The 72,089-nt window shown below is 38.7% G+C and overlaps 3 protein-coding genes across 5 annotated transcripts; all 3 read left to right on the forward strand.

The window, feature by feature from the left end:
* Positions 1 to 36,710: 36,710 nt before the first annotated feature.
* Positions 36,711 to 39,145, forward strand: LOC110781511 (L10-interacting MYB domain-containing protein-like). Its single transcript, XM_056830077.1, has 4 exons — positions 36,711 to 37,160; positions 37,246 to 37,296; positions 38,084 to 38,407; positions 38,504 to 39,145. The coding sequence occupies exons 1-4, from the start codon at positions 37,065 to 37,067 to the stop codon at positions 39,143 to 39,145; spliced, it is 1,113 nt and encodes a 370-aa protein (XP_056686055.1). The 5' UTR covers positions 36,711 to 37,064.
* Positions 39,146 to 39,970: 825 nt separating this feature from the next.
* Positions 39,971 to 41,005, forward strand: LOC110804804 (protein ALP1-like). 2 transcript variants are annotated; one of them, XM_056829987.1, is made up of 3 exons: positions 39,971 to 40,094; positions 40,172 to 40,474; positions 40,882 to 41,005. In XM_056829987.1, exons 1-3 carry the CDS (start codon positions 39,986 to 39,988, stop codon positions 40,887 to 40,889), a joined length of 420 nt encoding a protein of 139 aa, XP_056685965.1. In that variant the 5' UTR covers positions 39,971 to 39,985; the 3' UTR covers positions 40,890 to 41,005. The 2 variants fall into 2 exon arrangements, with proteins under 2 accessions (XP_056685965.1, XP_056685966.1); XM_056829988.1 differs by having other exon boundaries at positions 40,650 to 40,999.
* A 24,920-nt stretch (positions 41,006 to 65,925) lies between these two features.
* On the forward strand, positions 65,926 to 71,287 carry LOC130460914 (uncharacterized Rho GTPase-activating protein At5g61530-like). 2 transcript variants are annotated; one of them, XM_056828728.1, is made up of 7 exons: positions 65,926 to 66,082; positions 66,188 to 66,368; positions 66,980 to 67,103; positions 67,210 to 67,460; positions 67,884 to 67,946; positions 68,036 to 68,054; positions 71,013 to 71,287. In XM_056828728.1, the coding sequence occupies exons 3-7, from the start codon at positions 67,043 to 67,045 to the stop codon at positions 71,132 to 71,134; spliced, it is 516 nt and encodes a 171-aa protein (XP_056684706.1). In that variant the 5' UTR covers positions 65,926 to 66,082; positions 66,188 to 66,368; positions 66,980 to 67,042; the 3' UTR covers positions 71,135 to 71,287. The 2 variants fall into 2 exon arrangements, with proteins under 2 accessions (XP_056684706.1, XP_056684705.1); XM_056828727.1 differs by having other exon boundaries at positions 66,283 to 66,368.
* Positions 71,288 to 72,089: the final 802 nt, after the last annotated feature.

Genomic DNA, 72,089 nt, shown 5'->3' on the forward strand with positions numbered 1-72,089 from the left:
ATCTGTTTTAGTGACAACAAGGACTAGAAACAATATTAGCTTAAATTAAAATCACTGGGGTTGAGTTTTATACCATACTTTTCGCGACGTCAAGTGATCAAATCGTCTCGAGATCTTGTCAAGGTACGAGACAACTCATATTGTATCTTGTTTGTGGTGACATCTGCATGACGGTCCGTGACGCCTAGACCAAAACCTGTCACGTATTCGAAAACGAGGCCAAACGATTAGAGTTGAATATTATAAATATTAGTACCTATTTTCGATGTCACAAGCGTTGGTGTCGTTGTTGTCACGATATGCATCATCTAGGTTGAATTTGACCACTCCGACGCGTCACTTCTAGCGATGACACCTGCTGATGTCGACACCTGATCTGGCGACGACATGTACCCTGACGTCATACCATATTCCATCGACCAACGAGCCTGGCGACGACACCTGACCTGCCGACGACACTTGACCCATCGACGACGCCTGACCCGTCGACGATGCCTGACCCGTCAACGACACCTGACCCGTCGACGACACCTGACCGTCGACGGCGCCTGACCCGTCGACGACACCTGACCCGCCGACGACACCTGACCCGCGACGACACCTAACCCGTCGACGACACCTGTCATGTCGACGACATGTGCCCTGACGTAGCTCCATCTCATGGTGGCGACACAGTATGACAACAATCTCTCGCCTGGCGATAACTTTATTGGTGAGCGCAAGTGGGTCGGATATTGTGTTTGGGAGGATATTTGTGGATATGTGTTTGAAGATAAATCTAGCCATCTTCCCCACAGACGGCGCCAAACTGTTTATGCCAAATTTCGAATGGACGACCTTTGGTTGGGACATAGACGACTAGATAAAATAAAGTACTCAAATGACAGGAAATAAATGACAAAAAATAAAGAGAGACGAGACAAGAGATGGTGACGCGGAAAACCCAAAAGGGATAAAAACCGCGGGTGGCAATGAGTCCACCAATCTACTATGTTGTCGGCATAAATAGCCTAGATGAATACAAGTACAATGTATATTTGCGTATGTGGAAATATAGCCAGAGATAATACTTGAAGTAATATCTTTGTAATTCGGCGGAGGAAAAAGTATTAGAAGAAGCTCTTTGATCTATTGTATATTGTCTACATATGGATAATAAAGATTAGCAATTGGTAGTGGAAAGTCCATGTGGAAGACAAAGGGATTTTTTTTATCTTTGTTGTATGAGTTACGGGAAGGATCATATGGTAAGAATGGGGATTAGTTGGCTTCATTGTTACTGGATTATGGGAAAGGCAATAGTAGTAAGTAGTTGGGCTTATCTTTAGACGGGGGTATAGATAATGGAGAAGTGTGGATTTTATCGTAGGTCTCGGCCGTCCCTTATCATTGTAAAGTGGTGATCTTTATATAGTACTAGGTCTAGCATAGAAGACGGAATCATGTTGTTAGTTGTTCCATGATACTCTCAACCGCCTCCACGATCTTCTCACCTAATCGCTTGATCTTCTCTAACCGTTCGCTTGATCCTTGTTAGCTTCCTTGACCTTGTCCAACAAGCATGAAGTGGGGATGATGGCTCCTTGAATGTAGGAACCGACCACGACACGTGCGGTACAAAACGACCCGTAACAATTATCATCAATCACATATTACCCCACCAATTACTACATTTTACTCCGCCAAACACACAAGTTTTGAGACGACCAGTCTTATATATTTGGCGTGGGGCTAATGTTTGGGTCCTCTTGCGGGACCCACTTTTACAGAAATTACCAAAATACCCCTCTCAGGGTACATTACTCAAATATCCTCAAACACAAACCCTTTAATGGGCTCAGACCAGAATTTCGGGGCCCATATCTCAGCCTCATGCAGGCCCAAGGTTTCATACCCCTGCACTTGCCCATATTTACTAATAATGTCATCTTGCATTACTATAAATATATCTCATCTAATCATTACTCAGGTATGCAATTATTCTCACACTGACTCTCTCACTACTTTCTCTCTCTACAAGAACTGACTTGAGCGTCGGAGAGGGTTTTCTCGGGAACCCCCCCGAGCCAGTTTACGTTTGCCCTTTTTGTAGGAAGAACAACGACCGATTGGAGGAAAACAACAGTCTGGTTGACGAGGCTTCCCTTATTTTCACACTTAGCATTTTCTTCGCAAAAACAGTAGTAGTTAAAGATATTGGTGATCAAAGTTGTGGATTGGCAAACGTGTCCAGTCAAAACGGTGCGAGTATTAAGGGATGGAGGGAGTATACATCAATTATATAAGAGGTTATGTCAATATGCGTTTATTAAATTACCTTCGCTTACCATCATGCATTTAGGGTATATTTTCATTAATGAATAACATAGTCATCTTAAATAGTGAATTTGAGATAAAAACTTCTTATGTTGTGATATCACTTAAAAAATAATTAATATCATAATGATCGAACTATATGGCAAAATTATTTGCATACGAACAGAAAGGGTAAAAAAACTATTACTTCTCCACTTCTTAAGCCTAGACAAAAAAGTGGTATAATAATAGGACGTCCTTCGATCGGTGTCATCAATAGCTTGACATTTGGTATAACTGTTTTTATTTTGAAACCTACATGTAACAATATTATTATAGATATATACCACACACGAAAAAAAAAATGAGCAATATTTTTGAAAAATATGACAAAACAAAAGATGTGAAAATTTCACCAGAAAACTAATTCAACTAAGCGAATAATTAAATTCACATCGTTGTAATGTCAACACCATGGTCTCACAATCTTCGACTTTAATTTCTAAAATTTTCCTAAGGGGTGATATCAGGGACACCATATATAGTGAATATACATGTAATACATGAGATATTTTATACACATTTTTTAATAATATTTTATGGAAAAGATTATTGGAACATGAAATATTTTTATCTCAAAGGTTATCGCAAGTGTATAAGTTAGATTAGCATATACTGCCTCCTTATATAACATGGAAAAGAGATGAAGCATATGAGTATATAATAAGTTTTCTTCTTTTCATCAAGTTTCTTAAACTAATTTTTTGGCAAATATTGTTGCAATTTTAAACAATGTTATGTTAAAGATTAGCGGCTACTTGTAGCTAAGATAAAACAATATCATTTCATTTGTAATTTTCCATAATAAGTTTGACTCCTTGTCAAAATTTTTAATACGTAATATATATTAATTTTCCTTCTTTTAGTGTATATATATATATATATATATGTATATATATATATACTTCGTAGATAGATAGTCGTGTGTGGTCTTATTATATTCGTCTCAATAAATATTTTTAAAATATCAACTTTTTATAAATTTTTTCTTACTAGTTGGTGGTCCGTGCGCTAGCGCGCACGACCCCCCAAGATATAAAAAGTTATTTCCCAAAATGTCATATAAATCACGAGCTTAATTACCGGACAATGATAGAGTAACCCTAAGGGTTGGTAACCCTTTCAATATTGAATTTTGATTGGTTACAAATGCTTTGAAACTTTACAATAACACATTCTCTCTCCAATTAATTATGTTTATATATTATTTTATGTTATATGTATCTTAGGGGTTGCCAACCCTTAGGGTCAACCAAACATTTTCCTTAATTACCCTATGAAAGTAGTTAAAAGCATGGATATAGTAAATGATAAGAAATGTAGTTATTTCCTAGTAACATAAAACTTCAAGCGGTTTATGTTCATATGAAACACCCTGAAATCCTAGAGCACGTAAGATAATATAAATACTAAATCATTCAACGTAAACAATATATGGTTGCTTTCAAAAAGCATATACTACTGAAATTTCACATATACACAATATTGATTATAAAAGAGGAGTTATAACACACTGTATCAAAAGTTTACTGTAATATAATTATTTTAACATACAACCAGTGATTTGATTCATGACCAAATCTTGTCCAACTACATATTGGCGGTTACAAAATAGTCGAGGTTTTGTCGACAACTTGGAAAAGGTAATTAAATGATTTATCTCCCTTCATTTTTCACATGTCTCCTCTTTTAATTTATTAAATGATCTGGCGCGCAAGGTCCCCCGAGATATAGAACTCTATTATGAAAAAATGTGTAGTAAAAGATCGGTGCAAAAAACTTATGGCAAATGCTGTCAAACATATTGTTAATGATCTGACTTGGACTTAGGGATAAATACGCATACAAATGATATTTAGGCCTTGTTATCGTCAATGAGAAAACTCATAATTGGAAAGTCGGAAGTACAAAATAGACAAAAAAAAACAAAAAAACTTCAATTTGAAGGTTGTTCAGCGTTAACTACTCTGTAGTCTGTACATTGTTTCATGTATGTACTCAGAGAGTCCTTTCAAGAATACGTATTATCAGACCCATCCTCTGTATATTTGTAAAAAAAACGGAGGGATTCACTGCGAAGTAAAGGTCATCTCTTTGTTCTTCTTAACTCATCAAACAAGAAGCTACCTTGTGAATATTAACTATCTGCTGGGAGAACATAAAAAATGCAGAAGGTAGACAATTAGTCAATTAACTATTCAATATGGAAAGCAAAGCAACTACAAGAGTACAAAGAACATAATCCATCAATGAGCATGAATGAATGGAATTAACTTTAGATTAAAGGGCCAACTAAGTAATGCATGGAGTATAAGAAAAATGATCTGCTAATATTACTCAATAGCAAGTTGATAAGAGAGAGATGTTGGCCTGAGTACATTACTCATTGTATACTTGTTGTCAAACCCTTCTAAAAAAACATAGTACGGAAGATGCATCTTTAAATATTAAGCAGTGGTAAACATGAGGCGACATGACACAGAAAACTCACAGAGAATGGTAAATATTAATGGAACATCGAATAAACTAAAGAGATGTTATGTGATCCTAGTCGCTGCTCAATACCCAAATCCAGACACATCCTAGTATGTCAGATATGTTTTATGAGTAACTTGTCATGTGTAAGTACCATTAGTCCTTAACATTACCAATTGCACTACAAAAAAATGTTAAAAACCAATGCTTGGTTTACCAACGGTCTGGAACAGAACAGGTGCATGTAAATGGAACTTTTGCTACGGCATTTACAACCCTTACCTTAATCACACACACTGAAACACGCACAAATGCACAATCTAACTTCCACACTCACTAACTTCCCACTTCTCCAAATTCTAAAAAAAATATAAACCACCTGGTCGGTTTCATTTTCCATAGAGTATACTTTTCTCTCATGGATAGCTAGATGAATGCCATTTTTACAAAATCTCAAACCTTTGATCTTTTTTTCTTTTTTTTTTTTGATAAAAATCTCAAACCTTGATCTGATAGTAAGTTCAGCAATTTTTGAAGGTTTATTGCTGAAATTATTTCGGTATAATTGAAATCTATTTAGATCGACAATCACTTTGATAAAAATCAGATTTTTGTATAATCGCCATATCGCCAAAATATCTGTTCCCATCAATTTTATAACTTTTTTGTTTGATCGGTTCGTCATATATGGTATTTTTGATTGTTAATCTGCGGTTCAATGATTTATGATGCTAGGTTCTACTCATTTACAATATCAGAAACTTTCAATTGGTCTTTTCCAAACTCTCTGTTTGGGCTCCCAATTGATATTCAATTGGGCCACTAAGTCCAAAGCCCAATGGCTCTAAACAACAGCATCAAATCTTACCACTATGGCTATTCAGCCATCCATTAAGGCCCAAGGCCCAATAGCAATAAATGACCTATGGGCATTTATTATGCAAACACTATAAATAGGCCACCAAGGCTCACACCTCAAGGTACGTCCAATTGATCGCCTTAAGACTACTCTCCTAGAGAACTTCTCTCTAGAATCCGAGCATCGTTCTTACTTAGGTATCGGAGGGGCTTTCCTCGGAAACACCCCCGAGGCTAGTGACTTTGCTCTTGTGCAGGTGAATTCGGACTCGACTCATTCAAGCAAGCAAGATCTTCAACACATACGAAAGGGCCTTCATTCGAAGCCCATTGTTTCCATCTTTACAACACCGGAACAATTTGGCGCCGTCTGTGGGGAAGAACACTTCAAAGCCTTTGAAAGACATTAACCACCTCTTTCCGCAAAATGGTTAATGATGTTATCAACAACAATGATGACGATATGATAGTGCGGTCAGATTCGGAATCTGACGAAGAGGAGCACCCTCAATCGGTGGCGAGGTCACAGCCAAGCAGAGCTACGACCGCCACAAACGCAGGACCTCCGATTCCAACTAGGGAAGAGCTCACTGCGGCCATGACCATCATATAAAACTTCCTCTTCAATGAGAAGCAGCAAGGATTGGCAAAAGACCGCAGAGAAGAGAGGAGGACCAGGCGAAGGCTGAACGAGCAGCCCAGTGTAGAAGTGTCCAGACCCGAACGAGAGCTCCTTCCCTTGACAGGAACACACCTGACTTCGAGATGGATGGAAAGCACGTGGGACACCCAAAAAAGGGCACAACAACAACCAGATTGGTTTGCAAGACCATCGCCTACTCCAACAGCTCTCCAAAGCGAATCGACTACTCATAACACTCGGATCCGAAGCTCGGTGCTCAGCAGGTTGAGGCCCTCGGTCCACTCAAGGTTAAGACCCTCGATCCATACGAGACTCGGGGTAGGCGAATCAAGCAGATCTGGCGAACGACCCGAGGTCAGTAGCCGAGAAAGAAGAAGAGACATGAGGCATGATCGAACCCCTAGCCCCCATCATACGCCCGAACGTTCTAATCACAGAACCTCGGCAAACGAAGGCATCAGGGCTAGACTCGGGAAAAGAATCATGACTCCCACGTCATCCCCTTTCTCGGACGAGCTGATCATGGAAGAGATACCGAAGGTAAGACTGCCAGCACACCTGACATATAGCGGAATCACAGATCCGAGGGATCATGTCATCTCCTACGAGCAGCAAATGTTCTTGAGTCCCTACTCTGAAGCATGTTGGTGTAAATATTTCCCAACCACGCTAACCGGAGTGGCGGGAGAGTGGTTTAGATCGCTGCCAAAGGGATCGATCAAAAGCTGGAAGAAGCTGAAAAAGAGATTCTGCACACAGTTCGTGAGCAACAATCGCCCCGAGCGAACCACGGCAGAACTGACCTCAATCCAACAAGAAAGAGACGAAAGTCTAAGAGAGTTCATGGCCAGATTCATGAAGGAATCAACAAACATACCAAACTTGCAGCCAGACGTGGCCATCTTCGCCTTGAAGCACGCGCTCCAGGAAGGGAAATTCCGTGATAAGCTCTCGATGAAAAACCCCTCCAAAATAGCCGACGTGCTCCAAATGGCTGATGCGTTCATCAGAACCGAAGAGTTCAACAAAGCCGCTGCAAGGTTGAAAGGATCGTCGGATCCGAGAGACACAAAAAATTCCCAGAGCAAGCCCGAGGGCGGCTCAAGGAAAGGGAAGGAGAAAGTAGGAGTTAGAGAGATGAGCCCGAAGAAAGACGGGAGAAGGGGTGAACTTCAACCCAAATACACTAACTACACTCCACTAACTATGCCCCGAAAAGAAATCTTTAGCCTCAACAGAAATGATGAAAAGTGGAAACTACCTGGGAAGCTCAAGTCCAACCCAGCTCGGAGAAACAAGAACAAATGGTGCGAGTTTCATGATGACTTCGGTCACCACACCGAAGAATGCAACTCGCTGAAAGACAACATTGAGGACCTCGTTCGCCGAGGCTACCTGAAGCAATACCTGTTAGACCGAAGGGAGGAAAAAGAAAAGGCCGCAAGTGGCAAACAACACGAGCAACCCCAGAAAAGGGTCTACGAAGCAACAGGGCACAAGAAGAATGACATCCTAGTGGTGTTCGGGGGACAGAAGTCTGGTCAGGCCAGCAAGAAACACCTAAGAGCTCTCACCCATCGAGTCAACTTCAGCGCAGTGGGAGACAACCAACCACACCCCCCGAACATGACCTTCACTGCCGATGATTGCTTCGGAGTCCAGTACAAACATGACGATCCTCTAGTCATTTCCATGGACCTCAATAACCACAACGTACACCGAGTGTTGGTCGACGGAGGAAGTGCCGTCAACATCATCTTCAGAAACTGCTTCGAGCAACTGATCCTCGAAGAGTCGGAGGAAGCATTGACAAAAGTCAGTTACCCCCTGATCGGATTCAACGGATCAGCAGCTATCCCTCGAGGAAAGATCACCTTGCCAGTCACAGTGGGCGAAGGCCAAGCAGCAAAAACCCTTCAGGACGAATTTTTGGTGATGGACTGCGACTCCGTATACAACGTAATCATGGGAAGAACCATGATTCACAAGATGCAGGCAGTCCCCTCCACATACCATCAGCTGATGATATACGTCTCGGACGCAGGATTCACCGAACGAATTAGAGGTGATCAAGAGGTTGCAAGAAGAACCTGCCACACCGCGGTCCGAAAGCCCAAATTAGGAGACGGTTCGGAGGCGGAGAAAGATGCTCCAGGAGAGGAGAGCGAGGCAAAAAGGAGAAAAGCAGGCACGAGCAGCTTATCTCCCGCAGAGGTCGATGCCCGCCCCGAAACCCTATCTCCCGAACCAGATCAAGAAATGGAGGATATCTTCCTCGAAGAAGGTTCAGACAGGAGCGTCCGAATAGGCAAGGGCCTAAGCTCGGGGCTCCGAATCGATTTGATCCAACTGCTCAGGGATCACAAAGACATTTTTCCATGGTCAGCAGCAGATATGCCAGGGATAAATCCGAAGCTGATTTGTCACAAGCTGGACGTCAACGCTGAAGCTCGGCCAATCAAACAAAAGAAGAGGAATTACTCCTCGGAGAAAAACAGAGCCATTGCCGAAGAGGTGAAAAAGTTGCAGGAAGCCGGATTCATCGAGCCATGCATGTACCCAAAATGGTTGGCCAACGTGGTGATGGTCAAGAAAGCGAACGGCTCTTGGCGAATGTGCGTGGATTTCACAGATCTGAACCGAGCCTGCCCCAAGGACTGCTATCCCTTGCCGAGGATAGATCAATTGGTTGACTCCACCAGCGGCCATGCACTGCTCAGCTTCATGGATGCCTTTTCAGGCTACCATCAAGTGTTCATGCACCCCGACGACAGAGCAAAGACAGCATTCATCACGAGCGCAGGAGTGTTCAACTACAAAATGATGCCCTTCGGCTTGAAAAATGCCGGCGCTACATACCAGAGGCTAGTTGATCACGTCTTCGCCGACCAGAAAGGGAGGAACGTCGAGGTCTATGTGGATGACTCCATCGTAAAAAGCATTAAGGAGGAGGACCATGTCAAAGACTTGGCAGAGACCTTCGGAAATCTGAGGAAATACAGCATGAAGCTGAACCCAAAAAAAATGTGTCTTCGGGGTGAAGTCAGGGAAGTTCCTCGGATTCATGGTGAGCGAAAGAGGAATCGATGCGAACCCGGACAAAGTCCAAGCAGCGTTGGATTTACCCGAGCCGAGGACCAAGAGAGACGTGCAGAGGCTAACCGGCAGGTTAGCCGCACTAACAAGGTTCATATCAAAAGCCTCGGACAAGGGATCCCCTTTCTTCAAAGCACTAAAACCAAAGAGCCTCCCCGGGGGAGAAGCCGAACCAGTCAAGAAAAAGGGGGTCCCGAGGAAGGTGGATCCCGAACTGATATGGGAGCAGGAGCAAAAAGAGGCTTTTCAGCAACTCAGAGCCCACCTAGCTCAACTGCCGACACTGGCCAGACCAAAGGAGGGGGAAACCCTGTACCTATATGTCGCAGTCAGCCCTGGAACCGTCAGCGCAGTGCTTCTTCGGGAAGAAGAGAAGAAGCAACAGCCAATCTACTTCACCAGCCGAACACTCACAGGGGCCGAAACTCGGTACCCGCTCATCGAAAAAGTGGCATATGCAGTGGTGGTAGCTGCACGAAAACTGAGGCCATACTTCGACTCCCACCAGATCACAGTACTAACCGACCAACCACTCGAGAAAGTACTCGACAAAATAGAGAGGTCAGGAAGATTGGCTGCCTGGGCCTTCGAACTATCAGAGTTCGGCATCAAATATCAGCCGAGGACCGCCATCAAAGCACAGGCGTTGGCAGACTTCTTAGCCGAGTGCTCATACCAGGAAATGCTGGATGATACGAAAAGCACTTGGGAGGTATTCACTGACGGATCTTCCACAGTAAACGGCTCAGGAGCAGGAGTTGTACTAATCCCCCCAACGGGGAAAAGCATAGAGTATGCATTGAAGTTCGGATTCAAAGCAACTAACAACGAGGCCGAATATGAGGCCGCAATCGCAGGGATAGAGCTTTGCTTATCCCTGGAGGCCGAGCATGTTTGCCTCAAAACTGATTCCCAGCTTGTAGCCAACCAGATCCGAGGGGAGTATGAGGCAAAATGGCCCAGCATGACAGCTTACTTAGCAAAAATTAAATCCTTAACGTCAAAGTTAAGATCCTTTGAAGTCATTCTCATCCCCCGAGGACAAAACACGCAAGCAGACGCACTGTTAAAACTCGCAAGCTCAACACTCATCGACCTAAACAGGTCAGTCCACGTAGAAGTTCACCAAGAGAGAAGCATTGATTTGCTACCCCCCACGGTATGCAGTTTACGTACCGAACCTAGCTGGATGGACGCAGTAATTGCATACAAAGAAAGGGGAGAACTTCCCGAAGATAAGCTACAGGCGAGAAAGCTGAAAAGATTCAACAAGTGGTTCATCATCAACGCCGAAGGAGAGCTCATGAGGAAATCATTCTCCGCTCCGCTGCTAAAATGTGTGGGTCCAACAGACGCTGACTACATCCTAAGAGAAATCTACCTCGGGATATGCGGAAACCACATCGGAGGCAGGACATTGGCACACAAAGCCCTTCGGGCCGGATACTGGTGGCCCACTATGGTTTCCGAGGCAAAGCAGATGGCAAGGAAATGCGAGAAATGCCAAAAGTTCGCACCAGCTATCCATCAACCAGCTCAAACCTTACAATCAACACTGTATCCTTTACCATTCGCACAGTGGGGTTAGACATCATTGGTCCCTTCCCCTCAGCTACGAACCAGAAGAAGTGGTTGATTGTAGGAGTCGACTATTTTAGCAAATGGATCGAAGCTGAAGCTGTCTCCTCCATCACCGAACCTCAGGTCCGCAAGTTCATATGGCAGAACATCATCACAAGGTTCGGCATACCAAGACTGATAGTCTTCGACCACGGGAAACAGTTCGACAACACCCCGCTACAAAAGTGGTGCAAACAGTTCGGCATACACCTAGCTTACTCGGCAGTTTGCCACCCACAAAGCAACGGGCAAGCCGAAGCTGCTAACAAACTCATCCTCAACGCACTCAAGAAAAGAGTCGAGGATAACAAAAATAAGTGGTTAGAAGAGCTACCCGGAACGCTATGGTCCCTTCGGACCACCGAGAAAGAAGCTACTGGGCAAACACCATTCCACCTTGTATACGGATCCGAAGCTGTCATCCCTGTGGAAATCGGAACAGAAAGCTTGAGGATCCAGGCATACAACAGGTATGATGGACTCCAAGGAGAAAGCAACAACCAACTTCTGTCCGAAGCTCTCGACCTACTAGACGAAGCTCGGAACGATGCGAGGACACTCAACGCAGCTTATTTGCAGAGGGTCAACAAGCATTACAATCGAAGAGTCAACGCCAGACCCCTAAAAGTCGGTGATCTAGTACTCAGAAACGCCACCTCGGTTCAGAAAGGACGGATCCATGGCAAACTCTCAGCCACCTGGGAAGGACCATACATCATCCATTCCGAAAAAAGGCCAGGCACGTTTATGCTGAAACAGTTAGATGGAACAATCTTGAAGAACCATTGGAATACCGATGTTCTCAAGAAATATTTTGTATGATCTCTGTCTGTAAACCAAGTAAGTTGTTTAATGAGAAGAGGAAAGCCGTTTGGCACCATGTGTTTCATTAAACCTATCTCTATATTTCAAATTCATTGTCCCTTTATATATACATGCAGCCTCGGATCTGATCAATCCGAGACTAAAAGCAGGTTGACTTTGCCCATTCCTTGATAAAATGCAAGAAATGACCAAATCATACACTTCGGGGAATCGTCCAGAATCCTCGGATTCGCGATACCCAGATAAAACCTTGTTCGCAACAAACAGTCGCTCGAATCAAGTTATAAAACTTCGGCTCAGATCCACGGATCGCCAAAGTCATAACTAAGAGGCAGACTAGCGATCTCTTGCCCAGGTTTCCGAACCACAAGAGATCGGAAGAACAATTTAGACCTCTGAGCAGATCGACGGATTTGAAGAGTCTGGAAATTAAAGAGTCTCTTAGCAGATCTACGGATTTGAAGAACTCGCAAAATTAAAGAGTCTCTTAGCAGATCTACGGATTTGAAGGACTCGCAAAATTAAAGAGTCTCTTAGCAAATCTACGAATTTGAAGAACTCACAAAATTAAAGAGTCTCTTAGCAGATCTACGGATTTGAAGAACTCGCAAAATCAAAGGGTTTCTTAGCAAGTCTACAAAAAAGAAGAGCTCGAAAATCTACGGATTCAAAGGCAAAGACTTAAAACTTCGGAAGTGCAAAAAAATTGAAAAGAGGCAGCCAAGTAACAAACATTCATTTTTCATTCAATATTCGGGGGAAGTACAAATACATCAAACAGCTCGGTACATACCCGAGGACCCTCAAAAATTGAAAACAAAATGAAACAGTTAAAATCGGCAGCCATCAACAGACAATACCGGCCTACCGAAGTACTAAGAAAGCAAAAAGAAACAAGTACAACGCAGCGCCGAGGCAAAAGGGGGAAAGGCAAGCACACATTCGGAAGTCCTCAACTGGAACCGACCGACTCTGAAGAAGACGACTGCCCGAATCCCTAACTCTTGGGAGTCTCAGGAGCAGCCCCTAGGGGAGCATCCTTCGAAGAACCCCCAGCAGTAGTGTCACCTTCGGAATTCGCCTTCTGGGCCCGAGCCTCTGCAAGAGCAGCTTGGCGTTCAGCTTCAGCTTCGTCTCGATCAGCCTGGCATTCCACCAAGTGATCCTAGGCCCGCATCCAGAGAGGAACTTTCTCATTCCAAGGGAAATGAGGCATATGCTTCGCAAACATGCGCCAAGCACCCAGGATGCCATTCCAATACTGCTCTCTACACTGATCAGCAGTGTAGAGGTCAACTCGCTCCTGCTCCAACTTCCGAATGGCCGCATCCTTCTCTCGGATCTTCAGCTGGAGAACAGGCACCTTGTCAGCTTGGTTCTGAATTATCTCCCGATGCTTGACAAACTGATGTAGCCTCGCCTCCGCATCCTGGCTCTGCTTATCGGCCGCCTCAAATTTAGACGTCATCTCCTTGAGAAGTCTGTCTTTTTCTTCAAGTTCGCTCGCAAACTTGGCGGCCATATCTTTCCTCTCCTTGTCGAAGGAAGCTATTTTTTCAGCATCCTCTTCGACTTGGAAGGTGAGCTTCCCAACTTCGGCCCCGATTTGCTCAGCTGAAGCTCTAGCCTCACGACTGTACTGAAGGTACAGTTGCTTGACCTCCACAAGCTCGGAGAAGAGCTGCCCAGCCTTCTGGTCCAAGATAGGAATATCACGAGCATAAGCCTCCTGATATCTCCTCAGTTGTCTCTCCTCAACCGAGCTACACTCGGAAGCGAACGAGGACCAGAAAACAGCCTGGGAGCGAAGGAAAGATGAGCAAAAGTAGGAAAAACATAAAACAAAAACACAACTCAAAGAGAAAATCCAACACTTACCTCATTCAGATAGTACTGGGCCATCATAGTCGGGTTCCTCTCTTCAGCTCCAGGAACCCTCCACTGCGGGTTGGCCCGAAGAAGATTCTCCCGAGCAGCTTCGGGACCCACCAAAGATCCCACGTGAGCCATGGGATTCTCCCCCAAAACCGGAGCCCTAGCATATCGAGCCATCGCCTCCCTTACTTCCTCGGGGATCCGTTTCAGCGGAACATCCGAGCAAGGGTCAGCATGGATCAATCTATCCAGGGCCGAGGTCGAAGTAGAACCCAAGGTCGAGTGGCGCCTCTTCCTCGTCAGACCCTGTTCGGGTTGCTCCTCCTCAGCAGAGGGAACTTCCTTCTCAGCCTCGGGAACCTCAACATTGGGGCCTGTGAGGTCCACCATCTCCTTATCTGGACTTCTCTCTCTTTCGAGAGAAACGTCAGCAGATTCCTTCTTCTCCTCGGCCACGATAGGGGCATCCGAGCCAGGAACAAAGTCGGCTTCAATCGCCTCCATCACCTTGGTGATATCCTGGATCTCGATCCCTAAAGCAGTAGACGACTTCAGCGGAGAGGGGATGGTATCTTCCTCGGCCAACGGTTGATCCACGGGTGGCGGTTCCGCAACCACCACACTCTTTAACTTCTGCCCTGGCAAGGGCATGAAGTGAAGGAGATTCTTAGGAGGAGGCATGTCTTCCGAAACCGTTTCCTACAAAACAAGCGTTCAAAGATCAGCTTCGAAAAAGGGAAAGACGGACTACAAGAAAACCTCCAAGTCAGAGCAAATACCTTCTCCGAGGACTGAGAAGCCTTCGCCTTCTTCGGATGCGCGGAAGACCTCAGAAGAGTGCTACCCTTCCTTTTCCTTTGATCCTAAAAAGGGAGACCAAGGGTCAATAAATTTAGAGGAAGACAAAGGAGGAAATAAAGAAAAAAGGTGAAGTACCCGGTTCCTAGATAAAGAGATATCTATCCGAGCCGGAGATGAAACCGAAGGAGACAACACGTAATCCTTCAAACGAGGATTACGAGGATTCTCTTTCCCGAACTTGTAATCAGGAGCCGAGTCGTGAATAGTCTTCAGATCCAAAGAGATGCCCAAAATCGCAGGATCAAGACAGCTAAAGCCGTACTCTGCAAAAACAAAGCACAAAAACGAGTCAGTAAAACGAGGGAAGAAGGAGGAGGACAAACTCACTGAAACACGGTCCCAGCCGAAAGACACCTACCCCTGTCAAAAATCCTGCTGAGACCGGCGACAGCAAGAATGTCCTCCCGCAATATGTAGTTGAGGTTCGGGAGCCAGCTAGACGGCAGTTTATAGTTATCCTCCCGAGCCAAAAACCACTGGAGGAGATCCACGTAGTGGTGATGGTTCCGATCCGGAGCAGCCACGCCTCCCATATCAGGATCAGGAGTCACAAACCACTTCGGAGGGCGATAAAAATTGGGATGCTTCGGATCCGTCGGCACGCGAACAAGCAACCACTCCGTCTTCCAATTATGGTCGGAACTGAGGTAAGGGTATGCCGTAATATAGTTCGGCTCCCCTCTCCTTCGGGACTTTTTGTTGATGATGGTCCACCAACCATATCCATCACCCTTGGAAGCATGATTGAAAGACAGATCGTGGAGATCCCGAAAAACGGCGACAGAGCAGGGGAAGTTAACAAAGTCGCACACCCATCTAAATCCGATGATGTGCCTCATAGATTTGGGTGTAAGTTGGGCCAAACTGATGTTGTACGACACCAGGAGCTCGGAAATGAATGGATCCAAGGGAAAACGGAGACCGTTCTCCAAGTGATGAGTGTACACAGAGATGAACCCCCTCGGTGGATGAGTCACCCGAGGACGCTCCTGATCGGGAAGCTCACACCAGTACCCCAAGGCGTGTTGGATTCCGTATAGCTCCTCGGCCCTCCGATGGTAGTTCCCCAGCTTCGCCTCCACCAACCAGTCACCACTGACCGATTTCTCCAACGGACCATCGATCTTGGTGGTCTCATGCAAGATCGGGGCATACTTGCCCTTCGGATCAGCTTCAGTCCAATGAACTGGAAACTCAGGGTAAGAACGGCGTACACCCGAAGAACCAGCTTTCTTACCAGAAGTAGCACGTTCAGACACACCAGACCCGCCAACAGCACCATCTTTGGAAGCATCCCAACCAGTCGAATGTTTCTCCACCGGCCTCTCCGAGGGTCCACCCCTTGAATTCTTCTGTACCCTTCCCGAGGGCACATCCTCCCTCTCACTAGAGGAACCAACGACGAACTTACTTTTTCCTTTATTCTTTGCCATGATCGCGAATTCTCGGTCTAGGGTTTAGATTGAGGAGTAGAGGAAAGAGCGAAAAAGCAAGGAAAATTCAGAAGCAAGTTACCTTTTTCCGAAGCGGAATTCGCCGACAAAGCGAACGACACAAGTTCCCGAAGTCCAGAACTGACCGAATTCCGTAGATCTGAAGAAACTCGAAAACTGCGATCGCCAGAAAAAGAGGAAATGTGTTTGAAAGAGAGAGAAAGTAAAGTTTGAAGAGAGCTAAGCGCCCAGTATTTATAGAAAAAAGGAGGCGCATCAACTTCTTTTCAAACCCACGATCTCCACGACACAATACAAGTCCCAACACTTGTCATCAATGCAAATCATCCCTTTTCAAAAAAAGAGAGGGAACTTTTGGACTTCTGACAACTGGAAAACCCACCCATTTAATTCTAAATGGACCGGGTCTGGGGGGCATGTTGTTTGGGCTCCCAATTGATATTCAATTGGGCCACTAAGTCCAAAGCCCAATGGCTCTAAACAACAGCATCAAACCTTACCACTATGGCTATTCAGCCATCCATTAAGGCCCAAGGCCCAATAGCAATAAATGACCTATGGGCATTTATTATGCAAACACTATAAATAGGCCACCAAGGCTCACACCTCAAGGTACGTCCAATTGATCGCCTTAAGACTGAAGGAAATAATGCCCTTGGTCCAAGTATGCATTCTATGTTAAGTCTAATAAATGCGGTTCAGTATTAATTAACAAGTTAATAATTCAGTGAGATCAAGTGAGCTGAATGCCTAGCTAGAGGCCGCTTCAGTTCAAGTGGAATTAATGATATTAATCCACAGCTTACTCTTGACTGAACCCGTAGGGTCACACAAATAGTACGTAAACGGATCAAGTATTTAATAGCATTAAATACTCCATCTATGAATATTCGGAACCGACGGATCTTGGTTTCAGTGGGAGCTAAGATCGTCACAGGCAAGAAATGAATACTCCGGAAACGATGATATTGCCGGAAACGGAAATATGGATCGTATCGGAAATATGAATATTATCCAAGTCGTAGATGTTGCCGGAAACGGAAACATGGTACGTATCGGAAAATATTATTGGAAATGGAAATATTACCAGAATCGGAAATATTACCGGAAACGGAAATATTGTCAGAATCGGAAATATTGCCGGAATCGGAAAATAATTCCGGAAACGGAAATATTAAATATTTGTTCGAAACGGAAATTAATTCCGGAATCGGAAATATTAAATATTGTTCGTATCGGAAATAGATTCCGGAAATGGAAATTTAATCGGAAGCGTATCGTACGAATTAGCATCGGACGAGGCTTGCCGGACGAAGGCCCAGCACGAAGCCGGGGCCAATCGCCCAGCAAGCATGCGCGCCACAAGCCCAGCCAAGGCAGCGCCCAGGCCTACCGCAAGGCAGGCCCAGCGCGCGCCAAGGGCCACGGCTGCGTGGGCCGTGCTACGCGGGCTGCTGCTCGCACGCGCATGGGCAGCCCTTGTGGCTGCCGTGTGTGTGTGAGTTTGTGCTCATGCGTGATTCCTGAATCTACAAGAGTCAGTGTATGATTAAATTTCTATTCCTAATTGGATAAATTAATTAAATAGAATTCATGTAGGATTCTAATTCCAATTAATTCGTATCCTACTAGGATTACGATTCCTTTTCCATAACTCTATAAATAAAGGCCTAGGGGTCATAATTTATACATAAGTTTCAAAGTATTCAAAAGTGAGTTTTTTGAGAGAAAATTAAAACACACATCTTGCTCATAAAGTGCCGAAATTTTCTAGTACCTTAAGGGCGATTCTAGTTGGTCAATCTTAAGGCGGATCCGGACGTGCTGTGGACTATCTACGGAGGGACGACACTTGGAGTCCTAAAAGACTTGTTCTTGTTCGGTTCGGGCGCAGCTAGGGAGGGCACGCAACAAAGAGTATGCATCTAAATTATGCTATATGATTATGTGTAAATAATATGTTGTCCTGGGTTAATGGTTGTTTCCGCATGATCTATGTAGTGTCATATGTATCATAACCTAACAGTGGTATCACGAGCCCCTTATTATTTTCATAATCTAAATTGCATGAACATGGTTAAATATTACAAATTTGCAAGAATTAAAAGGGGTGATTAATTTTCGTAATTGTTAATTAATTGCAAATTGCGTTTATTTAATTATATGTACGCAGTTTTTCGGCAGTTTCTTCATTACTCATCCGAATTGAGTGATTTTTGTGTCAATTCCGCATGTAAAAGGCATTCTAAAATTTTGACAAAAATAGTATTTTTCTGCCGAACCCAGAATTCTCAAATTCGAAGCCTAACTATGACTTTGCGAAGGTTTTAGTTTTTCGAATGCAAAATTTCGTAAATTTAAGATGTTAAATTAAATATTTGCGATTCTTGTTGATAAATCTTGAATTTTTGATTGACCTACTGCATATGTTTAACAAGTTTGAATGCCTAGTCTTGTTAATTATGCAATCTAATTTGTAATTATGATTAATTTGTTGAAAATTAGAATAATTTAGAATTAATTTGATTTTCATAATTAATTGTAATTTAATTAGAAACCTATGATTAAAAACCACCATAAAAATTGTAAATTTACGATAAATTTTAAATTTTTATGACCTAGACTTGAATCCATATCAATCGGAAATCAATTGGATAATAAATTTTCGATTTTTCGCCCTAAAATTATGAAATTAATATTATTTATTAATTTGTCATTAATTTTAAATATAAATTTTAAATTTTTATGCGATTCGTTCAAATAACTTGCACGCACGAAGCAATGGACGCTTCGTGTTACCCTTAAGGGGTGTTGTATAATGCGGGCATGCGACGACGAGCAAGGGAGCTCGTCGCCCGTGCGGCACGAATGCAATGAGCAAGGGCGTAGTGCACGAGCACAAGGCAGCAGCCCTGCCTTGTGTCGTGTGCCACGAGCAATGAACGAATGGGCATGGGCGAGGGGCGAGCCAAGGCAGTCGCGTGTGGGCAGCAAGCGAGCTGCGCCACAACGCGCGCTGCCTCGCACAAGTGCGCGCAGCCTCGCGCGCAGCGAGCGCAAGCTCGCGTGCCACGAGCGCTGCGCCCAGCACTACTCGCGCGCGCAGCGCGCGATGTCGCTCGCCCAGCGAGCGATGTCGCGCCCCAGCGAGCGATGGCTCGCGCGCACAGCGCGCGATGTCGCCCGCCCAGCGAGCGATGTCGCGCCCCAGCGAGCGATGGCTCGCGCGCACAGCGAGCGAGCCAGCGCGCCCAGCGAGCGATGTCGCGCGCCCAGCGAGCGATCTCGCGCGCGCGCACTGCGAGCGATAGCTCGCGTGCGATGGGGCGCTGTGCGGAGGCTTGCGATAGGACAGCAGCAGCTATGCGACGAGCGCATGGGCTGCGCGCACATGGCCAGCAATGGCTGTGTGCGTACGGCCCATGGGCGTGCAACGCGTAGGGTGTTTTGCGTTACGATTAGATCGTTTTGAATGTTTAATTTGAAAATTTCAGTTCACGTAATTTTAATTAATTTTAAAATTAATAATTTGAATTAATTTCTTGGATTTTAATTTTGAATATTATAATTATAATAAATGTTATTTATTCTAATTATTTTACTAAAATTAAAATCATGAATTAATTTAAATGCGACTGAAATTAAATTAAACTTTTTGGATTCAATTATAAATTTATATGAGCTTTAAATTTTAATTAAATTTGTATGTTTCCGGTTAGACTAGAAATACAATTTTATGTTTAAAATTAGTAAAGCATATGAATTTATTGGTTTGAGTGGGAGCGCTTTTTAGTCATAAACTCTTGATTAGGTCTACAAATCCTTAAGGTTAAAACAACTCGATTAGAATTAATAAGGACTGAATAATTGGTAGATTATTGGTGCCCTTGATTAATTGCTGCAAATGTTTACGTGATGCATAATGTGTTTTACTAACCAGCTATGTGGGCCATTCATGATAATGAATGGGTGAATGGTATATATTGTATATGTACTGTTTTGCAGGTTATGAAGTGACTAGTATGGCCCAAATAGGATAGAAAATATGGTCTGCGTACCATTAATTTGAATGTAATTGGTCTAAAGTACCAAAGTTATTTTTCAATTCAAATATGGTCTGCGAACCATCAAATAGTTGTAATTAGTTATAGCTTATCCTATTTGAAGAAAATGGTGCCTCCCACGGAGATTTTCAAGACGGACTTTGAAGTCAAAGCTTCAAGATGAAGTCGGGCCATACTAGATCACAAATATCTTATGCATGTTTTAAGTTATTTATTGTTTTAAATATGTCTTAAAATGCATGAGATCATAAGCTTGATTATGTTGCATGATTAAGGATTTTAGTTCACTTAAAATCTAACCAACATAGTAAGAGCCTTAAGTTCCAAACTTAAAAATTGAGTTAAAAGGTGCCATGCCAAAATATACACTTGCTTGGATATCCTTTACATCAATCTAGTAATAGTTTTCGCTCAGCGAGGTGTTACTTATTGGTCCTAAAGGGGCAAGGTACACAAATAATTGTGAGTACATGTTAGTTTTGGTGAAACTCAACGATATAAGTAAGGAGTCCTTTTATGTCGTGGCAAATTCGATAGGTTTACCTAATAAGTTCTTAGACGTACCTATCAACCAAGAATAGTTTCTAGACTATTAGCAAAAGGCTTTTGCTTACCTAAGATGTTCTAGGATTAAGTCGACAAACTGTGCTTAGTTCTTCAATGATTTTAGGATCTTGGAATCATTTTATTCACACCTGCCGGAACACATAACTTGAATAAAATGCTTAATAAACATTGAATTATGCATGTATGCTAGAATTTAAGTTTATTAAGAGAAACTGTGCATGGTTATTTATTTGTTTATTCTTTTCAATTGTAGTTTTAATTATGGCAAACAACAATCAAAACATCATCATGGGTTCTGAGCTTATGGTCAAGCTGAACCTGACAAATTTTCTTGAATGGGAAGCTAAGCTAGTTGAAATAGTCAAACTCAATGGACTTGAGTATGTACTATCACATCCCATGCCAAGCTACTATGCCAGAGACATGACCCCTGAGAGATTTTACGCCTGGGATGCGGATCTCAAAAAGGTTATGAGTCTCATGCTGAACAATATCCCTGATGATTGGGCTAGAAGGTTTGTAGCCTATGAACCTTTTACGCTCATCAAGAATCTGAGGGATATCTGTCGTGGAAGTACGGAGGACAGGGACCTGAACGTCCATGAGTTGATTGAATCAATGTCTGGTCTAAAGGTTAGTTCTCCCAACAGGTGTTATAGGATGGAGGTCCAAGAAACACATGTTCAGCTCCTTCGCACTAAACAGAGGGTAGGCGTCCCACTGAGGTTCCATGTGGATCTTATGTGTTCATATTTTGATCGCCTAAGTCTACTAGGAACACCAATAAGCGAAAGGATGGCAGTCTCTGTCTTGCTCAATTCACTACACAGTGGGTTTGGTCGCTTCAAGCAACAATACCTAAGTGAACCAAGAGAAGAAACAGTTGCAGAATTTATTCACCTTGTCAGAAAGGCTGAAATAGTACTGGACTGTGAAGCCAAAGATTTACTCAAGGCTAGAAAGAGACCATTCAAGAAAGGTGGAAAGTCCAAGGGCAATGCTAAATCAAAGCAGGACAAGTCCACATCAAGCTGTCTTTATTGTGATGGAATAGGCCATTACAAAAGAGAATGTCCAAAGCTAAAGGAAGATCAGAAGAACGGAACAGTCGTTCCATCTTCAGGTATTTTCGTTATAGACTGTATACTTGCTAATTCAACTTCTTGGGTATTAGATACAGGTTGTGGCTCACACTTATGTTCCAATCCACAGGGACTAAGAAGAAGTAGAAAGTTAAGCAAGGGTGAAGTCGACCTACGAGTGGGAAATGGAGCACGGATTGCTGCATTAGCCGTAGGAACTTACTATTTGTCGTTGCCCTCCGGGCTAGTTTTGGAACTGGAAGAATGTTTCCATGTTCCAAGTCTTACTAAAAACATCATTTCAGTTTCTTGCTTAGATGCTAAGGGATTTTCCTTTATAATAAAAGACAATAGTTGTTCGTTTTATTTTAAAGAGATGTTTTATGGATCTGCTAGATTAGTCAATGGACTTTATTTATTAGATCACGACAAACAAGTATATAACATAAATACCAAAAAGGCCAAAAAGGATGATTCAGATCTCACCTATCTGTGGCATTGTCGATTAGGCCATATAAACTTGAAACGCTTAGAAAGACTTCAAAGAGAAGGAATTCTAGAACCATTTGACTTAGAGGATTATGGTAAATGCGAATCATGTTTACTTGGCAAAATGACAAAGCAACCTTTCTCTAAAGTTGGAGAAAGAGCAAATGAACTATTGGGTTTAATCCATACAGATGTATGTGGACCAATGAGTACAAATGCTAGAGGTGGTTTCAGCTACTTTATCACTTTTACTGATGACTTCAGTAGGTATGGTTATGTCTACCTAATGAAGCATAAGTCTGAATCCTTTGACAAATTCAAGGAATTTCAGAGTGAAGTAGAGAATCAATTAGGCAAGAAGATCAAGGCACTGCGGTCTGATAGAGGCGGTGAATATCTGAGCTATGAATTTGATGACCATCTGAAAGAATGTGGAATTCTATCAGAATTGACTCCTCCTGGAACACCACAATGGAACGGTGTGTCAGAACGGAGGAACAGAACCTTGCTAGACATGGTCAGGTCAATGATGGGTCAGGCCGAACTTCCATTAGAATTTTGGGGACATGCACTAAATACAGCTGCACTCACTATAAATAGAGCTCCGTCTAAAGCTGTCGAAAAGACTCCATACGAATTATGGTTTGGAAAGCCTCCAAATGTGTCTTTTCTTAAGATTTGGGGATGTGAAGTATACGTCAAACGATTAATTTCAGACAAACTTCATCCAAAATCTGACAAATGTATCCTTGTGGGCTATCCAAAGGAAACAAAGGGGTATTACTTCTACAATACATCTGAGAACAAAGTGTTTGTTGCTCGAGATGGTGTCTTTTTGGAGAAGGATCACATTTCCAAAATGACAAGTGGGAGAAAAGTAGACCTCGAAGAAATTCGAGTCGAACAACAAACTCTAGAGAATGCTCAAGATGACATTCAGGATGAAACTCAGAGATCTTTAGAAGAATCTGGTGAGAATCATGGTCAATCTAGAAATGTTACCCCGCGTAGATCGCAAAGATATAGATCTCAACCGGAAAGGTACTTAGGTATTTTGACGAACGAGAGCTATGACGTTCTATTACTTGAAAGTGATGAACCTGCGACTTACAAGCAAGCTATGACGAGCCCTAGCTCCAAGCAGTGGCAAGAAGCCATGCAATCTGAATTAGACTCCATGTCTGAAAACCAAGTATGGGATTTGGTCGATTTGCCAGATGGCTACCAAGCCATTGGAAGCAAATGGGTTTTCAAACTGAAAAAGGACAAGGATGGGAAACTTGAAGTTTTCAAAGCTAGATTGGTTGCAAAAGGTTACAGGCAAGTCCACGGTGTGGATTACGATGAAACCTTTTCACCAGTTGCAATGCTAAAGTCTATTCGAATAATGTTAGCAATCGCTGCATATTACGATTACGAAATATGGCAGATGGATGTCAAAACTGCTTTCTTAAACGGCGTTTTAACAGAAACTGTGTTTATGACACAGCCTGAAGGTTTTGAGGATCCAAAGAATGCTAAAAAGGTATGCAAGCTAAAGAAGTCAATCTACGGATTGAAGCAGGCATCCAGGAGCTGGAATATACGTTTTGATGAAGCAGTCAGTGACTTTGGTTTCATCAAGAACGCGGACGAATCTTGTGTATACAAGAAGGTCAGTGGGAGCAAAATTGCTTTCCTAGTATTATATGTCGACGACATATTGCTTATCGGAAATGACATTCCTATGTTGAACTCTGTCAAGATTTGGCTTGGGAAATGTTTTTCGATGAAGGATCTAGGAGAAGCACAGTACATATTGGGCATCAAGATTTACAGAGATAGATCTAAAAAGATGATTGGACTTAGTCAAAGCACTTATATCAATAAGGTGCTTGATAGGTTCAAGATGGCGGACTCCAAGCGAGGCTACCTACCCATGTCTCATGGAATGACTCTAAGCAAGACTCAGTGCCCAAAAACACTTGATGAGCGTAGACGAATGAATGGGATTCCATATGCATCATTGATTGGTTCAATAATGTATGCTATGATATGTACACGCCCGGATGTTGCGTACGCACTCAGTGCTACGAGCAGATACCAGTCAGACCCAGGAGAGGCGCATTGGACTGCTGCCAAGAACATTCTGAAGTACCTGAAAAGGCACAAAGATGACTTCCTGGTCTATGGTGGAGATGATGAATTAATTGTTAAAGGCTATACGGACGCAAGTTTCCAAACCGACAAAGATGATTTCAGATCACAGTCTGGGTTTGTCTTCTGCCTCAACGGAGGAGCAGTAAGCTGGAAAAGTGCTAAGCAAAGCACCATTGCGGATTCTACAACTGAAGCGGAGTACATTGCTGCACATGAAGCAGCAAAGGAAGCTATATGGCTAAGGAAGTTCATAGGAGAACTTGGTGTAGTCCCCTCCATTAAAGGACCAATAGCCCTGTATTGTGATAATAACGGAGCTATTGCACAGGCAAAAGAGCCTAGACACCACCAGAGAGTCAAGCATGTACTTCGTAGATTTCACCTTCTACGAGAGTTCGTTGAAAGAAAAGAAGTCGAGATAAGCAAAATTGGAACTGATGACAACATATCAGATCCATTAACTAAACCTCTGCCGCAAGCGAAGCACAACTCGCACACTGCAGCTATGGGAATCAAGCATATTGGAGAATGGCTTTGATGTCTCTGTTTAATGTTTTAAAGTTTTAGAGTTTAAATCTTTGTAAAACATTATTGGTTAATCATTCACAATAAATGAAAGAAATTCATTTTTCCATTTAATTTGTGGTTTATTAAATGATGAGTCCCTTCAATTTGACGATATATTCAAGATAGACTGTCAGGACCAGTCCTGTGACTAAGAAATGTCTATCAAGTGAACTTGAATGTCAAAGGTTGAAAATGGTCCCTAATTGGAGTTTTCTATAAAATTGGACGCATAGAAAACGTTAGACGATTAGAGTGCAAGATGACTAGTAGTTCTGTTTCTTGAACTATGTGGACATGGCAATGTCATAATCATTTGCATAGATACTTACTTTGGGAAGACTAGTATCGGACAAGACCTATGAAACTTTACTGTAAGAGATGAAAGTCTGTCATAAGTAAATTTCATTAAATTATTAGACACTAAATCCTCAATACCTGAGTGATTTGAGATTACTTGTTTGAGAACTGGTTGCTTTGACGTTGACCAACCGTCGCACCGTAAAAGGAGGCTATAAAGGCAACGCTCAGGTAATCACCTATCAAACGAAGTCTAATCTCAAGATCGCAAGATTGGGATTGTCCTCCCATAAATCGGGATGAGATGCTTAAAAGTTGTACAAGGCCACTCGGAGAGCTAGAAACTGTGAAATGCATGGCCGTGCTCGGATGAATCATAGGCTATGATTATCTGTTTATTTGATCAGTTGAACTCTGAAACCGAGGAACACCTCTGGACATAATAAGGATGACAACTCTTACCTTATGTTCAAGAGCAAGCATCGAGCGACAAAGGAATTAGGAAATGCACACTTGTCCCTAAGGACAAGTGGGAGACTGAAGGAAATAATGCCCTTGGTCCAAGTATGCATTCTATGTTAAGTCTAATAAATGCGGTTCAGTATTAATTAACAAGTTAATAATTCAGTGAGATCAAGTGAGCTGAATGCCTAGCTAGAGGCCGCTTCAGTTCAAGTGGAATTAATGATATTAATCCACAGCTTACTCTTGACTGAACCCGTAGGGTCACACAAATAGTACGTAAACGGATCAAGTATTTAATAGCATTAAATACTCCATCTATGAATATTCGGAACCGACGGATCTTGGTTTCAGTGGGAGCTAAGATCGTCACAGGCAAGAAATGAATACTCCGGAAACGATGATATTGCCGGAAACGGAAATATGGATCGTATCGGAAATATGAATATTATCCAAGTCGTAGATGTTGCCGGAAACGGAAACATGGTACGTATCGGAAAATATTATTGGAAATGGAAATATTACCAGAATCGGAAATATTACCCGAAACGGAAATATTGTCAGAATCGGAAATATTGCCGGAATCGGAAAATAATTCCGGAAACGGAAATATTAAATATTTGTTCGAAACGGAAATTAATTCCGGAATCGGAAATATTAAATATTGTTCGTATCGGAAATAGATTCCGGAAATGGAAATTTAATCGGAAGCGTATCGTACGAATTAGCATCGGACGAGGCTTGCCGGACGAAGGCCCAGCACGAAGCCGGGGCCAATCGCCCAGCAAGCATGCGCGCCACAAGCCCAGCCAAGGCAGCGCCCAGGCCTACCGCAAGGCAGGCCCAGCGCGCGCCAAGGGCCACGGCTGCGTGGGCCGTGCTACGCGGGCTGCTGCTCGCACGCGCATGGGCAGCCCTTGTGGCTGCCGTGTGTGTGTGAGTTTGTGCTCATGCGTGATTCCTGAATCTACAAGAGTCAGTGTATGATTAAATTTCTATTCCTAATTGGATAAATTAATTAAATAGAATTCATGTAGGATTCTAATTCCAATTAATTCGTATCCTACTAGGATTACGATTCCTTTTCCATAACTCTATAAATAAAGGCCTAGGGGTCATAATTTATACATAAGTTTCAAAGTATTCAAAAGTGAGTTTTTTGAGAGAAAATTAAAACACACATCTTGCTCATAAAGTGCCGAAATTTTCTAGTACCTTAAGGGCGATTCTAGTTGGTCAATCTTAAGGCGGATCCGGACGTGCTGTGGACTATCTACGGAGGGACGACACTTGGAGTCCTAAAAGACTTGTTCTTGTTCGGTTCGGGCGCAGCTAGGGAGGGCACGCAACAAAGAGTATGCATCTAAATTATGCTATATGATTATGTGTAAATAATATGTTGTCCTGGGTTAATGGTTGTTTCCGCATGATCTATGTAGTGTCATATGTATCATAACCTAACAAAGACTACTCTCCTAGAGAACTTCTCTCTAGAATCCGAGCATCGTTCTTACTTAGGCATCGGAGGGGCTTTCCTCGGAAACACCCCCGAGGCTATTGACTTTGCTCTTGTGCAGGTGAATTCGGACTCGACTCATTCAAGCAAGCAAGATCTTCAACACATACGAAAGGGCCTTCATTCGAAGCCCATTGTTTCCATCTTTACAACACCGGAACACTCTCTATTCATGGTTTAAGGTAATATACTTCTTTCACTCTCCATGGATTGATTAAGGGATATGTTGAATTCTGTATAAATTGATTCTAGAAAATACAAGTTACGAGTTTAATAGGAAGTTTTTTTTTCCTTTCTACTTTTATACATTTGTGGAATTGGGTTAATTTATTTTAATTTTTATGAATTTAATTAATTGATTAGAAAATGAACATTCATATGTGTTCAGTTCATTGATATTCTAGTTTGGACGATGATATAGGTCGCAAGTTGCGATAACAAAATGTTGTCGCAATCTTACGTGTCGGCATTTCATTGGTACAAATAAGCACCATGTAGGCTACACGTCATCAATTTATTTTTACTATCAATTCAATATTTTTACTATGAAAATATATAAATAAGGCAGTCGATACAAATAAGGAAACAAATATTTATTATATTCATAGTAAATATATATTTCCTTTTATCTTATAAATTACAAATTAAAAAAATAAAAATTATAATCTAATTACTTACTTTGTGCAATTAAAAAAATACATCAATTTAGTTAAAAAATACACTAATTTATAATCTAATAATATATTTTAGGTAAATAAATATTCATAATTATATATTACTTTAAAATAATGTTTTAATTTTAATGATTAGGTAATATTTCATGTGAGCAGTGAATATGTGAATGTCGCTTAATTAATTTGAAGTCAGATGTTGCTATCAAACCAATGCGGAGTACGAAGTCAGTTGCTCCGTAAAGATGTGATATTATTCCAATAAGTCTTCCAACAAAACCACAATCAGGCATCATCTTCTCATTAGATTAGTTTTCTTTTCCTTCAAAAAAAAAAAAAAAAAAATCTCATTTTCCTAATAAACCAATAATTTTTTCGGAGAGGAAGAACAACACTTCAAGTACTGTATAAAGACGAAATCATTTTCCTATTTTTTTTATTTTCTAATGTACTGTATTTTTTATTTTCTAAGTATAAATTAGTAAATGTATTTTTTACTTTAATTTCCTATATCATATAAATAATTAAAAGTGTTTTTTTTTTTTCTAATTTCCTATACAAATTAGAATTATTTTTCTGAAATAAAAAATTACATTATTCAATTTGTAAATTAAAATATTAAGATTTTCCTACCTTTTTTATGACATGTATAAAAGTTATATAATCTAAATATTTTAGTTTCCAAATACATTTATGACACATAGGCGTGCCATGTCACCACTGTGACACGGCTTAAAGGTCGCATGTTGCGACCTTTATCATTTCCGTTCTAGTTTTGAATGTCTAGCTACTATTCTGTTTGGAGACCTTGCACTTTTCTTTGATGTCTACATGTACTTCTCTTATCTGTCGCCACCTCCGCTAGCCAAACAACTCCCACCTCCGCCCCTTCTAACACCGGTATGCCTTCTCTGACATTTTTTGGGTTTTTCTTATTGAAGTTCGTAAATGTCAATTGGTTTTGTTTCTGTTTTTTATGTAGGGTTGAATAAATCGGTGGAAAGCAGCAATTGATTTCAAGTTTGTTAAGGATAACGCGCGAAATGCAGTTTCTGCTAACATCAATAACAGGAATTCTACTACTAATTTGGAGTTGGTTCTTGAGCTTTATGACAAAATGCTTTATGTTTAGAAGGTTAAGCATCTCTCTTTTAATTTGCCTCTATTTTTTTTTCTGTTAGCTGAAAGATAAAATAGTGTTTGGAGATTGATGTACATTGTACAATTTAAGGTCTAATTAAATTCGACAAGTGTTTGATTGATGACTTCGAAACATGGGATCCGTATAGAATTTTATTAACCATGGCAATCGAAAGTGAAATTGGTAGAGTGTGTAGGGAATAGCTATGAGGCCATTTTCCCTGTTTAGTTATGTTGCTTGATTAGTTGTCTACCAAGTAATGCTTCATTACCATTGTGAGGTATGATTTATCGAATTTGATTGGGATGCTTAGGGAATGTTGTTGGTGTTGGCAGAAAATCAAGGTGTAATGAATAGTTGAAGTGTGAAAGAGTTAGCTGTTAGGTATTGCTTCCTTGTTTAAGGGTTGGGGTTGTCCTAGTATATAGCATATTTTTCTGTTACAGAGTGTTTTTTAGGAGCCTTTTGTATTAAATTATACTATTTCAATGTTGTTGATGTACTTAAAGTTTGCAGTAATTTTAATCATTTCTTATGTTGTCTGTTGATTGTGCTGAATTTTTTTAGAGTATATCTTAGAAAAACATGCATATCATGCTTTACTTTTATGATTATTTCAATTATCCATTTTATGGATGGATTTTTCTTTTCTGGATTGGCAAACCCATGGTGACGCATGAGAAGGATCGGATATAGAAACGAGTAGCTAGACTTGTTACTAAACGACTCTTGATCATGATATTAAGGTTAGTTTCTCACATTTGTGAGAATTTTTTTTATTGGAAATCTAGAAAAAATATTTTTCGTTTAATGAATATAACGAAATTAATGTAAAGCCTATTAGCTCAATTGGTAGAGCCATGTACAACTGCACAATGATGTAGGTTCGAATCCTATATAGGTTATGAAACTTGTAATGTTTATGGGTTGCTAAACTTTGCTAATAAAATAAGATTATATAAAAAGAAGGTACATTTAACAACGGTTGGGAAAACCGTTGTCAAATGGTAACCCCCTCTATAACAACGATTTCATTTTGTCAACCGCTATCTATTGTTATTTTCAACCGTTGTCTACTGCAACCTTTTTAGTAGTGTTGATAAGCACCAAAATTAACAATGTTAATGATAAACTAAAATAATTATTAAAAAAAATAGGAAAAAAGGCTTGGGACAATTCATTATTCTCTGTACAACAGAAATATTAAACAAATGTAAAGAATTTCAAGATCAAGCTTACCGGACGTGGAGGCAGACTTAGAGGTCCAAGATAACATGATGCAACAGATTCACCTTGGTCTGGTGGGTGATGATATCTACAAGGGGTACCAAATTACAATTCCCTTTTTTCAAACAATATTGACACTCAGGTTCACCTGGTTTCTCTGGAAACTTATGGTCTGCGGTAATAGTGACTGACTTCCCCGCAGAATATGGCAGAGCGTAAGATTCAGGTAGACCAGGTGACAGTGGTGTCACTCCATATACAGAACCTCCTGCAGCAGCAGGTTGACCACCTGGTGATAGAACAAGACTTACAGGTCCCTACATCAATCAAGAAAACACATCAGTAAAGAGTTTAGTAACTCCTGCCAGTAAGCCATATAACTATACAATATTAATAACTTACTGAATAAGAACCACTGTCTGGCATGGGAACAATAACACATGAGCATAAGACCTGAAACATAAGAACCAGCTTCCCTATATCCGGGGGACTTCCCTAAAACAAACCACCAACTGAAACAGAACTAAAATTACAGAGTTTTAGTTTGAGAGTGAACAAAGACGTTAATAATGAGGAACAACATTTGCCAATTACTACCTACGTCAGTTGTCCCTATGTCACAAACCTCAAGTATCCGGCCACATGCATAATTTATCAATAAACTAAAGAACACCCTTAGAATGGAATACTTGGCTCAGAAGAAGCCTCTTTTAACATCATTTGTCTTTCCTTCCCACTAAAAAGGGCATTGGTTTAGAAAAAGATAGAAGACTATAGTACTTGTTCAATGGTGTCTCTTTCAAGATCAATAGAGATGAAAACTGGCACAATTTCAATTCCTGATTTTTCTTCTGCACAAGATCATGATATATTGAGTATTAACATCTGCTTTGAGCATGGTATACACAATTACAACTATATCCTAGACAAAGTGTCATACTTCTACTGAAGATTTGCACAAGAAAAATCCTATTCTTGGATAGTCAAGGAGACAGCTTTTACTAAAATCGTACTCCCTCCTTCCCGGAATACTTGACCTGTTTTCCTTATCGGGCCGTCCCTTAATACTTGACCTGTTTCTAAAAATGGAAATATTCTAACAATATTATATTATTTTTCACTCCACCCCTATTAACCCACCTACCCCCTCCTCCATACAAAAAATAATTAAAAATTCAACCCCTACTCTCCCCCAACCCCACCTCTTAACCCACCTCCCACTAACTACATTAAAATAATACCCCACTATCAACTACTACCTATTAAATTAAATAAGTCAATTCAAGTCCCTTAAACTCTGTGCCGGTCAAACCGGGTCGAGTATTCCGGGACGGAGGGAGTACACAACCAAAAAGATGCAGTCACATCAAGACTCCCAGAAGGTCAGAAGGGAGTTCCCAATAACTAAATCGTACTATTATAAATTTTAAAAGAACAGAGAAGAAAAAAACAGCAGTGCGGTCATTACCTTTCAATGATAAAATGATAAAATACAGAACAATAGGCATTATAATCAACTATAGCTCATAACAGGCATTTTTAAGGAATAAGTAAAAAATAATCAAGTCAAATCAAGTCAATAATAATCAAGTCAAATCAAGTACGAGTAAAAAAATGGAAAAGGGGCCTAGAGCTTTTATGCTTTACCACACAACAAATGCTCAGATCATGGTTAATTCTTTGGTCAATTTTCAAGGTCTTTAACTCTTTTAACATCAAAAGTCAGTCCAATTCCTTAAGAAAAGAAAAAGTTGATAATTTGTTGGAATAAAAGATGGAAGAAATACCTCTTTCCCACCAGTATTAAAGCTCTGCTGGCATTGGGAGTCTTAATGGTGCTTTATAGAAGGAGTTTACCACATTTATCTCTCTTGATCTACTTCATTCACATACGTTTTCCAGTAATAAGGAAGCTGGATCATAGAAACAACTTATTTCATTCTCTGAAGCATAAAAATGTGGTAATGTTCAGTTCATTCTCAAGAATAGGCAGACATCATACCTGAAAAAAATGGTTGACGAAACGTCGAAATCTGGAGTTTGCCATGAATCTTTTTCCTCATAAAAATAGGAATGTTGAGGATCAGCATATGAACCCCTCTCTTCTGTAACCACTGCATCCAATTCACAAGACCAAGCTGATTGTTGAGACTGCAGCCTAATTCGATCTAGGCAACTGGAACATTTTCAGATACCTTCTTTTGAGATCTCAGTCTTATAGAGCTAGAAGGCTCTAACTTTTGGAAGAAAGTCTCTTCTTGGTCTGCATTGCCAATGTCTGGATGCTTTGGACTTAATTATTCACCCCACTTCAGTAAGATTCCAAATACGGAGGTTGATTGCAAATCCTAACAAATGTGATATGTGTAGATGACAATTATCTGCAACACTTGATAAACTAACAAGCAATGCAAATTGATGAAAAATGTGGCAATAAGATAGTAATGTTTAGAGAAAGATGAAGCGAGATGAAAAATAATTGGATGTAAAAAGCTATTCAAGCACTCCAGCCAGTAGAGTGAGTATGAAACTACAGTTTAGAGTCAATTCTTATGATATACTTCGTAATAAGTTAATAACTATGAATTGTCAGTAAGGCATGGCAGATATGTCTTAATCTTATGACTTGTTCTGGTTGATCAGTTGCTCGAAATCTTTATTTTCTACCGAAGGCCGACATGAAGGATCACATCAATATTAAAACAAACAAATATTAAAGTCAAAATGACACCTCATATGATTTCAATTATCTAATCCAGACATTTAAAATTCGTACAGTTGAGGAGACGGAAACAAACAAAACCAGCTAACATGGGGCAAAACCTTGTTAAACACTTCAGATTACTGTCTATGTATTTTCCAGTAATCCTGGGAAAAGTCTTGACACAATGAAATTTTGGTAGCTTACTGAACCACCAAAAACCAAAAAAGAACATGATCCAAACATTGTTGATTTATTTATAACTTCCTTTAAAAATAAACAAAAAAGACATGCAATTTGATCCCTTCTACAAAAATATATATGCAGCTTTTCAGAGCTCATCTTCAAACAATAAAAGAGACTCACCTACACGGTTAGTTTAATGAACTTCTCAATACTTTATCACCTTTCTGCAGCAGATATTAAAGCATCCTATTTTGGCTAGAGAAGTAATGTACAAGCTGGGCAGGAATAATATAGGCAATTTGCTGCACTTCTTTTTTTTGAGACATTTTTATTTGACGGGGTAAGATTTTGCATGAATATACCTCAATTGCCTCCGTCAAATCCTCAGTGGCATCTGCTCGTTTGGCATAACTATCACGCAAAGTTCAATTAAATCAATACAATCACTTGTTTGGATCAGTTCAAATGACAAGTAAAGAGCACCCATACCATTTTGCAAGTTCTTTTTTCTTCAAATCAGGTGGCGGCCCATCAAAGACATAGCCAGAAGGAAAGATGTTCACTTGAATAAGATAAAAAAAAAGATCAACCATCATAGATATGTCATCCTTGGATTAGGGCGGTGGATGAGATTACACGTGGCATAAGAGAGATGCCCTTATTTCCCACACGACACTGATTTCTAAATTGTCATCCTTTGTTTGGGAGTTAGGATGGAGGGAGTAGCTGAAATTAACAAATGCTACCAGTCTACCATATTTAACGAAGTGACAATCAATATTCCCGAAAGAAAGGGATAATCACTACTGATAATTCGCCACCCACAGGACAACGCGAAGACAACCCAAAGCTTCTTAATTTTACGAAATACTTCACATGTTGTCATATGGGTGTTGTAATCTATTAATTCCACCCAACAAATGTCAGCTAAAACCTATGATTTTTAATATCATTTAAATGAAACCAGATCATAGAAGAAGTCGATTGATGGATCCAATTGAAACAAATTCCAGATCTTTTAGGTGTGTAAAATTCATTTCTAATAAAAAATTATAAAGTCACTAAGTCAGTAACAACAAACAATCAATTACATCAAATTAAACAATGCAATTGAGTAGTTGAGAGATCAACCATCAAAAGTTAAGGATGTCATACCTTGTGTTCTTAATCATAGTTCTATAAACACAAATACTCTAATGAAATGTAGGGGAACTTTGATAAGAAAAACGCATGAATTCGGGACCATTTAGAACAATATAAGAAACAAAGGACATTAATTCAGGAACATTAGAACAAGAACACACGAACATCTGAATATTAATTTCTACTGAAGCTGTTGAACCCAGAACACAAAAACGCAGGAACTAAAATTGCTGAACCAATATCATATTTTAAACCGATAATTAATATGAATATGAAAATTTAAATAACAGCATCAAGATCTCAAGAATATTAAAATGGGAATACAAACTTCAGGAATATTAGAACAGAAACACAAACTTCAGGAATATTAGAACACTAAAATTTAACCCATATCTCTTTATTAAATCAATCGACAAGTGCCTTACACACAAACAGACTCCACTTGATACGATCACCAACAACGAAAACCCAAACACACAAACAAATTGGGGGAAAAAAACAACCATATGGCATATCCATGAATACAAGAACAGTAAAATCACATATCGATCCAGATTAAAACAAAGAAACCCCAAAGAATCATCGAATCGGAAAAAAAGAAAAATACCAAAAGAAAACAGACCAGATGCACGAGTACAAGAAACGAACTGACTTACCAAAATCGCCGGAATCGCAATCATTGCAGATCTGAATAAGAATGATTCCAATAATTCCAAGACTTCCAATAAGACCTTAGAGGATTCCAAAGCCCAACCGATTGTTGTCAATTGGATTTTGCATTTGAATCCTCTAAGGTGTTATTGGAAACCTTACTATGGGGAATTTTGAAGGCAATGGACAACAAACGCAGGAAAAAAAAACTAAACTGGAAAGGGACGGGACGGGAAGCTCAGAGATGGAGGGACGGGAAGCTCAGGATCGAGAGGACGAAGAGGAGAGGGAAACCCTAAAAAAAGAAAAAGAGGAAGGGAAGCAGTGAAGAGCTGAAGACCGAAGAGGGAGAAGTGGCGAAATAAGGGCGGTGGATGAGATTACACGTGGCACGATCCGATAGAATGGCAAAGGAGTAGTAAAGAGATATGGGTGGGGGTAAAATTGGCAGCATACTATTGCTGCAATAGTAACTTGAAGTTTGTATGTTTTAAAGTGTTAGGATTCATATTTGAAGATATTAATGTTTGAAATCGTACATTGACAAACGTGCCTAAATAATTGTGTCAATTAAAAAAGAATAGAGGAAGTACTACCTATTAATTTATTTTTCTTTTAATTGATTAAATTGCCTTTTTGGTAGAGAGGTGGAGATTAAAGTTTTGAAGGCCTCTTGTACCTTTCAAGTTGCTTTAATAATGTAGATATTATAATATAAACGTATTAAAAAATTGTGATTTTAGTATACCAGAAATTGTTTATAATTTGTATCCGAATTGATCTGACTAGACATCAACCCGACCTGATATGAACCCGAACCGATGTGATATGAACCGGTTACAAGCCAGCTAAAGCCGTTAACAACCCAAACCGAATTGACCCGACTCGACTATAATCCGACTCGGCCCAGTTATAACCCGACCCCATATGAACCCAAACCGATACAACCCGACTTAACCCATTTACAACCTGAACCAATATGAGTCGACCCGGTTATACACCGACCCGATATTAGACCGAACCGATATGAACCCGACCGGATATTAACCCGTGACAACCAGCCAGAACCCGAACCGAACCATTAATTTTTCAACCCGAACCGATCCAATAGAAAAATAAATTCGTTTCAACCTGAACCGAAACCCAGCAAATAACCCGATTTGACACCCCTAGTTAAGAGCATTTGAAATTCTAATAAGATATCATTATACAAAAAGTACATTTCAAAATTCAATTAAGCTAACAAAATCTTACATAATTATTTCTTTCTTAGAATCCATCACTTTTTATTGTCATCATATAAAGTCTTATTGTACTTGTAATTGTGTGTGGGCCGCATAGGTTTGAAAAACAGAAAAACCCTTATGTGTGGGCCGCATAGGATCGAAAAACCCTTCTTCTCTGTCAAATATCATCAATCTCTAGTATAAATATAAACTTTTGGTCGTCAAATTCATTTCATAAGCTTGCAACAAAAACTTTCTCCTCTTCTCAAAGTTTTACAAACACCGTCATTTGACCTAAATTCTAGTAAGATTGTCACTCTCTTGCTGAATTTAAAATCTGATTCAATCCTCTCTTGTTACAAGTTCAAATTGCTATTATCTCTTCATTTCTCTTACATTTGAACCTAAAAAATCAAGTGTGATTTTGCAAGTTTTTTTTACTAATTTTTGATTTTTTTAATAAATTCGGTTCATTAATATGCTATTTTCTCCTTCTGCGCTCTCAAATTTCAGTTAGACCCTGTTTGGCCAAGCTCCTAGAGCAGCTTCTAGGAGTGAGAAGTAGAAACTTGGCCAAACAAGGATTTTTGTGTTGTAGAAAACAGCTTCCTAGAAGCCCAAACTAGCTTCTATGGGCTTGAGAAACAGAAGCTCCAAAAGGAGGCTTCTGATTTTAGTTTCTCGGGGAGCTATTCCCCTCATTTAATGAGAGTATATTTTTTGACAGCCTTGCCCCTCTGAATAGAAAAAATGACCTATTGTCCCTCATATAATAAATAAATCAAGTTCATTATTTCTCTCTCATCTTTATTGTCTCTCCTACTTCCCTCAACTCACAACTGTCTCTCCTACTTCCCTCATTATTTTTGATCGATGCATCCCGGAGAACGCAGACCACCTACATCGTCGATGAATACTCCACCCGTTCGTCCACCCACGAAATCTACGACGAGCAACACAGCTAATAAGGTGAATTTAATTATTTATACAAATCTGTTTCCCCAATTAATTTGTTAGGGGTAGAACCCTAATTTCTGTAATTTTGGTTGAATAGGGGAAATCGAAGATGCATCCATCTACTATTCCTTCTCCTCCTTCAAATCAGGTGAGTTTAATTAAAAGAAATTAGATTAGTTTTGTTTATCCTACTTTCCTCTCCAATCTCTGACCCATTAACTTTTTGATTCAAACAAGTCGGCGTCGGCACTAGGCCGTGATTGTTATATTAATTCCTTAATGCTAGTGTGTGGTTGTGTTCTGAAACAATTTATTTTATCTACTTTGATTTGGGCCAGTTGCTCAATGTCTAGAACTCCTAAATTTAAAGACCCTGTTCTACAAATTAAGCAAATTTTGATAAGAATAAGTTTTATATAAGTTAGTTTACAGATGTTAAGATAAATGAAATGATTAAAAAAGTTTAAACACTTGACTAAAATCATGTAAAAAATAAATTTGCAAGAGGAAATATAAGTTGCTGCTTGGTTTTGATAATGCAAAGTACTATCATCAAGAAGAACCGGCTGGGTTTTGATAAGTACTATATTTTGATAATGCTACATCCTACTAAGAATTATTTTGGTAATGCAAAGTACTATCATCAAAGTATTATAGAATATATGATGATCATTAAGTTACAATTTGTTAAACCACTTTCTAACTAACACATCCTAATTATTTATTACTTCCCTTGAATAAATTGTTTGCCAAATTTTGACTCAACCAAACATAGAACAGAGAGGCAATTCAAAATATTTGTATACTGAATTTTTTATTAGAGAGGCAATTCAAAATATTTGTATACTGAATTTTTTATTACTTTCATAGATTATTTTTTATCCTATGTTAGTTGTTTATTTGTTATATTTTTCAATCTAATCTTATGGAGTTAGATGAATGAGCAAAAAGTGAAGAGATCAAAAGCGACGTGGGATGATGAATCAACTAGAATATTTTGTGAGGTGTGTGCTGATGAGGTGCATGCAGGGAATAGACCAAACACGCATTTTAATAGGGTTGGTTGGGATAATGTGGTTAAGAAATTCCAATTAAGGACTGGAAAAAGGTATGATAAAAAACAATTGAAAAATAAGTGGGAGAAGTTGAAAAGTGAGTTCTCCACATGGAAGAATCTACACAAGGAGACGGGATTAGGTTGGAACCACGACAACAACACTATCGATGCATCTGAAGACTGGTGGGAAAACAAAGAACAAGTATGTCTTCTCTCTTGAATCTATTACATATCTGTTATTTATTTTCCTTAAGCTTTTGTTACTAATCTTATATACGGGTGTGGTACATTTGTGTAGGTGGATGCTAATGCTGCAATTTTCCGTGAAGGTGGTATTAAGAACTTAACGGAGCAAGAAATCATGTTCTCGAAAATATATGCTTCTGATGCAACTTCATGGAATCCTTATTCAGAAGAAGAAGTTGTAGAAGAGACGGAGGTAGAAGTAGAAGATGACTCTATAGTAGGAAATTTTGATGTAGAAGATGAGGAACAGGTTGACATAACTCTTGATTCAAACACTACTCAAACACATCCTCTACAACCTGAAAGTGAGAATATTAGGAAGTCAAATGTAACTATACCTACTGGTGTGAAAGTGAAGAATGTTTGTAAGGGAAAGAAATCTAAAGTGAGCACTGCTAAGCTAATGCAAAATGAGCTAAAACGGATTGTTGGGGCAATGGAGAGTTTCTCTCAGTCTAGTGCAACAGTAACTTCAAGAAGAACCGATCTCCCAGGATGTAGCATTCAAGAGTGCTTAACTTTGTTAGGTGTAACACCTGGTGTTGAAGTAGGCAGTGAACTTTATATGTTAGGGACTCGCTTATTCATGAAGAAGGAATGTAGAGAGATGTTTGTTGCCCTTCCCGGTGAAGATATTCGAAGTGCTTGGCTTGATCAAGAACTACTAAGGGAGAAGGAGAAGAATAAAACTTAAGTTATTAATTAAAATTTATTTTTCTTGTTTGTGTTGAACTATAGTCTTTATACTTCCATGTTAGTTATTTTAAATTTCTTTATCATCCACTTGTATCAAACGTTGCTCTTTATTTATTTATATTTAAGTGACCTTGTTTGTTTCTTGTTTTAAATGGTTATTCTTTATCAGATTTATTCAAGTGGGAGTGACAATGATGAATCCACAGATGAAGAAATTGAGGATATGTTACTTGAAGAAGAATTGAAGGGTAAACAAATGATGTTATCGGCTGCTGTAGGGGTAACGATACTTACCAAGTACAATTTTAAATACTTGATAAAACAACCTCCTAGAATTTCATTGTGTTCTGGATGGCAATGGGTACAAGAAGTGCTTTCAACTCCAGGTGAGAGTTATAGGATGTTTAGAATGGAGTCTGATGTGTTCTGTAGTCTTGCTAAATTGTTGAAAGACGATTATGGTTTGAAGTCTACTAGGACCATGTGTTCTGAAGAATCACTTGCAATGTTTATATATTTATGTGCTCAGTTTCAATCAAACCGTAATCTGCAAAATAGGTTTAAACATTCGGGGGAAACAATCAGTAGAAAAATGAATGAAGTTCTTAAAGCTATGACTAAATTTTCTAGAGATATTGTGAGACCTTCTGATCCATATTTTAGGGAGGTCTCGGTCAAAATACGAGGTAACTATAAGTATTGGCCACATTTCAAGGATTGTATTGGTGCCATTGATGGGACTCACATCCCATGTGTTGTTCCGGAAGAAGATAGAATTCCTTACATAGGGCGTAAAGGGCACCCAACTCAAAATATTCTGGCAATTTGTGACTTTGACATGTTGTTTACATACTTTGTTGCTGGGTGGCCTGGATCCGTTCATGACAATCGTGTTTTAAAGAATGCAATGGATAATCCAAAGAAGGCGTTCCCTCATCCACCAGAAGGTAAACTTTTGTGTATTTTATGACAATTAATATTATTACGTCTGTATATTATGTAATATCTCATTTTTGCAATGTAGGTAAATATTATGTTGTTGATGCGGGTTATCCTAATATGAAAGGATTTTTGGCTCCGTTTAAAGGCCAACGATATCATATTCCTGATTATCGCCGTTCAACTCAACCTCCAACCGGTTATTACGAAGTCTATAATTATAAACACTCTTCATTAAGGAATGTGATTGAACGAACATTTGGAGTTTGGAAAAGTAGATGGAGGATACTATCCATGATGCCAAATTTTCCACTAGAAACACTAGAAACACTCTTCATTAATGGCGCCTCCTTCTCGTCAGGCTCGTTTCAAGCGCGAGTTTCTCAATGTAAGTAAATTCAATTTTGCACTTTATATTTGTTTAGATGCAGATATTAATTCTTGTTTTCTTTTAATTTTTTTTGTTTGTAAGTAAATTCAATTTTGCACTTTATATTTTTTTAGATGCAGATATTAATTCTTGTTTTCTTTTAATTTTTTTTGTTTCCTGCGTAATTATAAAGAATTATGTGCTCCAATTCAATAAGCTTTCTCGAAGTCAACTAGGCGCGAGAATGCTGAGGTTAATTCTTGAATTTGTTCTTATTATACTATACTGCATATTAAATTAATTAACGATGAACACAGAGAAATGCGCTTATTTTTTTCACTTCTTAAATTTGTTTTATATTTATATTTAGCAGTATTTAGAAGAAAAAAAAAACTTATGTGATTTCTCTCTGATATGTGTTTTAGATGACTGAGGGATTTCAAGAATTTGGTATGGATGGGAAAAGTGACTTTATGCACAAAGTTTGGGAGCGATGGAAAAGTATCCAACAAGGAATGTTTTGTTAGATTCTGATTATCATTTGAAGTAACATATGCGAGTGACAGGAACTCAATCTGTTGATGGTAGTTCGGAAGGCAAAAGCCGTGACTAAGATGTATGGTTCTAAAAGCTTTCTAGCCCTACCAAAATGTGTTAATCTGCTTATTGGAATATGTCTGCTCTAAAAAGTAATGCCAAAAAGGAACTTGATGCTTCTGTGAAAGATCGCGCAAGCTTATCAGGCATATCAAAGTGGTTGTTTATAACTGCTGTTGCCAAAATTGAAGAAATGGAGATCGATAGTTGGATTGATTACAAGGCTGGCATGTTTATGAGCCACATATTCGGTTGGAAGGGCACTATGATTTTGACTCGTAGCTTGTCACTTGATGAGGCTGAAGAGATACTCTTCCATGCCAAACAAGAGAAACTCGAAGATCGTTTCATATGTCAATTTGGTAACATTGTGGATGAGGTCAATTCTGCCTACATTTCAATTCAACCTCATGTGTTGGACAAGGTGCCTGATGTGAATGATAATGCAAAGCGTTTAACAATCGGAGGCTCGGAAGATCAGTTTGGTCCGCGGCTAACCTGTGGCCTGCTCCCACTTACCGCAACTAGCCTGCGGCACTCACTGTTTGTTTAAATCAAGAGAATTTCTTGGTTGCTTTATCTTTGTCAATCACTAATAATCACGTGATTGGAAGTGAGCGGGAAAGGAAAATATCCTTTGTGTGATTTATTTTGTTAACAACTCTCAAAGTTGTTTATCTGATCTCATCTTCATATGTATATCTTCTTTTTGCTGCAATGAAAAACACACGGAAAATATCAACCAAAAATACAATATACCAAAACAAAAACCCTAAACCCCATTAGATATCTGAGCAGTTCTTGAGCAGTTCCACCTTTCAAGTTCGGGTGCACGGATTTGAAGTAGAGTTGTGTTAACCTTGGGGGGCGTTCGTCACTTGAGAGCCTGTACCTGTAGTGGCGAAATTTGCTTCTAAGTCAGTGGCCTCCATACCACGACGCAACTATTTTTCTACGTATTCTATGATCGGCTAATATCTTATACGACAATTATTCATAAATTTTTGGTTTCAACACTTACTTTTCCTACAATTTAGAAGCAAATTTATACTTTTGATTCCTTGAATTGGGTGAATACATGATTTATGCTTGTTCGAGAAATTGCGGAAGCGGAAAAACATATATTTTGACTATGCCAATTGACGGTCTATTCTAACCAATTGGACAAAGAGAAAAACTTTTTGTTATAAATTGATTGGATAAGTATGCTTTGGAATCTTCCAATTAATAATCTCCAAGAATAAATTAGTATTGCATACACATGGAAAGATTAACTGTAAGGTGTTTGTTATGGAAGTACGAAGCCTCGTATTTTTTGAACTTTTCTACGGTGTGCTTCTGTCAAACATGATATTCTACGTATGTCGTTGATGATAAATTGGTTTATGAGGAAGACCCAAAAATTGAACAAGTAAATCTAGAAAAATCTTCTTGTTAGGCGAACCGCAAGTGATCGATAATGTTATAGACCAGTTATAACTTGTTCTGATGGCTTGTTGCGGATTACGAACTACTAATGAGTAATGAGCCGTGTTCGAGATTGTATGATTGGACTAGGTAGTGCACTAGTTTGGTTTTAAGCTCATACAGAGTAAAATTCTATCTTGATATAGCTTGATAGGGTGCAACTTAGTTGCTCAATACGGTTGGTCTCCAGTAAGCATTGGAAGGGTTGGTAGGTGATTGTCATTGTGATTCCTCTGAGTAGTGCATGACAAAATGTACAAGTGATGTGGTTGTTCTATTCATAGTCGAATACAGAGTATAAGGTGTACAATCTATTGTGGTTTTGTAAGTAATAGATGAGTTTGGCGGGGAACATTCAAAAGCTTCCAGACAAGTAATTCTCAACGGAGTTCTCCCGCTCGTGTATCCACAACCTTTGATGTTTGACAAATCTAACATGTTTTCCTACTCATTGACAGGGAAGTTTTCTTGTTTAATTTATTTTGAAAGTCTAGCTTTAATTTACATAATATTATTATTGTTATTATGTGTAGTGCTTGAGACTAACAAATAAGCTAGTTTGACTCTCGCTGGAGAGGGTGCTGAGTTGAGTATCTTCCTTGTATTTTTGTTTGTTAGAGAACTTACAACTAAAGTGGACTAGACATAGAGTGAGGCCAATTATTTTGGAGAGACTTATTTGCCTTTGTGATGCATCTATTGAATTTGGGTAATTTCACCTTTTGTGGGGTAGCAGTCGGTTTCGCTCTTCATAAGGTTAATGGTTTTTTCTCACTTATAGTAGTTTATGTCAGATGTGTCCTTTTAAGGGTATGTTTATTATCATGAGTTCTTGGAACTGTGGTGGTGTGTGTAACCCTTGTGAGACTTTTGAATTTGACGTGAGCCAAAGTTATTCTGTGCACTTATGGTGTACGTGCTTTTGTTGTGAATGCTGAATAAGTTGCATGGCTTAAATGTTTCATGTTTTTTCATTTATTTGAACTGATATCACTAATTTTGAATCCCGTGAAGTTATCATTTGATTGAAAACCTTGCAGGGATATGATAAAGGTACGTTTATATTCACTCACCGAGTCATTGCTATCTAGTCATTTCTAATGTGCTAGATGAGTATGGTTTACTGAGGCGTAGCAAAGGCAAGAACACAACTAATGGAGTCCATGCTCTTTTCTATTTTGTTTTAAAGAAGTTATGAGGGACCAGTGAAATTCATGGGGTTTCTTTGAGAAGTAATGGTTAACTTTCATGAATCCTCTTAAGAGGTCATGTGCATTAGTTGGAACTAGTTGGATGAATGGTGTAATATAAAGGGGGTTATTAGTCTTTTAATTAAGACCTTTTGTACCTCGCATATGTCATCTCAGATTTGCCCAATCTTAGAAGGGTTGACCTGAAGGAAATAATGCCCTTGGTCCAAGTATGCATTTAATGGTAAGTCTAATAAATGCGGTTCAGTAGTGATTATACAAGTTAATAATTCAGTGAGATCAAGTGAACTGTATGCCTAGCTAGAGGCCGCTTCAGTTCAAGTGGATTAATGATATTAATCCACAATTTACTCTTGACTGAACCCGTAGGGTCACACAAATAGTACGTAAACATATCAAGTATTTAATGGCATTAAAAATACTCAATCTATGGATATTCGGAATCGACGGATCTTGGTTTCAGTGGGAGCTGAGATCATCAAAGGCAAATAAATGAATACTCCGAAAACGATGATATTGCCGAAAACGGAAATATGGATCGTATCGGAAATATAAATATTATGCAAGTCGTAGATGTTGCCGGAAACAGAAACATGGTACGTGTCGGAAAATATTATCGGAAATGGAAATATTGCCGGAATCTGAAATATTGCCGGAAACGGAAATATTGTCGGAATCGGAACGGAATCGGAAAGTAATTCCGGAAACGGAAATATTAAATATTCGTTCGAAACGGAAATTAATTCCAGAATCGGAAATGTTAAATATTGTTCGTATCGGAAATGAATTCTGGAATCGGGAAATTAATCGGAAGTGCGTCGTACGAATTAGCATCGGACGGGCTTGCTAGACGAAGGCCCAACGCGAAGCCAGGCCCACGTCAGGCCCAACGCAAGGCAGGCACAGCGCGCGCCTTGGCTGCGGCAGCTTCGTGGGCTTTTGCGCGGGCATGGCCTGCGCGCATGCGGGTCATGCTCGTGTGAGTGTTTGTGCTTGCGTACGAAACCTAAATCGTGTAGGATTCGTTTAAATATTAAATTCCTATTTTACTGGATAAATTAATTAATAGAGTTTAAATTAAATTCAAGTTAATAAAATTCGTTTCGTAGTAGGATTCCAATACTTTTTCCATACCCTATACATAGGTGATTAATATTCACAATTTATAACGAGTTTCAAGTATTCAAAAGAGAATTTTAGGCAAAAATTCAGTCACTTATTTGCTTCATATTAGCCGAAAAACATAGTACCTTAAGGGCGATTCTAGTTAGTCAAACCTAAGGCGGATCCGGACGTGCTGTGGACTTTCTACGGAGGGACGACACTTGGAGTCCTAAAGAGTTGTTCTTGTTCGGTTCGGGCGCAGCAAGGGAGGGCACGCAACAAAGATTATGCATCCTAAAATTATGCTAATTGTTATGTGGCAATTAATTTGGATTCCTGGGTTTAATGGTTTTTCCGCATGATTCATATTCAGTTATATGTATCATAACCTAACAGTGGTATCACGAGCTTCTAATTAATTCCATAATAATGGCTTAACATGGTTAAATTTTATAAATTTGTAAGGAATTAAATGGCTACTTAGTAATTGTAATTAATTTATTGAAATTCGAATAATTTAGAATTGATTTGATTTTCATAATTAATTAACGATTTAATTAGGTATCCATGATTAAAAACCACCATAAAAATTGTTAATTATGATAAATTTTAAATTTTTATGACCTAGATTTGAATCCATGATAATCGGAAATTAATTAATTAATAAATTTTCGATTTTTCGCCCTAAATTTATGAAATTAATATGTTTTATTAATTTGTCAATAAATTTGAATTAAAAAGTTTTAATTTTATGAAATTCGCTCATAATTGTTGCACGCACAAAGCAAAGGACGCTACGTGTTACCCTTAAGGGGTGTTATATAGTGCGGGCATGCGACGACGAGCAAAGGAGCTCGTCGCCCATGCGGTACGAATGCAATGAGCAACAAGCAAGAGGCGCGCGAGCGAAGCAAGGGAGCTGGGCGTGTGTGGCTCGATGGGCGATGGGGCGAAGAGCAATGCGGGTGCCAGTCGAGCTGTCGCGTGTGGGCAGCGAGCGTGTTGCGCCACAACGCGTTGCTTCACCCAGCGAGCAGGGCAGTGGCGTTGTGCAATGTGGGCTGCGCGCAGCGTGGCCTTGCATGGCTGCGATGCGTGTGGCCTGCTCGTACGTGCCTAGCACTCAGTTGATGGGGCGCGCATGCCTCATGACTCGATGGGGCTTGGGCGCAAGCCCAAGTGCCTCGTCCTGTTACGATTGATGCGTTTTGAATTTAATTTTGAATTTTCAGTTCGAAAATGATTTTAATTAATATTAAAATTCGTAATTTAAATTGTTTTCTCGGAATTTAATTTTGAATAATCTAATTATTATAAATTTTAATTTATACTAATTATTTTACTAAAATTAAAACCTTGAATAAATTTAAATTCATTTAATTAATTCAACTGAAAATAAATTAAAAGGATTCAATTATAACTTTATATGAGCTTTAAATTTTAATTAAATTTGTATGTTTCCGTTTAGACTAGGAAATACATTTTATGTTTAAAATTAGTAAAGCATGTAAATTTATTGGTTTAAGTGGGAGCGTTTTAGTCATAAACTCTTGATTAGGTCTACATTCCTTTAAGGTTAAAACAACTTGATTAGAATTAATAAGGATTGAATAATTGGTAGATTATTGGAAGCCTTGATTAATTGCTGCAAATGTTTATGTGATGCATAATATGTTCTACTAACCAGCTATGTGGGCCATTCATGATAATGAATGGGTGAATGGTATATATTGTATATGTAATTTTTTGCAGGTTATTGAAAGTGACTAGTATGGCCCAAATAGGATAGTAAATATGGTCTGATGTACCATTAATTTGAATGTAATATTGGTCTAATGCACCAAAGTTTTTTCAATTTAAATATGGTATGCGTACCATCAAATAGTTGTAATTAGTTTAAATTATAGCTGATCCTATTTGAAGAAAATGGCGCCTCCCATGGTGAAATTCAAGACGGAGTTTCCAATCCATTTTCAAGACGGACTTTGAAGTTGAAGCTTCAAGATGAAGTCGGGCCATACTAGATCACATTTATATCTTATGCATGTTTTAAGTTATTTATTGCTTTAAATATGTCTTAATTATGCATGAGATTATGGCTTGATTATGTTGCATGATTAATGATTTTAGTTCACTTAAAATCTAACCAACATAGTAAGAGCCTTAAGTTCCAAACTTTAAAATTGAGTTAAAAGGTGCCATGCCAAAATAACACTTACTTGGATAAACCTTTACATCAATCTTAGTAATAGTTTTCCGCCATAGCGAGGTGTTACTTATTGATCCTAAAGGGGTAAGGTACACAAATAATTGTGAGTACATGTTAGTTTTGGTGAAACTCAACGATATAAGTAAGGAGCCCTTTTATGTCGTGGCAAATGGGATAGGTTTACCTAATAAGTTCTTAGACGTACCTATCAACCAAGAGTAGTTTCTAGACTATTAGCAAAGGCTTTGCTTACCTAAAATATTTTAGAATTGAGTCTAAATACATAATGTGCTTAATTCTTCAATGATTTAAGGATCTTGGAATCATTTTATTCACACCTGCCGGAACACATAACTTGAATAAAATGCTTAATCAATGTTAAATTATGCATGTTTGCTAGAATTTTAATTTATCAAGAGAAACTGTGAATGGTTATTTATTTGTTTATTCTTTTTCAATTGTAGTTTTAACTATGGCAAACAACAATTCATTCAACATCCGATCAATTCTCGAAAAGGAGAAGTTGAACGGGAAAAACTTCCTTGACTGGAAAAGGAACTTGCAAATAGTTCTTACGCAGGAAGAAAAGGAGTATGTCTTGGAAGAGGCGATGCCCGAAGCCGCGGGCGACGGGGTCACTCAGGCAGCCCTCAATCGTTGGATTAATGCCAACAAGGATGTGAAATGTCTAATGCTTGCAACCATGAGTGCAGATCTACAGAAAACGTTCATCAACTCAGATGCTTTCACGATCATCAGTGAGTTAAAGAACATGTTCCAAGATCTGGCTCGAGTCGAAAGATTCGAGACTCATAGGAAAATTCTTGAGACCAAGCTTAAGAAAGGCGAGCCCGTAAGTCCACATGTTCTCAAAATGATTGGACTCATTGAGAATATGAGTCGGCTGGATCAACAATTCTCTCAGGAAATGGCTGTAGACACCATCCTCCATTCTCTTCATAGCGGGTATGATCAGTTCAAGCTGAACTACAGTATGAAGAGTCTGGACAAAATGCTCCTTGAGCTTCACGGTATGCTGAAGACCGCTGAAAAGACGCTCAAAAGTGATAAGCAAGATGTGAAGGAAATAATGCCCTTGGTCCAAGTATGCATTTAAAGGTAAGTCTAATAAATTCGGTTCGGTATTAATTATACAAGTTAATAATTCAGTGAGATCAAGTGAACTGTATGCCTAGCTAGTGGCCGCTTCAGTTCAAGTGGATTAATGATATTAATCAAAAGCTTACTCTTGACTGAACCCGTAGGGTCACACAAAGAGTACGTAAACGGATCAAGTATTTAAAGGCATTAAATACTCCATCTACGAATATTCGAAATCGACGGATCTTGGTTTTAGTGGGAGCTGAGATCGTCAAAGGCAAATAAATGAATACTCCGGAAACGATGATATTGTCGGAAACGGAAATATGGATCGTATCAGAAATATAAATATTATCCAAGATGTAGATGTTGCCGGAAACGGAAACATGGTACGTATCGGAAAATATTATCGGAAATGGAAATATTACCGGAATCTTAAATATTGCCGGAAACGGAAATATTATCGGAATCGGAAATATTATCGGAATCGGAAAATAATTCCGGAAACGGAAATATTAAATATTTGTTCGAAAACGGAAATTAATTCCGGAATCGGAAATGTGAAATATTGTTCGTATCGGAAATGAATTCTGGAATCGGGAAATTAATCGGAAGCGCGTCGTACGAATTAGCGTCGGACGAGCTTGCTAGACGAAGGCCCATCACGAAGCCAGGCCCGCGTCCAGCAAGCCCGCGCACCACACAAACAACCAAGGCCACGCTAGGCCCAGCGCAAGGCCAGGCCCAGCAGGCCGTGGCTGCGAGCAGGCTGCGAGCAGTGGGCTGCGAGCAGTGGGCTGCGAGGCTTGCGTGGGCTGAGCGGCTGCTGCGTGGGCTTGCGCGAGCATGGCCTGCGCTCATGCGGGTCATGCTCGTGTGAGTGTTTGTATTTCCGTACGAAACCTAAATCATGTAGGATTCGTTTAATGATTAAATTCCTATTCCTAATGGATAAATTAATTAATAGAGTTTTAATTAGATTCTAGTTAATTAATTTGTTTCCTAGTAGGATTCGATTACTTTTTCCATAGCCTATAAATATGAGGTTAATGCTCACAGTTTTTAACGAGTTTTGAGTATTCAAAACAAGAGAATTTTGAGCAAAAATTTAGTCATCTATTTTGCCCCATATTGCCGAAAATTTGTAGTACCTTAAGGGCGATTCTAGTTAGTCAAGCTTAAGGCGGATCCGGACGTACTATGTAATTTCTACAGAGGGACGACACTTGGAGTCCTAAAGACTTGTTCTTGTTCGGTTCGGGCGCAGCAAAGGTGAAGGAAATAATGCCCTTGGTCCAAGTATGCATTCTATGTTAAGTCTAATAAATGCGGTTCAGTATTAATTAACAAGTTAATAATTCAGTGAGATCAAGTGAGCTGAATGCCTAGCTAGAGGCCGCTTCAGTTCAAGTGGAATTAATGATATTAATCCACAGCTTACTCTTGACTGAACCCGTAGGGTCGCACAAATAGTACGTAAACGGATCAAGTATTTAATGGCATTAAATACTCCATCTATGGATATTCGGAATCGACGGATCTTGGTTTCAGTGGGAGCTGAGAACGTCACAGGCAAGAAATGAATACTCCGGAAACGATGATATTGCCGGAAACGGAAATATGGATCGTATCGGAAATATAAATATTATCCAAGTCGTAGATGTTGCCGGAAACGGAAACATGGTACGTATCGGGAAATATTATCGGAAATGGAAATATTGCCGGAATCGGAAATATTGCCGGAAACGGAAATATTGTCTGAATCGGAAATATTATCGGAATCGGAAAATAATTCCGGAAACGGAAATATTAAATATTTGTTCGAAACGGAAATTAATTCCGGAATCGGAAATGTTAAATATTGTTCGTGTCGGGAATAAATTCCGGAATCGGAAATTTAATCGGAAGCGTATCGTACGAATAAGCATCGGACGAGGCCTACCGGACGAGGGCCCAGCACGAAGCCAGGCCATCGCCCAGCAAGCCAAGCGCGCCACACGAACAGCCAAGGCCACGCCAGGCCCAACGCAAGGCCAGGCCCAAGAGGCCGTGGCAGCGCGCACAGCGCGCGCAGCGCGCGCAGCTGCGAGCAGTGGGCTGCGAGCATTGCTGCAGCTCGCGTGGGCTTGTAGCTCGCGTGGGACGTGCGGCCGTGTGGGCTGTGCGCGGGCATGGCCTGCACGCTTGCGGGTCATGCTCGCGTAAGTGTTTGTGTTCGCATACGAAACCTGAAACATGCAGAATTCGTTTAATGATTAAATTCCTAATTCTATTTGATAAATTAATTAAATAAGAGTTTTATTATAATTCTAATTTAATTAATTCGTATCCTATTAGGATTCCAATTCTCTTTCCATACCCCTATAAATATGTGGCATGGGTTCACAATTTATAACGAGTTATTCAAGTATTCAAAGTGAGTTTTTGAGAGAAAAATTCAGTCACACATCTTGCTCAAAAGTGCCGAAAATTTATAGTACCTTAGGGGCGATCCTAGTTGGTCAATCTTAAGGCGGATCCGGACGTGCTGTGGACTATCTACGGAGGGACGACACTTGGAGTCCTAAAGACTTGTTCTTGTTCGGTTCGAGCGCAGTTAGGGAAGGCACGCAACAAAGAGTATGCATCTAAATTATGCTATATGATTATGTGTAAATAATATGTATTCCTGGCTTAATGGTTGTTTCCGCATGATTTATGAATTGTCATATGTATCATAACCTAACAGTGGTATCACGAGCCTCTTATTATTTTCATAATCTAAATTGTATGAAGATGGTTAAATATTACAAATTTGCAAGAATTAAAAGGGGTGATTAATTTTCGTAATTGTTAATTAATTGCAAATTGCGTTTATTTAATTATACGTACGCAGTTTTTCGGCAGTTTCTTCGTTACTCATCCAAATCGAGTGATTGTTGTGTCAATTCCGCATGTAAAAGGCATTCTAAAATTTTGACAAAAATATTATTTTTCGGCCGAACCCAGAATTCTCAAATTCGAAGCCTAACTATGACTTTTCGAAGGTTTTAGTTTTTCGAATGCAAAATTTCGTAAATTTAAGATGTTAAATTAAATATTTGCGATTCTTGTTGATAAATCTTGAATTTTTGATTGACCTACTGTATATGTTTAACAAGTTTGAATGCCTAGCCTTGTTAATTATGCAATCTAATTTGTAATTATGATTAATTTGTTGAAAATTAGAATAATTTAGAATTAATTTGATTTTCATAATTAGTTATAATTTAATTAGAAACCTATGATTAAAAACCACCATAAAAATTGTAAATTTATGATAAATTTTAAATTTTTATGACCTAGGCTTGAATCCATGATAATCGGAAATCAATTGAATAATAAATTTTCGATTTTTCGCCCTAAAATTGTGAAATTAATATTAATTTATTAATTTGTCATTAATTTTAAATATAAATTTTAAAATTTTATGCGATTCGTTCATATAACTTGCACGCACAAAGCAATGGACGCTTCGTGTTACCTTTAAGGGTTGTTGTATAGTGCGGGCATGCGACGACGAGCAAGGGAGCTCGTCGCCCGTGCGGCACGAATGCAATGAGCAAGGGCATGGTGCACGAGCACAAGGCAGCAGCCCTGCCTTGTGTCGTGGGCCACGAGCTATGGATGAATGGGCATGGGCGAAGGCAAGGCACGACAGTCGCGTGTGGGCAGCAAGCGAGCTGCGCCACAACGCGCACTGCCTCGTGCAAGCGCGCGCAGCCTCGCGCGCAGCGAGCGCAAGCTCGCGTGCCACGAGCGCTGCGCCCAGCGTTGATCGCGCACAGCGAGCGATGGCTCGCGCACAGCGAGCGGTGGCTCGCGCACAGCGAGCGATGGCTCGCGCACAGCGAGCGATGGCTCGCGTGCATCGAGCGCTGGAGCGCGCGCAGCAAGCGCTGGCGAGCGCGCACAACGAGCGATGGCTCGCGTGCATCGAGCGCTGGCGCGCGCGCAGCGAGCACCACTTGTGCGATGGCTTGCGATGGGAAGATGCAGCAGCTATGCGACGAGCGCATGGGCTGCGCGCACATGGCCAGCGATGGCTGTGTGCGTGTGGCCCATGGGCGTGCGATGCGTAGGGTGTTTGCATTACGATTAGATCGTTTTGAATGTTTAATTTGAAATTTTCAGTTTACGTAATTTTAATTAATGTTAAAATTAATAATTTAAATTATTTTCTTGGATTTTAATTTTGAATATTGTAATTATAATAAATTTTATTTATTCTAATTATTTTACTAAAATTAAAATCATGAATTAATTTAAATACGACTGAAATCAAATTAAAATTTTTGGATTCAATTATAAATTTATATGGGCTTTAAATTTTAATTAAATTTGTATGTTTCCGGTTAGACTTGAAATACATTTTTATGTTTAAAATTAGTAAAGCATATGAATTTATTGGTTTAAGTGGGAGCGCTTTTTAGTCATAAACTCTTGATTAGGTCTACGAATCCTTAAGGTTAAAACAACTTGATTAGAATTAATAAGGACTGAATAATTGGTAGATTATTGGTGCCCTTGATTAATTGCTGCAAATGTTTACGTGATGCATAATGTGTTTTACTAACCAGCTATGTGGGCCATTCATGATAATGAATGGGTGAATGGTATATATTGTATATGTACTGTTTTGCAGGTTATGAAGTGACTAGTATGGCCCAAATAGGATAGAAAATATGGTCTGCGCACCATTAATTTGAATGTAATTGGTCTAAAGTACCAAAGTTATTTTTCAATTCAAATATGGTCTGCGTACCATCAAATAGTTGTAATTAGTTTTAATTATAGCTTATCCTATTTGAAGAAAATGGTGCCTCCCACGGAGATTTTCAAGACGGACTTTGAAGTCAAAGCTTCAAGATGAAGTCGGGCCATACTAGATCACATTTATCTTATGCATGCTTTAAGTTATTTATTGCTTTAAATATGTCTTAATTATGCATAAGATTGTGGCTTGATTATGTTGCATGATTAAGGATTTTAGTTCACTTAAAATCTAACCAACATAGTAAGAGCCTTAAGTTCCAAACTTAAAAATTGAGTTAAAAGGTGCCATGCCAAAATATACACTTGCTTGGATATCCTTTACATCAATCTAGTAATAGTTTTCGCTCAGCGAGGTGTTACTTATTGGTCCTAAAGGGGCAAGGTACACAAATAATTGTGAGTACATGTTAGTTTTGGTGAAACTCAACGATATAAGTAAGGAGTCCTTTTATGTCGTGGCAAAATCGATAGGTTTACCTAATAAGTTCTTAGACGTACCTATCAACCAAGAATAGTTTCTAGACTATTAGCAAAAGGCTTTTGCTTACCTAAGATGTTTTAGGATTAAGTCGACAAACTGTGCTTAGTTCTTCAATGATTTTAGGATCTTGGAATCATTTTATTCACACCTGCCGGAACACATAACTTGAGTAAAATGCTTAATAAACATTGAATTATGCATGTATGCTAGAATTTAAGTTTATTAAGAGAAACTGTGAATGGTTATTTATTTGTTTATTCTTTTCAATTGTAGTTTTTAATATGGCAAACAATAATTCATTCAACATTCGATCAATTCTCGAAAAGGAGAAGTTGAACGGGAAAAACTTCCTTGACTGGCAAAGGAACTTGCAAATAGTTCTTATGCAGGAAGAAAAGGAGTATGTCCTAGATGAGGCGATGCCCGAAGCCGCAGGCGACGGGGTCACTCAGGCAGCCCTCAATCGTTGGATTGATGCCAACAAGGATGTGAAATGTCTAATGCTCGCCACCATGAGTGCGGATCTGCAGAAAACGTTCATCAACTCAGATGCTTTCACAATCATCAGTGAGTTGAAGAACATGTTCCAAGATCTGGCTCGAGTCGAAAGATTCGAGACTCATAGGTAAATTCTTGAGACCAAGCTTAAGAAAGGCGAGCCCGTAAGTCCACATGTTCTCAAAATGATTGGACTCATTGAGAATATGAGTCGGCTGGATCAGCAATTTTCTCAGGAAATGGCTATAGACACCATCCTCCATTCTCTTCATAGCGGGTATGATCAGTTCAAACTGAACTACAGTATGAATAGTCTGGACAAAACGCTCACTGAGCTTCACGGTATGCTGAAGACCGCTGAAAAGACGCTCAAAAGTGATAAGCAGGATGTGCTTATGGTGCGTGGGGGCAAGTTCAAGAAATCTGGAAAGAAGAGGAATGCTAAGAAAGGTGGCAACAAGGCCAGCCCAACTAAGCAAACTGGCGCCAAATCTGTAAAGAGGAAGGTCAGTCAACCCACTTCTGAATCCGAATGCTTCTACTGCAAGAAGAAGGGGCATTGGAAGAGAGATTGCTTGAAGCTAAAGGAAGATCAGAAGAACGGAACAGTCGTTCCATCTTCAGGTATTTTCGTTATAGACTGTATACTTGCTAATTCAACTTCTTGGGTATTAGATACAGGTTGTGGCTCACACTTATGTTCCAATCCACAGGGACTAAGAAGAAGTAGAAAGTTAAGCAAGGGTGAAGTCGACCTACGAGTGGGAAATGGAGCACGGATTGCTGCATTAGCTGTAGGAACTTACTTTTTGTCGTTGCCCTCCGGGCTAGTTTTGGAACTGGAAGATTGTTTCCATGTTCCAAGTCTTACTAAAAACATCATTTCAGTTTCTTTCCTAGATGCTAAGGGATTTTCCTTTTTAATAAAAGACAATAGTTGTTCGTTTTATTTTAAAGAGATGTTTTATGGATCTGCTAGATTAGTCAATGGACTTTATTTATTAGATCACGACAAACAAGTATATAACATAAATACCAAAAAGGCCAAAAAGGATGATTCAGATCTCACCTATCTGTGGCATTGTCGATTAGGCCATATAAACTTGAAACGCTTAGAAAGACTTCAGAAGGAAGGAATTCTAGAACCATTTGACTTAGAGGATTATGGTAAATGCGAATCATGTTTACTTGGCAAAATGACAAAGCAACCTTTCTCTAAAGTTGGAGAAAGAGCAAATGAACTATTGGGTTTAATCCATACAGATGTATGTGGACCAATGAGTACAAATGCTAGAGGTGGTTTCAGCTACTTTATCACTTTCACTGATGACTTCAGTAGATATGGTTATATCTACCTAATGAAGCATAAGTCTGAATCCTTTGACAAATTCAAGGAATTTCAAAGTGAAGTAGAGAATCAATTAGGCAAGAAGATTAAGGCACTGCGATCTGATAGAGGCGGTGAATATCTGAGCTATGAATTTGATGACCATCTGAAAGAATGTGGAATTCTATAAGAATTGACTCCTCCTGGAACACCACAATGGAACGGTGTGTCGGAACGGAGGAACAGAACCTTGCTAGACATGGTCAGGTCAATGATGGGTCAGGCCGAACTTCCATTAGAATTTTGGGGACATGCACTAAATACAACTGCACTCACTATAAATAGAGCTCCGTCTAAAGCTGTCGAAAAGACTCCATACGAGTTATGGTTTGGAAAGCCTCCAAATGTGTCTTTTCTTAAGATTTGGGGATGTGAAGTATACGTCAAACGATTAATTTCAGACAAACTTCATCCAAAATCTGACAAATGTATCCTTGTGGGCTATCCAAAGGAAACAAAGGGGTATTACTTCTACAATACATCTGAGAACAAGGTATTTGTTGCTCGAGATGGTGTCTTTTTGGAGAAAGATCACATTTCCAAAATCACAAGTGGGAGAAAAGTAGACCTCGAAGAAATTCGAGTCGAACAACAAACTCTAGAGAATGCCCAAGATGACATTCAGGATGAAACTCAGAGATCTTTAGAAGAATCTGGTGAGAATCATGGTCAATCTAGAAATGTTACCCCGCGTAGATCGCAAAGATATAGATCTCAACCGGAAAGGTACTTAGGTATTTTGACGAACGAGAGCTATGACGTTCTATTACTTGAAAGTGATGAACCTGCGACTTACAAACAAGCTATGACGAGCCCTAGCTCCAAGCAGTGGCAAGAAGCCATGCAATCTGAATTAGACTCCATGTCTGAAAACCAAGTATGGGATTTGGTCGATTTGCCAGATGGCTACCAAGCCATTGGAAGCAAATGGGTTTCAAACTGAAAAAGGACAAGGATGGGAAACTTGAAGTTTTCAAAGCTAGATTGGTTGCAAAAGGTTACAGGCAAGTCCACGGTGTGGATTACGATGAAACCTTTTCACCAGTTGCAATGCTAAAGTCTATTCGGATAATGTTAGCAATCGCTGCATATTACGATTACGAAATATGGCAGATGGATGTCAAAACTGCTTTCTTAAACGGCGTTTTAACAGAAACTGTGTTTATGACACAGCCTGAAGGTTTTGAGGATCCAAAGAATGCTAAAAAGGTATGCAAGCTTAAGAAGTCAATCTACGGATTGAAGCAGGCATCCAGGAGCTGGAATATACGTTTTGATGAAGCAGTCAGTGACTTTGGTTTCATCAAGAACGCAGACGAATCTTGTGTATACAAGAAGGTCAGTGGGAGCAAAATTGCTTTCCTAGTATTATATGTCGACGACATATTACTTATCGGAAATGACATTCCTATGTTGAACTCTGTCAAGATTTGGCTTGGGAAATGTTTTTCGATGAAAGATCTAGGAGAAGCACAGTACATATTGGGCATCAAGATTTACAGAGATAGATCTAAAAAGATGATTGGACTTAGTCAAAGCACTTATATCAATAAGGTGCTTGATAGGTTCAAGATGGCGGACTCCAAGCGAGGCTACCTACCCATGTCTCATGGAATGACTCTAAGCAAGACTCAGTGCCCAAAAACACTTGATGAGCGTAGACGAATGAATGGGATTCCATATGCATCATTGATTGGTTCAATAATGTATGCTATGATATGTACACGCCCGGATGTTGCGTACGCACTCAGTGCTACGAGCAGATACCAGTCAGACCCAAGAGAGGCGCATTGGACTGCTGCCAAGAACATTCTGAAGTACCTGAAAAGGCACAAAGATGACTTCCTGGTCTATGGTGGAGATGATGAATTAATTGTTAAAGGCTATACGGACGCAAGTTTCCAAACCGACAAAGATGATTTCCGATCACAGTCTGGGTTTGTCTTCTGCCTCAACGGAGGAGCAGTAAGCTGGAAAAGTGCTAAGCAAAGCACCATTGCGGATTCTACAACTGAAGCGGAGTACATTGCTGCACATGAAGTAGCAAAGGAAGCTATATGGCTAAGGAAGTTCATAGGTGAACTCGGTGTAGTCCCCTCCATTAAAGGACCAATAGCCCTGTATTGTGATAATAACGGAGCTATTGCACAGGCAAAGGAGCCTAGACACCACCAGAGAGTCAAGCATGTACTTCGTAGATTTCACCTTCTAAGAGAGTTCGTTGAAAGAAAAGAAGTCGAGATAAGCAAAATTGGTACTGATGACAACATATCAGATCCATTAACTAAATCTCTGCCGCAGGCGAAGCACAACTCGCACACTGCAGCTATGGGAATCAAGCATATTGGAGAATGGCTTTGATGTCTCTGTTTAATGTTTTAAAGTTTTAGAGTTTAAATCTTTGTAAAATATTATTGGTTAATCATTCACAATAAATGAAAAGAATTCATTTTTCCATTTAATTTGTGGTTTATTAAATGATGAGTCCCTTCAATTTGACGATATATTCAAGATAGACTGTCAGGACCAGTCCTGTGACTAAGAAATATCTATCAAGTGAACTTGAATGTCAAAGGTTGAAAATGGTCCCTAGTCGGAGTTTTCTATAAAATTGGACGCATAGAAAACGTTAGACGATTAGAATGCAAGATGACTAGTAGTTCTGTTTCTTGAACTATGTGGACATGGCAATGTCATAATCATTTGCATAGATACTTACTTTGGGAAGACTAGTATCGGACAAGACCTATGAAACTTTACTGTAAGAGATGAAAATCTGTCATAAGTAAATTTCATTAAAATTATTAGACACTAAATCCTCAATACCTGAGTGATTTGAGATTACTTGTTTGAGAACTGGTTGCTTTGACGTTGACCAACCGTCACACTGTAAAAGGAGGCTATAAAGGCAACGCTCAGGTAATCACCTATCAAACGAAGTCTAATCTCAAGATCACAAGATTGGGATTGTCCTCCCATAAATCGGGATGAGATGCTTAAAAGTTGTACAAGGCCACTCGGAGAGCTAGAAACTGTGAAATGCATGGCCGTGCTCGGATGAATCATAGGCTATGATTATCTGTTATTTGATCAGTTGAACTCTGAAACCGAGGAACACCTCTGGACACAATAAGGATGACAACTCTTACCTTATGTTCAAGAGCAAGCATCGAGCGACAAAGGAATTAGGAAATGCACACTTGTCCCTAAGGACAAGTGGGAGACTGAAGGAAATAAGGCCCTTGGTCCAAGTATGCATTCTATGTTAAGTCTAATAAATGCGGTTCAGTATTAATTAACAAGTTAATAATTCAGTGAGATCAAGTGAGCTGAATGCCTAGCTAGAGGCCGCTTCAGTTCAAGTGGAATTAATGATATTAATCCACAGCTTACTCTTGACTGAACCCGTAGGGTCACACAAATAGTACGTAAACGGATCAAGTATTTAATGGCATTAAATACTCCATCTATGGATATTCGGAATCGACGGATCTTGGTTTCAGTGGGAGCTGAGAACGTCACAGGCAAGAAATGAATACTCCGGAAACGATGATATTACCGGAAACGGAAATATGGATCGTATCGGAAATATAAATATTATCCAAGTCGTAGATGTTGCCGGAAACGGAAACATGGTACGTATCGGGAAATATTATCGGAAATGGAAATATTGCCGGAATCGGAAATATTGCCGGAAACGGAAATATTGTCTGAATCGGAAATATTATCGGAATCGGAAAATAATTCTGGAAACGGAAATATTAAATATTTGTTCGAAACGGAAATTAATTCCGGAATCGGAAATGTTAAATATTGTTCGTATCGGGAATAAATTCCGGAATCGGAAATTTAATCGGAAGCGTATCGTACGAATAAGAATCGGACGAGGCCTGCCGGACGAGGGCCCAGCACGAAGCCAGGCCATCGCCCAGCAAGCCAAGCGCGCCACACGAACAGCCAAGGCCACGCCAGGCCCAGCGCAAGGCCAGGCCCAGCAGGCCATGGCAGCGCGCACAGCGCGCGCAGCGCGCGCAGCTGCGAGCAGTGGGCTGCGAGCATTGCTGCAGCTCGCGTGGGATTGTAGCTCGCGTGGGCCGTGCGGCCGTGTGGGCTGTGCACGGGCATGGCCTGCACGCTTGCGGGTCATGCTCGCGTAAGTGTTTGTGTTCGCATACGAAACCTGAAACATGCAGAATTCGTTTAATGATTAAATTCCTAATTCTATTTGATAAATTAATTAAATAAGAGTTTTATTATAATTCTAATTTAATTAATTCGTATCCTAATAGGATTCCAATTCTCTTTCCATACCCCTATAAATATGTGGCCTGGGTTCACAATTTATAACGAGTTATTCAAGTATTCAAAGTGAGTTTTTGAGAGAAAAATTCAGTCACACATCTCGCTCAAAAGTGCCGAAAATTTATAGTACCTTAGGGGCGATCCTAGTTGGTCAATCTTAAGGCGGATCCGGACGTGCTGTGGACTATCTACGGAGGGACGACACTTGGAGTCCTAAAGACTTGTTCTTGTTCGGTTCGGGCGCAGCTAGGGAAGGCACGCAACAAAGAGTATGCATCTAAATTATGCTATATGATTATGTGTAAATAATATGTATTCCTGGCTTAATGGTTGTTTCCGCATGATTTATGAATTGTCATATGTATCATAACCTAACATATTCAATATTTCCGATTCCGGAATCAATTTCCGTTTCGAACAAATATTTAATATTTCCGTTTCCGGAATTATTTTCCGATTCTGATAATATTTCCGATTCTGACAATATTTCCGTTTCCGGCAATATTTCCGATTCCGGCAATATTACCATTTCCGATAATATTTTCCGATACGTACCATGTTTCCGTTTCCGGCAACATCTACGACTTGGATAATATTTATATTTCCGATACGATCCATATTTCCGTTTCCGGCAATATCATCGTTTCCGGAGTATTCATTTCTTGCCTGTGACGATCTCAGCTCCCACTGAAACCAAGATCCGTCGATTCCGAATATCCATAGATGGAGTATTTAATGCCATTAAATACTTGATCCGTTTACGTACTATTTGTGTGACCCTACGGGTTCAGTCAAGAGTAAGCTGTGGATTAATATCATTAATTCCACTTGAACTGAAGCGGCCTCTAGCTAGGCATTCAGCTCACTTGATCTCACTGAATTATTAACTTGTTAATTAATACTGAACCGCATTTATAAGACTTAACATTGAATGCATACTTGGACCAAGGGCATTATTTCCTTCACATTTAGGACTATTTCTATGCTTGTGTAATTTTGAACCAGCCATGTTACTACTAGATGCAGACAAAGGGAATACATTATTACCTCTGGAGATCAAAATATGAATGTGTGAAACCCTTTTCTTGTATTTTGCTTTCATGTCTGTTTGCTTTAAATCAGTATTTAGCTTGGTAGATGTATATGATTTCCAGTTTCCCTGATGAAGCTTTTGAGGCATTAGGAAAAGGCTATGTTGCCTCAATAGGATGCAAACTTTCTAGGATGTTACCTCTTGAATAATACGTTTGTCAGTTCAAGTAGAAATTATTATCTTAGTAACCTCTAACTAATCATATCAAACATAAAAAAGATTTAGAAAGTGTCCTTAGGTTCATTTGTTGATATTTGGAATTGAAAATGCCATTTTTGGCCAAATATGACCTATATCGAGCCAAATGAGCCTTAGATTTGCATAAAGAACTTGAAATGAGTTTAATAAATATATAACTAATCATATAAATCATGAAAACGTTTAGAATATGGAAATAGGTTCGTTTGTTGGTAGTTGGGATTGAAAATGCCATTTTTGGCCATAAATGACCTATATCGACCCAAATGACCCATAGGCGTGCATAACGAACTTGAAATGAGTCTTATAATCATATAACTAATCATATGAATCATAAAAAACGTTTAGAATATGGAAATAGGTTTGTTTGTTGGTAGTTGGGATCGAAAATGCCATTTTTGGCCATAAATGACCTATATCGACCCAAATGACCCTTAGGCATGCATAACGAACTTGAAATGAGTTTCATAAACATATAATTAATCATATGAATCATTAAAAAGGTTTATAATTTGAATATAAGTTCGTTTGTTGGTAGTTGGGATCGAAAATGCCATTTTTGGCCATAAATTACCTATATCGACCCAAATGACCCTTAGGCGTGCATAACGAAGTTGAAATGAGTCTTATAATAATATAATTAATCATAAGAATCATTAAAAACATTTAGAATATGGATATAGGTTTGTTTGTTGGTAATTGGGATCGAAAATGCCATTTTTGACCATAAATGACCTATATCGACCCAAATGAACCATAGACGTGCATAACGAACTTGAAATGAGTCGTATAATCATATAACTAATCATCTAAATCATGAAAAAGGTTTAGAATGTGAATATAAGTTCGTTTGTTCGTAGTTGGGATCGAAAATGCCATTTTTGGCCATAAATGACCTATATCGACCCAAATGACCAATAGGCATGCATAACGAACTTGAAATGAGTTTTATAATCATCTGACTAATCAAATAAATCATGAAAAAGGGTTAGAATGTGGAAAGAGGTTCGTTTGTTGGTAGTTGGGTTCAAAAATGTCATTTTGTTTTCGCGACCAATATAATTTTTGTTTTCGCATATGAAACTTAATTTAATTTATTGGTTTGCATGTACGGTGTTCTTTTAAAGGTTTTCAAAACTCGAAGGGAGGGGCCCTTACCAAAAAGGAGTTGGATGAAGTTCGAGACAAGTGGGCTATTTACTTCAACGATTGTGAACTACCCTCAGTGTAATAAATAGAGCAGGCTTGTAGTTATTCGTGACTCTTACATTATTTTGTTATTTATCGATTTAATTAATTACATTTGAATTAATTCGGTAATATTATTGGAAATTTGAAATTTATATCATTTTTGAGAATGTCAAGCTGATGTTTGATGAAACAGAAATTATATTGCAAAATCAGAAATTATATTGCAGAATATTAGGAATTATATTGCAGATTTTTTTTAAAAAAAAAAAAAAAACTCAAAAGTTACCTAAAATTCTGTTTTCAAACACAGAAAGACTCACATTCAAGAAAAACAAAAACAATGTTTGTTTGTTTATTTGAATGAAATGGTCATTTACGGGATGAGTCAATATGCTTGATTAAAACAAACAACTCTTTAACAATAAGAACTTTACTAGGTTCAAATCAATCTCTTGATTTGAGTTCCACAAATATTTGGCATTGTTACTTAGACCATATCAACAAGTTAACATTCAGAAGCTCTATTTTAATGGACTTTTGAAAGTTGGTTGATTTCTAGATCAATTTAAGACAAGATAGTCTTACTTGTTGAAAGTAACAAAGGATATGAACTATTGTTAGAACGCCTAGACAATAGAGTTCAAAGCTAAAGAATGATTTTATGACTTTATTATTTCACATGGATTTGAGTGAATATAGGTTTATTTACTCAAATGTGATATAAGTTTGAATCTGTTTGGCTAGTTCAAAGATTCAGAAGTATAAAATCCACTTGGCAAGAAATCATAAAAGATCTAGGTTAGATCATAACGTTGATTACTTTAAGACCAAAAAATGATCATCAATGATTTTGTGTTGTAATTTCACGATCTAGCTCCATAAGATATGGCATATCTATGTTGGAATGATCAAAGTCAATTAGTACTTGATTCGATCAATGATGAATCATAAAGACTTTTCCTATAATTTCTAAAACAAAATGCTCAACTACCACCAAACTAAACCAAATTCGTCAAAGCTATTGAAAAGTAATTTCAGAATATCTTTTCAACAATATATATATCTAAAGAGTTGCAAAACTCAGTGGGAGCTTAGTGTTTGTTATTCAACATACTAAGGCCCAAGTATAGATATATGTTTCATTGTGATTTATTCAAATGAGACACAAGGGTATTGTTTCTACCACGAATTTTTGAGAACATAATGTTTGTTTGCTCGAAATAATGTCCTTTTGGAGATTCGTTTCCAAAATGACAAGTGGGAGAAAATAGATCTCGAAGTCTTCGAGGCGAACAACAAACATAAACCGACATTTCGGAGGCTTTTTGAAGTTCTTTAAAAATTCCGAATACGTATTCTTTAAGGACTTTAGAAGTGGCTTTAAAGAATAGACATCTCTTAGAAGACTTTACAAGTGCTTCAAGGAGAACAAAATATTCAAAGGACTCTCAAAGTGCCTGTTGATATTCTATTGTTTGATGTTCTATACCCAAGTAGGCATGGAGTTCAAGTAACTGAAACTATGAGATTCTTCTATTAGATAGTGAAGAAACATAGAGTTCAGGTCACTGAAACTATGAGATTCTTCTGTTAGATAGTGAAGAAACCTACAACTTGCAGTCAAACTATTATCAAGATAATAATGAGTATGTGACTTGTAAGAAAGCTATGACGAAATATAGATTCCCTAAAATGGTTAGAGGCCATATAGAGTTAATGTTTAATTGGTTAAAGGCCATAAAAACATACTCAATGTTCTGATGACAAAATTGAAATTTTGTTGATTTGCAAGAATGATTTACATCTATTTGTTGCAAATTGGTTTTAAGGATAAAAACCATCAAACATGGAATTGTGTTCACACAAAAATCTAGATCAGTTGCTAAAGGTTACAAGCAAATTCATGGCATGGATTGTGTTGAAGCCTCATGCATAATCTTAATGCTCAAGTCTATAATTCAAGCAATGATTGCATATTGGTACATATGGCAATTGGATGACAAAACATCTTCCTCAATCAAATGTTGGAAGAAACTATGTACATGATAATGTCATAGGATTTGTGGATCCAAATAAATACTTGAAAAGAAAGCTAGCTTATGAAATCTTTGTACAGATTTAAGCAAACAATTGGGAATTGGAAATGTATTTTAGTGAAACTAATAAGTATTTTAGTTTCATAAAATGTACATGATTCTTATAGATATATAAGAAGTTTAGTGGGAGTACGTAAAACTTAATTGGTCCTATGTGTATTGCGCACATATCTCTCTATTGTGAAATAACATTCAAATGCTAATGACTTAGATTTGAAATTATTCATCAATGATGGACCATGGCGAAACTTAGTACATACTGGGTATTAAGATCTAATTACAAAGATCTTATAATATTGTTTTGGATTAAGTAATGGCATTTACTAAATCAAACATGAAAGACTCCATCGGAGACATTCGACCCATATGAATAAATCTAAGTAATGAATGCACTAGTAGAAAAAACCCCTGTTGCAGCCCCCTTGTTGCAGCGTACAAGTATAAATACGCTTCAACAACCAGTCGGTCAACGCGGGTAAAACCCTTTAAAGGGTTATCGCAGCGTACATTTTAGTTGTTCGCAACAAATGCGTTTGTTGCAGCGTACAAAATAAAAGCCCGCAGCAACAACCCGAAGTTATTGCAGCGTACATGTTAATGCCCGCTGCAACAAGTCCGCGTTTCAAATTAAAAATTTTACTTTCCTAGTTGCAACGTACAAACCGCGCTCAAACGAGAAACGTACGTACGTTGTTCCTTCTCTGCTATAGCTCCAAGCCTTTTCCCTTAAACAAATATCCAAGGTCGCCGTCGAACTCAGCCCTGCGTCGCCGTCGAACCCAAGAGTTGCTCAGCCCTGCGTCGCTGTCTTGGTTCCGTTGGTTGCTCATCTCCCCGTCGCGTCGTGGTTCAGCCCTGCGTCGCTGTCTTGGTTCCGTGGTTCCGTGGTTCAGCCCTGCGTCGCTGTCTTGGTTCTGGGGGTTCAGCATCTCCCCGTCGCGTCGTGGTTCCGATGGTTGCTCGGCGTCGTGGTTCCGGTGGTTTCGGTATGGTGTGTTCAATTTCTATTTTCGTTTTTTATTTTCGTTTTCAGATTAGGGTTCAATTTTAGTTTTTGATTTTCGTTTTCAGATTAGGGTTCAATTTTAGGTTTATGATTGACAAAATCACATAGTTTTGAGTTCGATGATTTATGGGTTTCTTAGGGTTTGTTCAAATGATGTTTATGGGTTTTTAATCATTCATTACTTCATACAAAATCTTGATTTGTGCGAAATGTTGGATATTTAGGGTTTAGTTTAAGAATAGTATTGGAATTTTGGATGTTTTTGTTGTTTACGCTTGTGAAATGATGGAGAAGTTTTGAGTGGTCAAATGAGGGCTCTACAAGATTATAAGAAGGTGATTGTGTTTGAGTATAGTTTGTGTGAGTTGTTGACTTCTTTGTATGTTGCTATGGAGATTAAACTCGTTTTGCTGTCCTGCGCTTGTTATAAAAGGGAAGGTTTTGTGTTCCTGGGTTGTGATTCTCATTTATGGGGTTTGTGGAATGTCTTGTGAACTGGACAACTCCTCTTTCATTTGCCAGCATCAGCGTTACGAATTAGAATCTGTGTGCTTCATGTATTCCGTGGGTTTAGTCGAGATAACAATGTAATTTGATTAGGAACTGCATTGTGTCCTGAAGATTTAGGGTTGTGAGTCACGATTAAAGAAATTAAGTTAAGATGTATGTTTGCATTAAAGGTTGTTGTTGACTTCTTAATTTATATGTAGAGAATAAGTCAATCAGACATGTATGGCATGATTAATTTTCTAAAGTTAATGTAAACTTGTTTTCTTGCAGGCTATCACTTCTACTGGGACAAAGAAGGGCGAGTTGTTTTTGGCTAATGTCAGCACTAAGTTGACAAACAAGAATATTACCACCGATGTGAAAGTTGATACCAACTCCAATGTGAGTTTGTTTATTTGTATTACTACGAATTGATTCTATGATACATTACGGTTTCATTGGTTTATAGGTTTTTATAATTGGTAATTGTGTAAAATTTGGTGACAGATAGCATTGCTTTCTATGAACATCTTGTTTTACATAATTGGAATCTATTGTAATCTGATTCCAACTTCTTTGCTGTTTCCGTCTTCCGCTCCTAGCTTTTCACCACCATTACGTTGATGAACCTGCCCCTGGCTTGAAGGCTATTTTTAGTTTCCGTGTTCCTGATCAGAGATCTGGCAAGGTACCATACAATTATCTTTCTAGTATTGCAATTCAATGTTATTTTTGGGATTTTTCTGTACCTGTTGAATCACATGTTCTAGGTTAAACGATGTTAATGGGTAAATTTTTTGTGTTTGATCTATTGTTGTTATTATTAATTAAAAAGCAATTGATTTCTAATGCTTTTAGCTCTAAGAAACCAATTATAGTGTGGTGATTGGAAATTGTCTATCGTTTGAGAAGTACTGATTGCTTTAATTGGTGTAAATCAATTGGCTGGTGGCGAGACGGGGGGTGGTTTGATCATTTGATGTTGATGTTCCGGAAAAAGAACCGGTTTTTAACAACTAACTTTTGACTGTGATTGAATGAGTAGGGAGAGAATTAATTGAGTGGAAAATGGATTAGGAAAATAAGGGTAATATGGAAATATAGATTGAATTATACACATATGTTGCAAAAATTGACCTCAATTTCTTAGACTTTTTGGGTCTGCATAAGTGATTTGATGAGCTATTATTTAGAACTTTTTTGGGATTGGAGGAGAAAGGAGGTACTTAAAACTTAATCAACTATTGATTAGGGATTCTCTTAACATGTTAATATTTCATACTTTATGTTTTATGATAGGTACATCGATTATTACGCGTGGGTAGGTGTACCTTGTACGTGTAACTTTTGGGTTGAAACTTAATGCCTTCTATGATATCTCCTCAATGGCAGGACAAAGCTAGTGGGTTTTTTTCCGCTTCAGGTTTATTTTGTTCTATTTAACATATGAATTCTTTTTGAATTTTAAGTGTGGTAACTGGCAAGTGACTAAGTGTTTGATTGTAATTACAATCTATTTTCAAATTAAGGGGTTAAACTTAAGGACGCGGGGAATCAAGCTGGGACTTTTGCCAAGGATGCAAAAGAGAACGTGGTTGATGCAGCTGAAAGAGTTGGGTCTGTGTTTAAAAGTAAATGGTCACTTTTCCAGCAACCCTCTACTAAGGATGCTGTGCAGGAGAGGTTTCTTTCAGCTGCTGCTTCAACAAGCTTCCTCGTAAGGAAAGGAATCTCAGAGACCAAAGAAAAAGTTTCTGTAGGAAAGATAAAAGTTGAGGAGGTATCATTATGTGTATTATTTCTTGTAACTTCTATTAATTTATACTGTAATATATTATCTAAGATTTGTTTTAGTCTTTTGATAGTATATTAATACTTGCTTGTGCTAGAGTGGAGAACCTCTCTGATATTGCACTCTATTATGGAACAAATTCAAATTTAGGCCATTATATTCATAGGTTGCAGCTTGCAGAATGTGGTTGTTATTTATCTACTCTCTATAGACCAATTGTGCACACATGAAACTATTTGTTGGATTTCATCCTATGTGAACCAATTTCTCTAAGTTTTGTCTTTTTTTGCAAATCCTATAATCTATGTTTTAGAATAGAGTATTGAAACGTACATGTTTCTGGTGTTTCAAGAAAATATGGGTTACATTTCATTCAAAGGTTATTGATGTTATTTCATGGCAATTCTTCAGGTGGCAAAGAAAACTGCACAAAGAAGTAAATCCTTTATATCAGATATTGAAAGATGGCAAAAAGTATAATTTTCTCGCTTATCTTTTTTGATTGGCTTTGGTAGGTAATGCTTTCGAAAACTAACCTTCAAATATTCCTCCTTTTTTTGCAGGGTGTTGCAAGCAGTGACGGTATACATTTTCCCTCATTGTTAGAATTTTTTGCTTTTCCTTGATAATTAGTTGTGTGAAATCAATAAATCCAACAGGAGCCTGAAGTATGGTAGAGCTTTTAATTTATGGGTTGTCTTTGTCTTAATGACTATGCTGGACTGCTGGCAGGTTTGTATTAGATAGTAGATACTAAAGAGTACTCCGTAAGAAATTAGATCTGCCCTACATTTGTCTGAATAGATTAGGTTTACTCAGGATATTTGTGTTAGTAACTTAATACTTAAGTATTATGGAATAAGAAATTAGCATAGGAAGGTTCTTGGGGGTTGAGGGCTCAGTTTTTTTACTTGTTAGACTGAGCTTCTGGGGACAAGCTGGGGGAAAGGGTTACAAAATGTAGGGAAGCATCCGTCAAGTAGTTCAAAGTGGAAGGTACTATTTAGTTAGGCATTACTATTTAGTTAGAAGGTACTATTTTGATCTTGGGGGGAGAATGAATGAATGGTCTTAGCTCACTCTTTGGAACTATAAGGAAGACTATTTCAGTTTCTGGAGGAGAATAGCGAAAGGGAATTTGTACTTGAAGCATTTTCCCTCCCAACTTTGAACTAAAGAACCTAAGGACTCATTTTATACTTATTACATGTTTAATATGAATAGTTTTAACTTTCTAACACTCATTCCAATCTACTTATGCAAATTTAAGGCTTGTTTGGTCGTTATAGGTCATATTAGGCTAAAATGAGGATTTTTTGCTCCCAAATATGAAATAAAGAACCTTAGGACTCATTTTAAACATATTAAATGTTTTATATGATTAGTTTTAACTTTACAAGACTTAATCCAATCTATTTATGCACATTCATGACTTCTTTGGCCGTTATAGGTCATATTTAGGCTAAAATGACATTTTCGCTCCCAACTTTGATCTAACGAACTTAAAAACTAATTTCAAACTTACTACATGATTCATATGATTATTTTTAACTTTCTAGGACTCATTCCAATCCATTTATGCACATTTAAGGCTCATTGTGTCGTTATAGGTCATATTTAGGCTAAAATGACATTTTCGCTCCCAACTTTGAACTTAAGAACCTAATGACTCATTTTAAACTTATTATATGATAAATATGCTTAGTTTTAAGTTTCTAAGACTTATTCTAATCTATTTATGCACATTTAATGCTTGTTTTATCGTTATAGGTCATATTTAGGATAAAATAAGGCATTTTCGATCCCAACTTTAAAATAAAGAACCTAAGGACTTATTTTAAACTTATTACATGATTAATATGCTTAGTTTTAAGTTTCTAAGACTTAATCTAACTACTTATACACATTTAAGGCTTGTTTGGTCGTTATAGGACATATTTAGGCTAAAATGACATTTTCGCTCCCAACTATGAACCAAAGAACCTAAGGACTCATTTTAAACTTACTAAATGTTTTATATGCTTATTTTTAACTTTCTAGGACTCATTCCAATCCATTTATGCACATTTAAGGCTCATTGTGTCGTTATAGGTCATATTTAGGCTAAAATGACATTTTCGCTCCCAACTATGAACCAAAGAACCTAAGGACTCATTTTAAACTTACTAAATGTTTTATATGCTTATTTTTAACTTTCTAGGACTCATTCCAATCCATTTATGCACATTTAAGGCTCATTGTGTCGTTATAGGTCATATTTAGGCTAAAATGACATTTTCGCTCCCAACTTTGAACTTAAGAACCTAATGACTCATTTTAAACTTATTATATGATAAATATGCTTAGTTTTAAGTTTCTAAGACTTATTCTAATCTACTTATACCCATTTAATGCTTGTTTGATAGTTATAGGTCATATTTAGGCTAAAATGAGGCATTTTCGCTCCTAACTTTAAAATAAAGAACCTAAGCACTCATTTTAAACTTAATACATGTTTAATATGCATAATTTTAACTTTATAAGACTCGTTCCAATCTATTTATGCACCTTTAAGGCTCATTAGGTCGTTGTAGGTCATATTTAGGCTAAAATGACATTTTCGCTCCCAACTATGAACTAAAGAACCTAAGGACTCATTTTAAACCTACTAAATGTTTTATATTCTAGTTTTAACTTTCTAGGACTTATTCCAATCCATTTATGCACATTTAAGGCTCATTGTGTCGTTATAGGTCATATTTAGGCTAAAATGACATTTTCGCTCCCAACTTTGAACTTAAGAACCTAATGACTCATTTTAAAGTTATTATATGATAAATATGCTTAGTTTAAGTTTCTAAGACTTATTCTAATCTGTTTATGCACATTTAATGCTTGTTTGATAGTTATAGGTCATATTTAGGCTAAAATGAGGCATTTTCGCTCCTAACTTTAAAATAAAGAACCTAAGCACGCATTTTAAACTTAATACATGTTTAATATGCATAATTTTAACTTTATAAGACTCGTTCCAATCCATTTATGCATATTTAAGGCTCATTGTGTCGTTTTAGGTCATATTTAGGCTAAAATGACATTTTCGCTCCCAACTTTGAACTTAAGAACCTAAGGACTCATTTTTAAATTATTATATGATTAATAAGCTTAGTTTTGAGTTTCTAGGACTTATTCTAATCTACTTATACCCATTTAATGCTTGTTTGATCGTTATAGGTCATATCTAGGCTAAAATAAGGCATTTTCGCTCCCAACTTTAAAATAAAGAACCTAAGGACTCATTTAAAACTTATTACATGTTTAATATGCATAATTTTAACGATCTAAGACTCGTTCCAATCTATTTATGCACCTATAGGCTCATTGGGTCGTTATAGGTCATATTTAAGCTAAAATGACATTTTCGCTCCCAACTTTGAACTAAAGAACCTAAGGACTCATTTTAGACTATTAGGACATTGTCATTAGTTTCTTGAATGTTAAAATGTGATATTTAATTTGTATTTAATCTAATGTTTAATTTAAATTTCTGTTTTTGTAAAGGTCTACACTCCGAGGATTGCGCCTTATGCGAGGAATTTGATGTGGTTCGTGAGCAATGGGCTAAGTTTTTTACCAACAAGTATTTATTATTGGCTTTAGCGCGCTTGATCGAGTTGGTTTAGTTGTTATAGAATAAATTTTATATTAAAATGTATGTTTATGTTGAAATTGGAACATATATTTAAATGTAATATGTGCACTTTGGTTTTGGGATATATAGTATACAAAACTCCAGTTGTTGTTTTTATATTTGTTATATAGGTTGCGTTATTCTATTATTATTTTGACAGGTTTCTATATTTGGTGCAAGGCACTCTAGGTATCCCTAAACAAAATTAGAATTTTCCCGCCAAAAGTGCTTTTTTGCAGCGTACATATATGTTGTACGCTGCAACAAGGGAAAAAAATTTCGCAAAAATTCAGACTTGTTGCAGCGTACAAATAAATGTACGCTGCAAAAAATTGAGTAATTCAGACTTGTTGCAGCGTACAAATAAATGTACGCTGCAAAAAGTTGAGTCTTTTGCAGCGTACATATATATGTACGCTGCAACAAGTCCAAAATTTTGCCAATTTTTTGGCACTTGTTGCAGCGTACATCTAAAAGCCCGCTGCAACAAATCACTTTTTGCAGCGAACATTGTACGCTGCAACAAGTTCAGACTTGTTGCAGGCCCCCCAGTTGCAGCATACGATGTACGCTGCAACAGGGGTCTAAAAGCCCGCTGCAATAAGGGTTTTTTCTACTAGTGATGTTTGAACTATGTATAAGCATTTACCAAGTTAAACATCAAAGAATCTAATGAGATTCTTAAACCTATATTATATGTCAAAGAATTTAGCTGGATTCAGTAAATACTGAAGCCAGATAAGCTAAAGTTACATGAATAGAATTCAATTGGGAATTATTCTGCAAAAGAATTTATCATGTATGATATAATATTTTATTGCCAAAAATGTATCGTATGGCTTTAGGCATGACGAACATATACCAATCTCTATTGATCTAGATCAACTAGATTGAGATCAAGGAAAACTTATGGTACTTGAAAAGGTACATAAAATTAGTTCTTGATT

This window comes from Spinacia oleracea, chromosome 5 (genome assembly GCF_020520425.1).
Source record: "Spinacia oleracea cultivar Varoflay chromosome 5, BTI_SOV_V1, whole genome shotgun sequence".
NCBI lineage: Eukaryota > Viridiplantae > Streptophyta > Magnoliopsida > Caryophyllales > Amaranthaceae > Spinacia > Spinacia oleracea.

Coding starts and splice junctions, on each gene's coding strand:
- LOC130460914 (XM_056828728.1), top strand. CDS start 67,043: ATGCCTTCTATGATATCTCCTCAATGGCAGGACAAAGCTAGTGGGTTT. Junction 67,104..67,209: donor TGGGTTTTTTTCCGCTTCAG/GTTTATTTTGTT, acceptor TTTCAAATTAAG/GGGTTAAACTTAAGGACGCG. Junction 67,461..67,883: donor GAAAGATAAAAGTTGAGGAG/GTATCATTATGT, acceptor GCAATTCTTCAG/GTGGCAAAGAAAACTGCACA.
- LOC110781511 (XM_056830077.1), top strand. CDS start 37,065: ATGCATCCCGGAGAACGCAGACCACCTACATCGTCGATGAATACTCCA. Junction 37,297..38,083: donor CTTCTCCTCCTTCAAATCAG/GTGAGTTTAATT, acceptor TTATGGAGTTAG/ATGAATGAGCAAAAAGTGAA. Junction 38,408..38,503: donor GGTGGGAAAACAAAGAACAA/GTATGTCTTCTC, acceptor ACATTTGTGTAG/GTGGATGCTAATGCTGCAAT.
- LOC110804804 (XM_056829987.1), top strand. CDS start 39,986: ATGTTGTTTACATACTTTGTTGCTGGGTGGCCTGGATCCGTTCATGAC. Junction 40,095..40,171: donor GTTCCCTCATCCACCAGAAG/GTAAACTTTTGT, acceptor TTTGCAATGTAG/GTAAATATTATGTTGTTGAT.